At 47.0% G+C, this 71,340-nt stretch overlaps 1 protein-coding gene and 2 long non-coding RNA genes across 4 annotated transcripts; 1 reads left to right on the forward strand and 2 right to left on the reverse strand.

Annotated features, from left to right (window-relative positions):
* Positions 1–2,863: 2,863 nt before the first annotated feature.
* FOXE1 (forkhead box E1) lies at positions 2,864–6,659 on the reverse strand. The gene has a single exon (XM_053922409.1). The coding sequence runs from the start codon at positions 5,606–5,608 to the stop codon at positions 4,490–4,492; it is 1,119 nt and encodes a 372-aa protein (XP_053778384.1). The 5' UTR covers positions 5,609–6,659; the 3' UTR covers positions 2,864–4,489.
* Positions 6,660–13,711: 7,052 nt separating this feature from the next.
* LOC123479714 (uncharacterized) lies at positions 13,712–41,453 on the reverse strand. Of its 2 annotated transcripts, XR_006655426.3 has the most exons (6): positions 41,159–41,453; positions 39,460–39,545; positions 28,433–28,603; positions 28,136–28,224; positions 20,002–20,111; positions 19,206–19,320 (listed from the first exon to the last, which is right to left on the reverse strand). It is a non-coding gene; the product is annotated as an uncharacterized lncRNA (long non-coding RNA). The 2 variants fall into 2 exon arrangements; XR_008426633.2 differs by lacking the exons at positions 19,206–19,320; positions 20,002–20,111 and adding an exon at positions 13,712–16,315 and having other exon boundaries at positions 41,159–41,451.
* LOC123479715 (uncharacterized) lies at positions 21,010–31,672 on the forward strand. Its single transcript, XR_006655427.2, has 3 exons — positions 21,010–21,101; positions 21,736–21,826; positions 31,569–31,672. It is a non-coding gene; the product is annotated as an uncharacterized lncRNA (long non-coding RNA).
* Positions 41,454–71,340: the final 29,887 nt, after the last annotated feature.

Raw genomic sequence — 71,340 nt, forward strand, 5'->3', positions numbered from 1 at the left:
AGACGGACTCGGAGATGGGGCCCCTTCTGGCTGGCTATTGTGCTCTGAAAAGAGAACTGTATCGCTCTCCTGAACCCCCAACTACCTCAGACTTGGGGCTGGAGCTTAAGGATCAAAGGCCAAGTTTATTCCATGCTTGGACAAATACTGCTGCTTAGGGAGGGTATGAAGACCAGAACTCTAGGTCCCCAAAGTGACTCAGGAGCTTGGGTTCCTGCCCTGGCTCTGACACTCCAGCTTTCAAGATGCTGTCAGATACACTCTCATTAATTGTCATTGTCACAGTCACGGTAAGGCTGGGAATATGAGGTGTAGGATTCCAAGACTCAGAAAGTACCCCTAAGGAGGGAGGTGAAGTGCTCCACCCCAGTCCTGTCCCCCTCTCTCCTATGCAGACTGAGTCACAATGTAGCACTGTATTGGGGTTCTTGGTCAGAAACAGGAGGCTCCTGGAAGTTATTCTGGATCTCTGATCTCAACAACTAACACATCTGCCCCACCTCCTCCAATTTCTCTAAAGTTCTGCCTCTTTGCCTAGGGCATACCCATCACCTGGGACGCTGGTTGAAACGCAGGTTCTGGTCCAGGAGATCTGTGGGAGGGCCTCAGATTCTGCACTGCTGGCCAGCTCCTTGGGGATGCACATGCAGCTGGTCTGCGGCCCACACAGAGCCCCAAGGCCTCAGGGCCTCAGTGACCTGCGTGAAGTGGCTGGGAGGGCACAGCGCAGCTCAGCTCTCTCCCAGCCTCTCTCCTGGCCCTGGGAGAAGTGCATCCTGCCTCAAATGACCAAGAAAAGAGGAACTGGAGAACGTGAGGTTTTGACTCAGGCCTCCTCCACAGGAAAAACAAAAACTAGGCAAAATATTCACGGAGGTGTTGCTGTGCTCTCTCTGGGTAAACTATGGCTCCCTTTGATTTTTTTTCTTTTTTAAAAACTAAATGAAGGTGCGCCGCTTTTGTATTAAGAAGAAAATGAATTTTAATAAAACAAACTCTCACAAGGTTTTAGTAAATGAGATTATGGTTATGAATATGCTGAGTAAACTGTAACTACCTAGCAGCTGCTTCATGTGCTGGGTGTTTACCTCGTTCAGCTGAAATAGCCCGAATTCAATTCAACAAAGTTGCCCTTACTCTTCTGGGCACACGAATCACCAGGCTGAGCGGGAGCGCCAGCAATTTCACCATCAACTGCCACGCCAGCAGCTTCCCGCTCCCCTTCACCTCTGCTGTCGGAACTGGAATCTGTTCCCTTAAACTGGGTGAGAAGGCGCCCTAATCCGTTTTCGTAGTAAACGACTTCGAGCCAATTCTGCTTTTGTTGCTGGTTTCCCAGGCTTAATTGCAAGAAAAGTTAATTTGAAAGAAAATAAATGTTACAGCTCTGGGGCGAAGTCTAACGAGCCTTGGGCAATTAGGGAAGAACGCATCTAATTAACCAGGGCCCGGGGGCGCCTTCACACAACGCTGGGGTGCAGGGCCCAGAGAAGGGCAAATGATTTTTCTGGCTTCACAATAGCGTGTAGAAAAAAAAAAATTAAGAGAAACTCACCTCCAGTCCTTGAGCCCCCAGATGGGGAACCGGGAGGTCCTGTTCCACAGTTTGGGGATTCTTGGAGTTGGAATGTTCCAAGATACTGCAATGAAATGTTCTCAAAATCCTACAGTCACTCCACTGGAGGGTGTGCCCGCACTCGCCCTGGCCCTCCCCCCTCGGCACGGGCAGTGGCGGAAGCCGGAGGGGTGCTCGCTCAGCAGCGCAGCTTCCATTTCGGCCAGGCCCTGGGGACACAGGAGTTTGGGTGTCTCTGGCTGGCGTAGCGGGAGGCCAAGAGGGCTGATGCCTTGATCCCAACCCTCGCCGGTCCCCAGCGAGCGCTGTATACACCCAGTTCCCTCCTAGCCACGTCCTCTCTTTCTGGGCACAGACCTTGCTTTGGGCATTATCTCACCTGTCGTCCCAATGGACAAGGACCGTGGGGGGAAAAGGCCTGTGCACTTTCCCACCCTATCTTTCTCGTTCCCAGAACTTCATCGTGGTGCTCCAAAAGGCTTGGGGGTAAGGCGGCGCTTTTAAATTTTGAAGCCTTTCCTGCCTCCTGGGTCCCGCGGTTTACAGGTTACAAAGAGAGGTTTTCCCCCTCTTGTCTTGTTTAACTGCAGAAGGACTCTGTAAAGTAGGGGCTTACACATTCCCATTCACAAAAGGACACTAGAGAAGAAGGGACTGGCTTAAGGTTAATGGCACTGTCAAAACATTCAACTTGGTAATTAAAAAACAGAGAAAGTTTACACTCCTGTACTAACAGAATGCATAGACCATCATTCTCCAGCCCCAATTCCCCAACTAGGCTGTTATCAGCCAAGGACAAAATCCCTGGGTGGAGGGCTCTCAATTTCCGGTGACTGCCAACTAGGCAAGCCATGGTGACTTCTGCCTAGGAGAGCTAAACTTTGTAGCTATGCATGGAGAACCTTTGAACGTCATACCAGCAAGGGTTCAAATGGAGATGACGCCCAGCACTAGATTTTCCAAGGTCAGGAGGCTAGCCTGGAACCCGGACCCTCTGGCAGCACGGTCAGTGTTGCAGCTGCCTCCACCTCCACGTGGCCATTCCCCACCACCAACATCAGGAGGGACCAGCACCTAGGCCCATACTGTCCAGCACAGTAGTCATCGGCCACTCACTGCTGCCCAGCACTTAGCATGTGGCCAGTCCAAATTTAGAAGCCTGGTTAAGTATAAAATACACTCTAGAGCTGGGAGACTTAGTAGGAAAAAAGTAAAACATCTTAACAATTTTTATATTGATTATTTGTTGAAATGATAGTTTCAATATATTGGGTCAAATACAAAATATTCTTAATCTTACTTGTTTCTTTTTATTTTATTGATGTGGCTACTAGAAAAACTTAAACTACACATGTATCTGTATTCCTATTGGACAGCACTGAATTAGACAAGTACCCGCCTGGACTGAACCATATCCACGCTTGTGAACAGGACAGGGCAATCCCCAAAATTAAAAGTAAAAAGTACCACTGTTTTCAGTCTTTTTTCTCACACCCCCTCCACTCTTCCCTAGCAAGGTAACTAACTATGCACAAAGAGGCTGAGTTTCTCTTGCCAGAACTCACTGCTCAAAGATTTTTTTTTTTACTATAAAAGAGTTCATTTGAACACTCAGGTTTGTCTGAAAGCTGCGCCCAAGCCTCTGAAATACGTAATGCTAGATATTTTTGCTCCAGAATAGAAACTTACAAGATTTCTTAAGAGAAGGGGGGGGGGGGAGGAGTGGTTGGATTTCCTGATTTTGGTTAGCTTGCTGCATAAAACAGACACAAAACAAAATTTAAAATCCAGTTTCTTCCTAAAGCTTACTTCACTGACCACCCCAATTAATTTTTCACTTTCGTTTCCCATGGGGAGGCTGCTGAGGTATGGCAGAGGGCGCCAGGGTTGGAAGAGTCAACCCCATAAGCTGAAAGCTGTCACCAGTGGGCGCTCCCCTGAATCCCTGTCATCCCTGAACTTGAGTTCAGCCACGGGGGCCAGAGCTGCTTGATGAAAACAAAGAGTGGACAATGGACACGTGTATTTCTATCTGCCTCCTTGGAAAAACACACTCAGGACCCAGATGAAGCAGCTGTCAAACGATCAGCACATCATGCTCAAAAGATTCAAGAAATTTTCGTACAATCAACGCCCGGAGCTAATCCAGAGACTTTAGAATAGTTGCTTGCCATGAGCTCTGTTCTGATTCCCGGGAATAGGGTTAGTTTAGGCCCCGGGTGGCCTACGGATACGGCCAATACGCAGGGCAGCATCCACGAGGATGGGGCCCTGAAAGATCCCATGAATCCCGCAGCCCTCGTGCATAACAAATGGGGAGACTGGGGGTGTAGGTGACGGCACTGTGTCACACTGTGCAGCCGAGGCACAGTCCAGACTCGGCCGGGTCTGCCATTCTCAGAGGCCAGGAAAACCAGCGCCAGGCCAAGCGAAGCAGAGCGATTTCCCCAATTAAAAAAAAAGAGAGAGATGAAGAAGAAAACAACAAAAAGCTACTTCTTTTGCAAATTTGTCTTCCTCACCTTAAGAAGGAAGGCGCTATTGGAGCCTTTTATTGCGGCAACATAGCCAAAGGCACAAGAGGCCGAACCCGTGTAAAAGGCCCGAGTTTCGCACAGTACAGGGAAGAGTGAAATCGTGATTCCCCACAATTCGGATCCTAGCGTCTGGCGCAGACACCACGCTGCGCCGCCTGGAAGGCGAGTCCTTTGGCCCTTCACCTGCCACTTCCTCCCATCAACAAAGTAAACCAGGCGTCCACGCGGTGCACTCGGAGCTTGCGCGTCTCCCGCCCACGGCCCCTTCTGTGTGGTGCTCAGTTCGCCCTCTCTTCAGTCCCGTCCTCAGGTCTCCGGGATACTTTGTTCGTGTAAACTGCCGAGGCATCTACGATTTTTGGACCGTATGCTCGGCTCACATGGCAGACACGAAACGATCTACCCCGCCAGGATAGGCGGCCACGTGGCGAGCATGGTAGGCACCTGCACCGCTCCCTCCAAGCTGCCCACCGGGGTTGTAGCAGGGCCCCAGCGCTCCGAACTGGCCGGGCGATGTGCGCCCGTAGAAGTCCACTGCGGTCTCCACGCCGCCACTGCCGCCACCTGTCGGGGGCGATGCGGGCCCCGCCAACCGGCCAGCGGCCGCGAAGAGGGCACTGCTGGCCCCCTGCGGGTATGAGCCGTCCTGGCCCGCGTAGGCGGCCGCGTAGGCGGAGGGGTTGGCGGGCCGGGCTCCCGCGCAGCCCGCGGGCTGGTAGCCGGCGGTCGAGGCAGACGCGCTGGCGGAGGCAAAGGCGCAGGAGCCGGCGGGTCCCGACGGCGCGGGGCCCAGCTCCGGGCTGAGCGGCCGCTCGGGCACCAGGCCGAAGACCCGGCAGGGGCCCGGCGACGCAGCGGGGTAGTAGACCGGCGGCGGCGCGGCGAGCGCCGGCGGGGCATAGCCCGCGTAGACGGCACCCGGGTAAGGCGGGCGCGCGGCGGGCACGGCGCCCGGGAAGATGGCGGCGGCGGCGGCGGCGGCGGCAGCGGCGGCGGCGGCGGCAGCGTCGTGCATGTAGGCTGGGTACGTGGAGAGGTCCGAGCGCTTGAAGCGCTTGCGGCGGCGCAGGAAGCTGCCGCTCTCGAACATGTCCTCGGCGTTGGGGTCGAGAGCCCAGTAGTTGCCTTTGCCCGGCCGACCGGCCTCGCGCGGGATCTTGAGGAAGCAGTCATTGAGCGTGAGGTTGTGGCGGATGCTATTCTGCCACTTTTTGGGGTTGTCGCGGTAGAAGGGGAAACGCTCGGTGATGAACTTGTAGATGCCGCCGAGCGTGAGGCGGCGCTCCGGCGCGTGCGCGATGGCCATGGCGATGAGCGCGATGTAGCTGTAGGGCGGCTTCCCGCGCTGCAGGGGGCGCTTGCGCCGCCGCCCACCGGCTCCGCGGCCCGCCGCCTCCGCCGGGACCCCCGCCCCGGCCTCACCGCGTTCCTCCTTCACGGCCGCCAGGGCTTCCGGCTGCGGCGGCGGCGGCGGCGGCCCGCTCTCGGCAGTCATGGTGCAGCCGTCCCGCGTCCCCGCCGCCCGCTTCAATCGAGGATCGAGGCGGGTCTGAGAACTGCGGGGCTCGGCACGCAGGGGCTCGGGAACGGACGCTGGGCCCCTCTGCGGAGGGCTCCGAGGGTCCTCGCGGGCTGGCACCTGGAGCACAGCTTCCCGGGCAGGGGCGCGCCGGAGGCTTGCGCCGCGGTTTCCGACTGGCTCGGTGGGGACAGAAGCTCAGGGGTGTCCCGCCCACCGACGGCTCTGCTCGTGTTCTGGAGCTCGAGGCCAGGCGCCCTCAGCGGTGCTGGGACTGGGACTAGGGCCCCGTCGCGGGCTGGAGGGTCCTTTGCGCGCGGGTAGCAGGCGGTCAAGGGGTCTGTTACGGTCCTGGAGCTGGGACGCCTGCAGCTGATGGGCTTCCCGCTGATCTGAGGATAGCCGTCGAGGTCGTGCTTCGGGCGAAGGCCGGAAGAAAGGGCAACTAGTTACGGAGTGTGCACTGATGGGGGGCGCCTAGGCTGCGCCCCGGGCTGCGGATGGCGAGGAGGGCCAGGGGCGAGGGGCAGGCGGGGCGGCCGGCGACTCCCTCTCCGCAGGGTTGGCCTCTACCGCCGAGACCGCCGGCGAGGCTCTCCCCTGCACAAACCTGGACCGGCTCCTCCCTCCACCGGCTTGTTCTCCTTAAAGGGGGCAGGAAACTTGGGGCGGCGCCCGTTCCCCGCCCGCCCCCCGACTGCCCGCCCCCTGGGCCCCGACGCACCTCCCCAGGTAGGAGCAGCCGTGGCGGCGGGCGGGAGCCCCGGACGTCAGAGCGGGGAGGGTGCTTGGGGAGCCCCCGGGCCGGCCTCCTCTGCGCGCGCCGACGGGGCAGCCGAGCCCGGGAAGGGCCAGCGGCTGTCTCGGCGCCGGAACTCAAGGATTCTGGACTTTTCCAGCCTCTGTAGAGGGCTGGCGCTCGCAGGTGAAAGACAGGGCTCGGTTCACGTTTTGTCCACAGAGGGTGAGACCTGGCAGAGGGGGCGCTCGATCACTGTGGGGCCGGGGACCGCGGAGGAAGAAGACGCTCCAGGTGACTGGCTCCCAAGGTCTTTCGAGGACGATTTGCAAACCGCAGGCAGGCTGGCCTGCCCACTCCCCATCCAGCCCCTCGTCTTTGAGACGACGATTTCCTGTCCGGATAGGGGAGGTGACTCGCCATCACCCCACCGTGACTTCGCCGCGTAGCGCAGCCTCACACCCGCGTCTGTCCGGACTGCGGTTCCGACCTGGGCTTCGCGTCTGTGCGGAAGGTTTGCTTGTGGAGAGTCCTTCTGTGCCGACGTTAAGGGAAAGGCTGCCCCCGACCTGCAATCACCTGTCTTTGGGTGACTCGAGACCCCCCTGTGTGTGTGGTGGGGGGGGGGGGAGATTGGGCTTCTGCCTCTCACTCCAGGTCGCCCAGGCCAGGGAGGGCTCCAAGTGACTCCCAAGTCCCCGGGGCAGCCGAGCCGCCCCCTCCTCAGCGGGGAGTGAGCGCTGCGAGGGGTGCTCCGGGAGGGGCGGGCTGGCGCGACCCTTTGCCTTCGCGGGTGTCGGGTTTCCGAGGTCGTTTCCCACCAGCCCCGAAGGCTGGCAGGTCTCCTGAGACGCCCTGCAGCGGCCGTCCCGTCGGCCGGGTTCGCTACCTGGCCTTTCGCTAAAAGACCTTGAGGACGTCCCTTCCGAGAGGCAGGACCTCAATTATCTGCTCCGCGAATGGGGAGCCGGAGGGCACGTGCGGATCTCAGAGGCCGCTTCTGCCCTTAGGCCTTGATGCCGATTCTAGAGGCTTTTGCCCGACGCAGCTTTCAGGGGGGCAGCAGGTGCAGGGCGGGTGGAACGGAGCGAGCCGCACGACCCTTGAGGGCTTTAGTCCTGCTTTTCCTGGCGGTGAGCTGGGGTTGGGCGCAGCCCCGCCGAGCACTGGGCAGGTGCCTGCGGAAGACAGAGGCAGAGAGCCCAGATCCTCGCTCCAGCGACCCGGGGTGTGGAAGTGATCGCACGATTTGGAAGACGACCTTTCCCAGCTGGTGACCGGGGTGGAGCTTTTCAACCCCCAGCTTCCTTCTTCCAAAGTAACACAGACGCGGAAACCCAGGTTTAATCCAGTTGTGTTTTTCCAAAGGGGAAAAAACAAGTTTACATTTTTAAAAAATTGAACCGATTACATCATATTAATCTTATAATACTTGATTTTGTGGTTCTCTGTACTTCCAAGATTTTAAGATTTCCAAATTTTGGACTACTACCCTAACGTGATTCCATAAATCAAAGAATTCACATTCTGTAATTCTAAGATCCCATGACCAGAAGTCTAAATACTTTGTGACAATATTCTTGTGACTTTAAGCATCTGGTTAAAGTGTAAAACCATATTTCTCCTATTTTAAGATGCTGGGACTAAGATTTTATGCCTGAAAGTATTGTACCACTACTGAAAGACATAGCTTTGTGAGCTTTTAGATATTAGATGTTAGATTAGATATTAGATATTTAGATTTAAATATTAGATTTTAGATATTTTTTTGCAGCTCTGTGGTGTATGTTACTTAATTTGAATTTCTGTCTAGGAAGGTCTGGTTGGAAAATTTGGTTCCTATAAATCCACAACTCTCTTCTTCCTTAATTCCAAAGTGTTAGTACTGGATCGCACCATTCTTTAACTCAAAAAACCGTGATTCTAATCGTTCTTGTAATATTTGCCATCATTGACTTTGATCGGGCATGACTTTGATTTGGTCCCAGGAGTCTATGATTCTCTACTTTTAAGCTCCAGCAACTAAGCTTAGAAGCCTCCCTGTCTCAGGATTTCTTGATCCTCAATGTTTGTTGTCTGTGGACGCATTCTTCTAGAACTGATCACTATTTATCAAACTTTGCTGCTGCTATCCAGCAGACAAAGAGCATCCTGCGATTAGAATTCCTAAGATTCGAAGATTTTCATGAACAAAGGATCCTAAAGATTCTAGTCCATAATGTTTTATTCCAATGATGCCTTTCAAAATTCTGTACTTTGAAGATTTTGTGCATACACGATGTACATTTGAATTAAAGGATTTAATGAGTGAACTGGGACAGTTTACCCGTTTGGTTCAAAACTATAGAAGAAGATCCCCTCCGTGCCTGGGTCCTTGCTTTTCCCTGGTCAAATCTTTCTCTCTTCTCTGGCAAGGTGCTACTTCATGATTTTAGGGGTAGCAGACCCCAGTGAGAGCCATTTGAAAGCTACTGAGTAGGTTCCAGCCCCTCGGAAACCATTCTCCTAGTCAGGCACGGGTGGGTTGGCACTGGTGGGTGATTTACATCTGCTTTGTGTCTGCCTTCTGTTCTGCGCATCCCCAGAGCCCTTGGGAAGACCCTGCCCCTTTGAGGCTATTTTAGGTGCAGTTTGGGGGTGGGGGTGGTGAGGAGCGCTGGTGATCTGTAGAAGCCACAGGCAGCTTTGTCCCTAGGACTTCTTTCCTGAGTTTCGAAGTGCCCAGAAGTATTTGTAAACATAAGGGAGGAGACCCAAGGAGTCAAGGACAATTCCTCCCTATCCCTGGGCCCAGATGCCCGTTTATGCAGATGCAGCGGTAACCAGCTCTTCTCCTTAAGGAAACAAGGCCCAGACTGGCAAGGGACTGGCTTAAAATCTCGCGGAGGAGGTTCAGCACTGAAAGGGAAATTTGGGTCTTGGGCTCCTTACCTCCTGGACGGCAGCGTGTCCTCTTTTCCTGAGTCCTCAGGGCCTTGCCTGTGCTTCACAGCCTGGCTGGGGCCACATGGCTCACCGAGTGACAACGGAAACTCCGGGCCCCATTGCTTGCAAATCAGGTCAAGAACCTGGGTACAGCAGCGACACAGTGACTGTTTGGGTTATGCTGGGACAGTCAGGGCCAGCGGCTCAGAGAGCATTAGAGCAATGCACTGCCAGGAAGGGGGCCCGCGCCACACCGCGCTGCCCCCCATTGCAGCCACCGGTGAGGAAGCCAATTCTACTGAGCTCATTACTGGCCCAGTGGCCTCCGGCCATCCGCTGCCCTTCTTAGGCTTCGGTTTCCTTTGTCTGTTAAGTGGGGGGATTCCCAACCTGTTCTCTCTCTTGCAGGGCGTGGAGAGTATGAAGTGGGGCGCATCACCCACCCGTGGTCGTTTTTCTCCAGCTTTTGAATTGTTTTCAGGGCAAACTTGGATGTGGAAAAAAGACAAAGTGGGAAAATTCAAGTCCTATCCACGCACGGGCAGAGATGAGATGCCTCCACCTGGAAGAAGTAGCCATTGATTAAAGTAAAATATTTTGTGCGGTCTGGCCGGTGTGGGTGTGGGTTAGAGTTTGGCCTCTTTCTGCTCCTTGCACGGTGCGTGGTGCGGGGACCCCGGAGCTCGGTCGGGGCGATCCGGGTTCAGGTGCTTTCTTGCCATTGGTTCACTTAAACACCGTGAACAGAGAATTGTCATCACCCGGGATCGATCAGGTGGAAGAACTGGAGCCCAGAGAGAAGTCTTCTGCTTTCCGCCACCAGCCTCCCGGCTGACTTCGAGGAAGCACCTAGCGATTTTACGCTCTCTGTCCCTGCGTCCGGGCTCTATCCCTACCGTGGCCACAGAGCGAGTCCTCGGAGCCGGGGCTGGAAGCTCAGGAGCCAGCTCGGAGCTTAGTGGCGGCGGCGCAAAGGGCAGCCTGGCTCTGAGAGAGCTCGGGCTTGTCCGACCGCCGTCCAGCGAGTCAGGGATCCCGAGGAGCCTGAGCCAAGGTTTGGACCTTGCCTCGGCCGCCCCCGCCGTCGCCCCACATTACTCCTCCTCGATGTCTCTGGCGCTCTGCGAGCTTTCCGGAGCCTATGCCCGAGGAGCGCCAGGCAGGACCCTGCTCGGACCGAGCCGGGGCACGGGGCGGGAGAGAGCTCGGAGCGAGGGGCTCCCTTGGGAAAGCCGTGGCCGGGGCGGGCGGAGGTGGCGGTGGACAGGCGCGTGTTTGTTAAATTCCGGGACCGTGGCCGCAACTGCCGCCCTCTGGGATCGTCGGACATGCGGGGTTCTTGAGTTCACGGAGCTCTTTGCACATCTTTGGGACTCCGAGAAGCACGGGATTTGCACGGGAGATTGTGGGTGTCCATTTCGGGTGATAGAGTTCAGGCTTTGCAGGCAATTTCAACAGCCCCCCCCCCCCCCCAAGGGAAAGTGCCCTAGCCTGGATCCCAGTTCAACTACCTGAGGCACAGAACACAGTGACTTGGCCGCCCTGCCCAGGCCCGGTTCTGTGCGGACCCCAGGCCTCTGATTGGGATCCTCGACTCCACCAGCTGGCACTGCCCCTCAGTCTCGGCTCCCGGGGTGGGGCGGGGGTGGGGATGAGTTTGGTTAGACCTGGGCACGGCGCCTCAGGCAGGTCCCCCGAAGACCCTCACGCACCTACGGCGTGCGGTGGGTGACAGCGCCGGGAGTCGGAAGACACTGGGACCGGACGCACCAGAGGGTGGCTCAGCTTTTTTCTGGCCCTTTTCCTTTGGGTATTTTTGGGTCTTTTTCTCAGCTTCAAGGCTTGTGTGTGTCTCTTTCAAGCTCACCGTCCGCCTCTTGGCCTCAGTGTATGGATCTGCGTGCGCATGTCCTCCCTTTCCGGGCACCTCTCCCCAGCCACTCCTGAAGAAAGCCGGCAGGTGGGAAGGGAGTCAGCTCCAGCTCCAGCCACGACCCAGCTGCCATGTCAGCCTCTTCCCTCCCGGAGGCTGGTGTGGACAGTGGCAAGGCCAGGACAGACTGACGTCCACCCAGGAGGATAGTGGAGCAGGTAGGAGTAATGATCCTCTGGCCTTTCTGCCCAGGGCCTCTGGGAGCCCTCAGCTCCCCCGGCCCTGCTGAGCCTGGCCTGGGGATGGGGGGGTGGGGTGGGGTGTGAAACAGGATTGCATTATGCCAACTTTCTGTACAAGTCTTAAGGCTCCAAACTGCCCTTCCCAGCCGGGTGTTCCTGTTCTCTGTCACTGCTCAAAGGCCCTCAGTGGCTCCCCTTCATCCAAGGCGAGATCGAATGCACTGTCCCTGGCCTGGCACTTCCGGGCCTTCCCTACACAATACAGGCCCTTCTCACCCTTGCTGTCTCCCTTAGTCTTCCCTGCCCCCAGCTTCAGAAGACTCCTCACCAAGTGCTCTCCTGTTCTCTTGCATAAGTTCATACCCTCAGCCTGGAAAAGCTTCCTGCCCACCACCCCCCAACCTCAGCTCAAATGTCTCCTCTTCTGGGAAGCCCTCCTTGATCATCAGCCTGCATAGGTCAAACATTCCCTCTTTGAGCATATTCCAGAATGTTAGGATTTTGGCACTTGTCACACTTTTTTTTGCGGGGGGGGCATGTAATGATTTGGTTATGGGACTGTTTCCATTTGCTGGGAGCTCCTCAATGGCAGAATGTATGGCTTTGTGCAGCTGGGCCCCTAAGTCACCAGCACAGGGCTTGGCCCAAGGCACAGTGTGGCCCTGCGGTGAGAGCCAGTTACCTATTTACCCAGTCCTAGGTCAGCTTCTTTGCCTCCTTCTAGCCCCGTGAGCTTTGGCCACTTAGCCACTGAGTCTGAACTTTTCAGTCTATAAAATGGGAATAATACTGATGTGATAAGAGAGTTGTGAAGATTACTAGTATTAACTGCAAACACAAAAACTTTTTTACGTGCAGACACTGTTGTAAGCACTTTACTTACATTAAATACGCTAACAGTGTCAGGAGATCTGGGGGCGAGTCTCGGGCCTGTCACTGACTGGGCACTGGGGGTACGTGCAGGAGGACCTGCAGAACGCTGGGTCTGGAGGGCATGGTGACTGGGTGTGTCATGTAGGCAGGTGGGCCGCTGCAAAAGAGCCCAGAAGCAGAGGTGCCACAGGTAATAAGGAGGGCATCAGGGAAGGTTCAGACTCAAAACAGCATCTTTTATCTAAGATTCAGGCACAGAGGCTTTGGGGATGATCTTGACACCATCCTAGAGAGAGAGTTTGGCCAACTTTGTCCCACTGGGATGAGGTCTAAAGGTCTCACAGGGGCAGCCGAGCTCCCTAGTGTCCTTGAAATTTAGGGCCTTGGGTCTGCCTGCAGCCCTGGGGTTCTGCCCAGGCAGATGTGGCCCAACATTTGGGCAGGAGGGTTGGGAAAGCTTCAGCATTGGGTTGGGCATGGTCAGAGGCATAGTCTTCAGTCCTGAAGCCACCCATGTGCTACCACCCAGTAGGGGAGGACTCCAGAACCCATAGGCAGATTAGGGGATCTGGGCTTTCCCTCCTGATGTGGGTTTGGGCGTATTCCAGGAGTAGGGAAGAGGTGGGAGACTGCTGCTGTGGTCCCTTTAGGGACCCTCACCCTTGGTGGGTGGTGTATGTGGCTTCGTCTTCCCTGAGCCCTAGCCAGGACAGTCTGGCCCCAGGTGATGGGGCCAATGGACTGCTGCAACTTGGCTCTAGGTCAGCAGAATAACAACAGTGAAGCCTCTTACCCTTTCATGGTCGCTGGGCAATCAGATGATTTCCCATATCTTTGATATAGGTGATGCTACTATGGATGAGTTTATATAAAGAGCTTTTTATTTGTTTTGAAATATCCCTAAGACAAAGCCCTAAAAGTGAGATTTATGAGGCCCAGGATATTTTTATGGTTCTTAATATAGTGCCACCAAATTGTCTCCAAGGACATCTAGCAATGCTTCTATCATTTCCTTTTTCAAAGCTCCAACTTTCTCATAGACCACCCTGGGGTGTCCAACCTGCAGCTCATGGGCTGCATGCCGCCCAAGATGGCTGTGAATGTGGCCCAACACAAAATCATAAATTTACTTAAAACATTATAAGATTTTTTGTGATTATGCATTGCAATGTCTTTAATGTGTGGCCCAAGACAATTCTTCTTCCAGTGTGGCCCAGAGATGCCAAAAGGTTGGACATCCCTGCCTCATGTGGTTTGTGGAACTGCCTCTGATTGTCAGAGCATTTGCTTGCCAGAGATGATTGACACTGGTTTTATCCAATGAGTGAGTAAAGCAATCAAAGCTGCTCCACCTCTTTCTCCAGGTTTACTTTGCTGACCACCTAGTACTCTTCCCTAGGGACCTGCATTCTGTCATTTGTGGTATTGAAAAACCTAAACTAACAGTGATGAAGGTTTCCACCAAGAGAAGAGTGTGTCCTTTGCACCACACCCTAGCACTGTTTAGCATTTTATCAATAATTTAGAAGACAGAGATTGAGCTTGCGGCTGACCACACTGAGGTGCTGATGCTGGTAGCTGACAGTTGCGAGACTTGGAACAATCACCAGTTTGGGAGACTGAGCCAAAACCAACAAGAAGACATTTTAAAAACTGTTATGAAAACATTGTAACATTACAGGTGACAAAACAGGAAGAAAAAAGTCACCCACATGCCAGTTACCTATATCATTCATCTGCTAGGTTTTTCTCTGTTCTATTTTTTTCTCCTTCATGTTCTTACACACACATATACTTGTATATTTTCATAGGTGTAACCATGTTGTATATACAATTCTGTAGTCTTTGTACAGAGTGCGTTTGCATTGTTTTGTAAACATAACTTCATATTTCCCTTTACTTCCCATTTTTCATCTGTAATTGTGAACGAAAAGGTCTAGTATTGACTTAACCCTTTCATGGTAGCTGCGCAATTGGGTGACCTCCAATATCTTTGATACAGGTGATGCTGCTACGAATGTGCTTGCATAAAGATCTTTTTGTTTATTTTGAAATATCCTTAAGGCAAATACCAAAGATTGAGATTTATGAGCCCAGGGACATTTTTATGGTTCTTAATATAGTGCTACCAAGTTGTCTCCAAGGACATCTTCTAACTCACCCAATCAAGATAATTAACCTCCATCACCCCTAAAATTTTCCTCACGACCCTTGTGGACAACCCAACTTCCCTTCCCTACTATCCGAAGGCAATCACTGATCTACTTATTATAGACTAGTTTGCATTTTATAGAGTTTTACATAAAGGGAATAACACTGTGTTCTTTTTGTCTGACAGCTTTCACTCGGCATAACTATTTTGATTCTTATCCGTGCTGTGATATCAATAGTCAAGTCCTTTTTCTTTCCTGAGTAGCATTCCATTGTATGGATACGCCACAATTTGTTTATCCATTCACTTGTTGAGGGGCATTGGGTTGTTTCCATTTTTGGCTGTTACCAACAAAGCTGCTTTGAATAGTTGTGAACAAGTCTTTGTGTGGACACATGCTTCCATTTCTCTGGGGTAAAATACCTAGGAGAGAGATGTCTGCGTCAGATGGTAGGCATGTGTTTAAATTTTAAAGAAATCGCCAAACTGTTTTCACGAAGTGGCTGTAATACGTTTTTTATTTCCACTAGTGGCATATGAGAGTTCTGGTTGCGTCACCTCCTCACCAACACTAGATATGTTCAATCTTTTATTTTTTCTAATGTATTAAAGATATTAAAGATTTATTTCTTATACATTCTTGAAAGAGCTTGGTAAATACATGTATGTATCACTTAATTTTACACAACAAGAACTAAAAAGGATAAGAAAGCCAAGATTTGCATAGCATTTATATTTTCTCTATCTTTCTCCATTGAGCCCAGCTTTCTCAAAGCTCATTTCCTCTACATTTCCGGGGACACGGCTATCGCAAGGCCATGTTGTCTTTTTACAGATGACGGGCGGTTCCACACTTTGTTTTCCAAAACCACACAGCGCTTACCTCCCTGTGAAAGCCCCGTAGAGCATTACATGGATGGCCAATAGCGTCCACAAACCTGGAGATTTGGAAGCTAATTAACTGTATACTAAAAAATATTTGAATAACACATGTCAACAAATAGAACAACAGATGTTCAAATTACCCGTGTAAAAGAGGAGCACACGCATATATTCTGGGTTCCTTTTAGCCCCATCTCAGACCCAAATTCTGTGACCTCAAACTGCCTCTTCAAACAGTGCATGTGGAAACACTATCCCTGACTTCCTAGGTATGGGAGGAGCTGCTGGGCTTGGCCTTAGAACTGGCAGTGGCCACGGAAGTGGAGACAGCCCCGGCGGAAATTCTGGCCTGGGCTCTCTCCATCGCGCAACGCCTCCTCATACTGAGACGGGAAAGAACTTGGGTCAGTGTCGTGAACCTTGGCCAGAAACTCTAGGGCCTGCATCCTGGTGGTTTCAGCGCGGCTCGTGGCCCCACAGGAATCTAAGTCGTGCAGGATCACTGATGGCCTCCTGCTGGTATTGTACTTCGGGTATTCATCCTCCATGAAAGAGCTGGTGTGAGCTTCCTATGCTTTCCAGAGAGGTAGTGCTTCCTCCAAGGATATGACCCTATCACACTCAGAACTTCCCAGACTTACTCTCCGGTGGCGGCACGGTTGCCCTTCATGAAGATCACACCCAGGATAAGTGTCAGGATGCTCGTCTTGGGCATGTCCTTTGCACCACGCAGCACCCCACCATAGGTGAGTCTCATTTTGACGAGGATGGCATAGCAGTGGTTGATGGGATCCACTTCCTTCACATCATGGGCAAAGGTTATCTCCATGCACACAGAGCCTCTCACGAAGATCTCAGTGAAGTGGTCTTCACCATATTCTTTGCTGGCAATATTCAACACATCTGCCTTGGTTTGGGCTCTTTCATTTGATACTTGAACAGCAGGAAATTCACCAACGAAGCCATATTTTCCTTTCAAGATTTTATTTATGCATTGCTAGAGAAAGGGGAAGGGAGGGAGAAAGAGAGGGAGAGAAACATCAATCGGTTGCTGCTTATACGCGCTCCGAACAGGGACCGAACCCACAGCCCAGGCATGTGCCTTGACTGGGAATTCAACAGGTGACCTTTTGCTTACTGGAATAACGCTCAGCCAACTGAGCTACACTAGTCAGGGCTAAAGCCGCATTTTCATCTAGAGCACCTACGCACACGTCCTTGGGGTCAAGCCCTGCCTCTGAGGTGCTACTGGAGCCCTCACAAGATTTTCTTGATGAGGGGACTGTGGTGGAAGTGGAGGAGGAGTGGAAACTCTGAGGACTCGCAGGAGTACTGGGGAGACCAGCATCAAGAGCCTCCTTCGAATTGCCAGGCATTGGCGAGTGGGAGGAGAGACAGGCTTCCTCCAGAGCCTTGGGTTCCTGTGCAGCCTCCAGGCCCTGGGTCTCACTGTGGGTCAGAAGCATTGTGGATTCTTCTGACAAAAAGCCATGCTGACGCTTGGCAGTAATGAGGAGTGTGAACAGGAAGGCTGGGGGGTGGTGGTGGGGGGGCGGGCACTGCCTGACACTCAGCAGCACTAGGGCTCTTCCCTAGACTGAGTAGAATCTGCGGCACCTCGGATCGAGGTATGTTCAGTCTTTTAAATTTTGCCCTTTTTAGTGAGTGTGTAGTGGTATCTCGTAGCTTTAATTTGTATTTCCCTCATGACTAATAATATAATTATTATCTATTGCTATGTAACAAATTATCCCAAAATTAGTGTCTTAAAACAACAAACATTTATTATCTCGCAGTTTCAATGGGCCAGGAATTTGGGTGCGGCTTAGCTGGGTGTGGCTAGCAGAGTTGACCCACCTGCGCTTAAAGTTGCTTTGGAATAGTGCTGAATATGGGAAATGGGAGAGAAGAAGAAATGAAAAAGCAAAGGGTTGAAAAAATAAACAGAAAAAAACCTCAAATTAGGGGCTGGAAAGGATTATTTTTCTGAACAATGCAGTGGTTCTTAAAGCAATTGTCAGGCTATAGTTCCCCTGCTGAATGGAGGAGTTTGGGTTTCCGCGATGACGCTGGGAGACTGAACATTTGTTGAGCTGTGCACCTGAATCAGGCTTTGAATAGGAGCTATACATCTGTCAGTGGATGTAGTCAATCCTCAGAACAGCCCCATTTTACAGGTTTAGAAGCCGAGATCTGGAAGTTTAAGTAAAGCTTGGCCAAGGCCATCTACCTGAGATGGATTTGAATTTCCTCTGCTTCCTGCAGAAGCCTGTGGTATCCCATAGCAGTACCCGAGTACATTAATGTGTTATCACTCTTCCGATGCTGCCTTACCATGTCCTTTGCCTCCAGGGCCCCTAGAGTTTTTTTAGTGAGTTGTAGTGGACAGTAAGAAGTGCAGATCCTCCGATCCGTCAGGCCTCAAGTTGTGGTAGTCTGGGTTCCCCTCGGAGGTTGAGCTGTGTTGCCAAACTTCCCTCTTCCCCAAGTCCAACAGGCTTGAGTGGCCATGGATTGAGGCTGACCTCAGTGACAGTAGGTCTTTGCTTAGCTACCTCCATGAATGATTTCTGCCCAATAATGGAAGAGTCACTGGTGTCCCAACCCCAGATGTCCTCTTCCCAATCAGCACCCCCTGAAACAACACCCCTAGACACAATAAATCTTGGATGTAAAGCTGATTCAAGTCTTAGCTCCAATTTGTGAGTGGATTTGAGAAGGTCCAGTCTCCTCTCCAGCCTCAGTTTCTTCAGCTGTAGCATTGAGGGAGAAGATTTGATTGGCTAGATTAGTAGTATTTTTACCCCATGGAAGAGAAGGCAGCAAAATATGCTTCAGTCCATGTGAGCCGAGGCATGGCCTCTTGGTTAAGTCTCCCGCAGGTCTTCATATACACTTATGGCTGCTTTTCAAATATGTCTAGAGCTGTTCCATAAGTAAAATGCGAATTCATTTAAAGATGTTACTGAAGTTTTGGTTAGTTTTTAAACATGAAATTTCTCAGTGTTTACTAAAAAGTGTATCTACCTTATTTGTATGTGTGCATGTTATGAGAATTGTGCAATTTATAGCTGTTAAAAACTATTCACACTCAAAGTGATTGAGAATCACTAAGAGATTCCCCATAGACTCTCCAGCCAGTGGAGCAATCGTAAACAGAGTCAAGAACCAGGATATAGTTACAGTTATACAAGGTGAATAAGTTGTAGGTATCTGCTGTAGGACATAATGCCTATAGATAACAATATGATGTCGTGCACTTAAAAGGGTAGATCTCACATTCATTAAGTGTTCGTAACACACACACACAAAGGGGCACAACAACCCTTTTGGGGATGGGGATACGTGTGTTACCTCGATTGTAGTGATAGCATCACTGGTGTGTGCATGTGTCTAACTCATCAAAATGTGCACGTTAAATACGTCAGGTTTGTGTTCTATTATAGCTCAATCAAGCAGTTAAAAAAATCAAGCCAGTCAGACAGGGTTATTGACCAATCAGAATGTATATGCTGGAACAGATCCCTGGCAGAATGGAAGCCTGTTGAGACAGCACCCCTCATCCCTGCTGTGGGAGGCTTTAACCCTTTAGCTGCAAAATCTTGAGGTGTTCCAGGGAATACCGGGGAAGGACTGAGACAACCAGGGAAAGGGGATGTGGGGAGGGGTGAGGGTGGGGGCTCCAACAGGGATTATGTATCTTGGGGCATCACCGTATTTCAGAGTCTCCGTATTCGGAGGGTGCATATAGGTCATCCTTCCGGCTGCTGCACTGAGATGGCATAGGGTGCCTGGGCACGAACTTGGACTCTTGCCTCCCTGCACAGCTGACTCTCCATGGCCACAAGCCCACCTGGTATCTGCGCATTGCACTCTTTTGCTCCAAATTTGACTTTAGAATGCTGCATCATGCTGAGTGGTGAGGTGGTCAACCTGGGACCCTCCAAATCTGGCTTTGGTTGAATGAGTTTATCTCCTCCTCACTGACTGGGTACAAGTAAGCTGTGTAAAGGAAAGGAGGCAAAATTTGGGGTAAGGAATTGGTTCTGGTTTCATATCTTAGCTCTGCTGCTTGTCTTCTATATGCACCCCCACTCCCCTCACACCCTGGCAAGCCATCTCATTCCTGTGACCTCGTTTTGTTGGTCAGTAAAAGCCAGGGTGACATCTGTTTTGTCCCCCTAGAAGTCCATGCTGAGGTTGAAATCAGAGAAAGGAGGGAAAGCGCTTTGCGAACTGTAAAGCTTTGTGCGCACACGAACAAGTCTCTGTTCCACGGACTGAAAGATATGACTGTTGAGAATGTGGCTTGTCTGCTTCTGGTTGAATCAGGGGTTATGATCTGCCATTTATTTAGTTTGTCCCCTGACTATCTCAGATGTGACCGTAATATAGCTTAAGCTTTTTCTGGTGAGGGTGGGCTGCAGGAGGTGTGATTGTTCTCCTTAACCCTACAAAATCAGAGCCCAAACGGGCTGCTGGGAGTACCCATTTCAACCCCTTCATTTTAGAAATGGGGTCACTGAAGTCCAGACAGGGCCAGTGAGTAGCCCAAGGGCACGTAGTGAGGCAGTGGCAAAGCCAGAACCAGGCCTGCTGATTCCCAGCCCTTTCCCTCATGACCTGTGATGTGTCTTGTGGCAAACCATTCATTCATGCTTTCATTCATTCAACAGCACTTACTGAGTCCCTGCTGAATTCTGGACTCTGTGCTGTTTTTGGGGCGAACAAGTTGGTACAATTCTTCTCTCAAGTTGTTTGTGACACTGGGCAGAGAATGCTCTTTCAGAGTCCTGAGAGGGGACCAAATAAAGTGTCATTCATACAGGTCTGGCAACCTCCTTCGGGGGTGGGTACGGTTTTTGAGAACAGTGGAAAAGTGGGGTGATGAAGTTCAGTGATGCTGACCTAGCCACGGTGAACAGCCAAGTACCCTCACCTGCCTGTCTCATTCCGTTTTCACAGGCACCTCGTTTTGCAGATGGGGATGTGGAGGCCCTGAGGAGGGAGGGCATACAAATACACCAGGGTCACAGAGCGGGAAAGTGTCAAAGCCACTTGGATTGAAAATAGGGGATGATTCAGGGTCTTGTGGGTCTTGTGAACTGGCTCAAGTTACATACAAGGAGTATGGGTTTGGTTGCTTAGGAGACCTGGGTTCAAGTCCCAGGTCTGCCATTTCCCAGCTCTGTGATTTTGGGGAAGTTACTCTTTTGAAGACTTTCCTCATGTATGAAACAGACAGAACACGGTATTACCTTACAGGGCTCCTGTGAAGGTGGAATGAGTGTCTCAGGGTGGGGCTCGTAGCTAGTGCCTGGCATGCAGGGTTCCTTTGCTGCCCCTACCAACCCCTGATGTTGGCGCCATGATCAGCAACCAAGGGGCCAAGTACTCCTGGCTCTCTGCACCCGAGTCTTCCGTGAGAAAGGCCTGGAAGGGTTTCCTCAGTTGAACAATAACAAGGGTGTTGGCAAAGGTGAGGTTTGCTGAAGGCCCAGGCCTGAAAGTTGGGGTCCCTCTCCCCCAAAGCAACTCTCTCTCACATGGGTGGGGCCTAGTCAAAGCTGCTGAAACCCAGTTTGGATGCCCTGAGTCGCCCGCCATGCCTGACTGCGTGGGGTGTCAGTTCTGCCTTGCTCCTGCTGCATTCCGGCTTCGTATGTCAGCACCTCGTGAAATCTTCCAGGTCCTGGCTTTGAATAACCCCTTGGCTGCCTGGGAGTGAGGAGGCTGGCTCTGTTTTGCCTGTCAAATCATCTGCTTTGTCTGTCTACGGGCAGGTAAGCTGGGTCCCCCACCCCCTTCAATAATACCCACCAGGCCATCACTGTCAGGGCTGACTCTGCCCAGCTCAGGCTGAACAAACAGCCATTTAGACCCACCAGCCGAGGCCGAGGCCATGCAGTGGCAGGAGCTGCCATTCTTTGGGAGCAGCTTGATGACAGGCTCTGAGCAGATGCATGCTCTCCAGCGGGGAGGGAGCTGAGCTCTGACTTGCCTATCCCAGCCACGGCAAATCCTCCTTTCTTAGCTGAATCAAACCTCCCAGAGCACTCCGGCATTCACTCGTGCACTCACTGGGCATGTGATACAGGAAGTGGCCAAAATGAAATGAGAGGGGGACCCTGATACACAAAGAGCCCTGAATGTGTACAGAGAACCCGGAAACCTGCCAGATATCTTCCTTTGCCTTCACTGCTAGGAGACTTGGCACCAGTTCAGTCCTGGAGGCAATAGTTAACTCATCCCAATTGCCCGGTAACATCCTGTGCTCCTTTAAATCGGTTCTTGTATTAGCTTTTAATCAATCTTTTTAAATGTATTTTTTATTGTGGTAAAATACACATAACATAAAATTTGCCCCTCACGACCTTTAGTACATTGACATGCTGCACAACCATTGCCACTGTCTAGTTACAGACATGTTCATCACCTCCAAAGGAAACTGCTTACCGACAACCCGTCATTCCCCGCTCCTTAAAGACATCGCAGATATCCTTGTGAAGTAAGTAAGGGGCTATGGGCTCTAAGTAAAAATAATTAATAAAAGAATACATAACTGGTAAATTTCATCGTATTAGCTAGACACATTCACTTTGTATTTTATTTTTCCACATTCACTTTTGTTTCCCTACTTTGTTCAATTACGGGTTAAGTTATGGCTTATTTCTGATCTGGCTGTGTCATTCCAAATTCCCTTTTTCCTCTCCTCCACCTGTTCCTTCCTTCCTTCCTTCCTTCCTTCTATTACTATCTCACCTACTTGTCATCTATCTATCATTTACCTGTCTTCCTACTCTTTAGTCATCTATCTGTGCTGCTCTTTGTAAATCTAGATCATTGACTCTCAGACCTGAACGCCAGGTAAGGTTTTAAAATCTACTGATGCTTGGACCCCATTCTAGGCCAGCTGAAATGTAAACTTTTGGTATGGACCTTGACATCTGTATAGTTTTAAAGTTCTCCCAGGTGATTCCGATGAATAGCGAAGGTTAAGAATCACCTAAATTAACCCTTCTGATACTTAACCTTATACAGAAACTTATCTAAGTTCTAGTCCTCAGTTGATCTAGTTTTTACATAAGTGACCATTTACTACATATATGTTGGATAATCTGGCTTTTAAAAAAACATACAAAAAACTTTTATGTACTTAAATGTTTTAATTTTTTCCTTTTTTAAGTAAGGATTTTATTTATTTATTTTTAGAGAGGGGGAAGGGAGGGAGAGAGGGAAAGAAACATCGATGTGTGGTTGCCTCTCGCACGCCCCCTACTGAGGACCTGGCCTACAACCCAGGCCTGTGCCCTGACTGGGAATTGAATTGTGACCCTTTGGTTCGCAGTCTGGTGCTCAATCCACTGAGCCACACCAGCCAGCACTGTACTTAAATATTTTTCAACAGCATCATTTGAAATTCTGCCTACTATTCTGTTAACATGTATATATTACATTTATTTAATCACTCTCCTGTTGGAATTTTGATTAGGATTGTATTGAATCTATAAATGTATCAGGAATTGTATGTACACTTGAGATATATATATTTTAATTTAAAATTAAAAAATTTTGAACATGTACAAAGACAAATAATAAGATGTAGCCCCAGGTACCCATTGTCCAGCTCCAACATCCATCCATTCTATTCACTTCTGTCCCATTCATATTCCCATCTTCCCCTAATAGCATATTATTTTGAAACAAATCCAAGACATTATATAAATTCATCTATAAGAATATATCTCTAAAAGATAACAAAACCCCAACACCATTGTTGAACAAAAAAATTAACAATTCCTTAATATCAAGGGCAACTCAATGGCTTGTTAAAAGTCTGGCCAAATTGGAGGTGTAGGCAGAAGTGCTTCACTTACTTATACAACCAAAAGAAGGATAACAACCAATTTAAAAACAAAGAACAACCAGAATTGCCAGAAAACATTTGCATGGAAGTCCAACAACCAAGGAGTTAAAGAAACATTCATCCAGACAGTGTGCTGAGACCAAGAAATATGGCCCCAATGAAAGAACAGATCAAAACTCCAGAAAAACAACTAAGTGATGAGGAGATAGACAACCTGTCTGATGCAGAGTTCAAAACACTGGTAATCAGGATGCTCACAGAATTGACTGAACTCAGTCACAAAATGAAGAAAGAAATGAAGGCTACCCAAAGTAAAATAAAGCAAAATATACAGGGAACCAACAGTGATGGGAAGGAAACTGGGCCTCAAATCAACAGTTTGGAACAAAAGGAAGAAAAAGGCATCCAACCAGAACAGAATGAAGAAACAAGAATGCAAAAAAAATGAGTGGAGGCTCAGAACCTCCAGTACAACTTTAAGCATTCCAACATCTGAATCACAGGGGTGCCAGAAGGAGAATAGGAAGAGCAGGAAACTGAAAACTTATTTGAAAAAAATAATGAAGGAGAACTTCCCCAACCTGGCAAAGGAAATAGACTTCCAGGAAGTCCAGGAAGCTCACAGAGTCCCAAAGAAGTTGGACCCAAGGAGGAACACACCAAGGCACATCACAATTACATTACCCAAGATTAAATAGAAGGAGAGAATCTTAAAAGCAGCAAGAGAAAAGGAGACAGTTACCTACTAAAGAGTTCCCATAACACTATCAGTCAATTTGTCAAAAGAAACCATTCAGGCAAGAAGGGGCTGGAAAGAAGTATTCAAAGTCATGAAAGGCAAAGACCTGCATCCAAGATTACTGTATCCAGCAAAGCTTTCATTTAGAATGGAAGGGCAGATAAAGTGCTTCCCAGATAAGGTAAAGTTAAAGGAGTTCACTATCACCAAGCCCTTATTAAATGAAATGTTAAAAGGACTTATCAAAGAAATAGAATATATACTCTGGTATTGTTGGGTAAAGCATTCTGTAAATGCTTAGTTATCTTTATAGTCTTATGTTTATATTATAAGATTCTAATTTTGTATTACATAATTATACTGATAATTCTAATAGCCTAATCTACAGTTGTTGCAGTTCTGATCTGCCAGCTTGCTTTTCTCATGTCTTACATTTCTGACTGTGAAGTATTAATTTTTATTAGAACTCTATCTTTGGAAATGTCTTGGACTTTTTATCCTCTCCCTCTTTGTTTCTTTTAACAAGTAGAACTACTCTTCCAGGTTCTCTGTTCCCTTCCTATGTGAAAATCTACTGGGTCTTATATAAAGTTATTGGGTCACAACATTTTTACTTTCAAAACTCTGTACGTTACTGTGTTATCTTTCACACTACGTTTACAGATAGAAGTTTGAAGCCAGATTGGGTTTTGTTCTTTTGTGTTAACTTTTTTCTGTATGTGGAGATTTTTTCTCTTTTTATTACTTACAGTGCTGCTTTCCAGAGTATATTTAAATGGAGCCTCTTTCATTGATTTTTTTTTACAGGAAGTGATAAAGCCCTTCAATTCCCACATAGGCCATTTTTTATCTCCAGAAAGTTCCATCTTTATAGCTTTTATTATAGCTAGTCTCATTTATTCTAATCTCTTAAGGAACACCAAGTAAGTGTGGTGGAAGAGGAGCCTGGAGAGATAGGAAGAACTTTGATCTTGAAGGATGGTGCTGGAAATTCATAGCAGATTAAACATCTGCTTGAGCTAGAAGAAGGGGTCAAGAACAGGGACAAGGACAGGGAATGGGGAAGATTCATCACGCCCCTTTCCCCGAACATCTCTCTGGCTTTTCTCTTACCTGGTCCTGGCCTACCCTGACCTCTCTCCCTTACCTTCATGGGTGATTTTTCATATGCCGCCTCTTTAGGGAAGCTGTCTCTTTTCTGTAACTGGTCATTGATTTCTCTGTTTTCTGGACTGAACTAGAATCTCCTGGGGGCCAGGAGTGCATCTGGGTGGCCACTGTGTCATCAATCAACACTTACTGCAGTGACTGGCCTGATGCAGGTGCTGAGTAAATGTCTGCCAAATGGACAGATAATTGAAGAAAAGAGAATGAACGGAGGGCATTTGTTGATCACCTTGAATGAGGATTTGTTTGAGAATCAGCAGTCAAATTATTTAAAAACCCAGCCCCACAGACAGCTAGGGAAATGAAACAAAAATGACAGGCAAAATGGCTTCTAAAAATACCAGAGCCTCAGGATCTTACTCTTCACACCTGGCTTGGACAGTTTTGTTTATTCAGAAGTTATTTATTTCCATGTAAATCACATTCCCTGATATCAAACTGTCTTTGAATCTATGTCTTTCTGTCTTGTTTTAAAAAATATATACTATGGTCAGTGAGCACCTGGATTTAACATTCTGCTATTATTAAGAGATGCTGGTTACTAGAGCTTCCTGTCTGTGTCAGGGAGTGTACTGAGGGCCTGACATCTGATATCTAGGTAAACCCTCTCCGTCAGTGCTATTTCCCCCAGGATGTAGGTGAGGGCACAAATCCAGAGAGGTTAACTCATTCCTGGTCACCCTGAAATAAGCAGTGGAGTTGGGATTTGATTCTTTTGCATCCCAATTCCCCTCAGCTCACGAAGTGGTTCCACTGCCATCATCTGAAGGGCTCCTTGAAGCCACTCAGTGAGGGAAGCCAGCAGGGATCCCTAAGTCTGCCTTACATATGTGGAAGGTGAGAGAGTTGATGGCAAAGTTAGGACTTCAGCCTGGCTAAGTGAGCAGAACCCCTGGCTCAGCCGGTGCCAGTGATGTGACTTTGGACAACTATTTCCCTCTCCAAATATCAGGGTGCTCATCTACAAATTAGAACAAGGGTTTTCTTTTCCTCTCCTGGCACCAAAAAATGTGCTGTCTTTTCCAACACCACTTTTCCAAATAGGTGTCCTTCAATTCAATTCAATTCAATTCAACTTAATTCAACTCAATTCAAACACTGACTCCACAGGTTAAGGGCTCAGTCCCATGGGGCCACACTCACTCAGACACCACTTGCAAGTAGTGAGTGGGTCCCCAGGTTACCTACACTTTTGCCTTACACTTTGGCTACAAAGTCAGGGGTTCTCACGACCCCACTCCTCCCTTAGGTACAATAATTCATTAGAACAACTCACAAAATTCCAGAGAATTGCTATTCTTGACACAGAATAAACACCTAAGATCCATAAGTACATAACAAACACATATGAGTACATACATCACTACATTATGTTAATACATAAGTTTAGAGTTTATTATGAAGGATATAAATAAACAGCCATATGAGGAGGTACATGGGATCCTGAGCAGAGGGCAGTCTCTGTCCTCAGAGAATGGGAGGGTGTCAGTCACCCCCCCAGCATCTTGATGTGTGTACCTGCTCAGAAGCTCTCCAATGCATTTGTTGGGTTTTTGTTGTTGTTGTTTTTTATGGAGATTTTAATACATGTGATTAAATCATTGGCCATTGGTGACTGAACTTAACCTCCAGCCTGTCTCCCCCTTCACCTGTTCCCAGGTCAGGGGTGAGAAGGTAGTGCTGAAAGTTTCAACCCTCTAATCAGCCTCTTTCTTTCTGGTACCCCATCCTGAAGCTATTTGGGGTCTGTAAGAGTGACTTGGTTAGTATAAACTCAGGTATGGTCGAAAGGAGCTTGTTGTGAATAAACAAAAGACACTTCTCTATCAGATATAGGGTTTGTAAATATTCTCTATCAACCCGGACACTCAGGACACTCCAAAGGTTTTTAGGAGCTCTGCGCTAGGAACTGGAGACAAAAATAGATTTTAAAAAATATTTGATAAATATCTCTCCTTCCCCCCCGATCCTCAGCCTCTGGTAACCACCATTCTGCTCGCTGTTAGTATGAGTTCTACTTTTTTGCTGTCTATTTTTTAGGTTTCACATAAAAGTGAGATTATATGATATTTGTTTTTCTGTGTCTAGCTTATTTCATTTAGCATATTCTTCAGGTTTATCTATGTTGTTGTAAACAGCAGGATTTCCTTCTTTTTAAGGCTGAATAATATATATTTTTCTTTAATATAAGTAATACATGCTTATATATTATATATGTAATACATACATATATATTATTATATTATATATATTATATATATGTATAAATAATTCTTTACCCATGCATCCATGGGTGGACATTCAGGTTGTTTCCCACATCTTGGCTGTTGTGAATAATACTGTAATGTACATGTGAGTATTTCTTTGAGACAGTGTTTTTATTTCCTTCCCATATATCAGAGGTGTCAAACTCATTTTCACTGGGGGCCACATCAGCCTTGCGTTTGCCTTCAAAGGGCCAAAATCATTTTAGGACTGTATAAATGTAACTACTCCTTAACTGTCAAGGAGTTGAAATTACATTTGGCCCTTTGAAAGCAACCGTGAGGCTGATGCCCCTGGTGAAAATGAGTTTGGCAACCCTGCCATACACGATACCAAGAAATGAGAATGCTGGATCATATGGTAGTTCTATTTTTAATTTTTATGGAAACTCCACACTGTTTTCCACATCAACTATACCAATTTACAATCCCACCAAGTTTCTCTTTTCTTCACATCCTCACCAGCACATTTTATCTTTTGACTTTTTGGTAAGTTATCCTAACAGGTGTGAGGTGACATCATATTGTGGTTTTGATTTACATTTCCCTAATGATTAGTGATGTTGAGCATCTTTGCATATGCCTGTTGGCCATCTGTATGTCTGCTTTGGGAAAATGTCTATTCAGGTCCTTTGCCCACTTAAAAAAATTGGATTACAGTTATTTGTGGGTTTTGGGGGGGGTTTTGCTATTGAATTGTATGAGTTCTTATACATTCTGACTGTTAACTCCTTATCAGATATAGGGTTTGTAAATATTTTCTCCCATTTGGTAGGTTACCTTTTTATTTTGTTGATGGTTTCCTGCTGTGCAGAAGCTTATTAGTTTGATGTAGTCCCACTTGTTCATTTTTGCATTTGCTGCCTGTGCTGTTGGAGACAAAATAGATTTTAAGTCAAAAAAAAGTTGTAAGAAGAGACTTCCAGCCAAGATGGAGGCATAGGTAGACACATTGTGCCTCCTCACATAACCAAAAGAAGGATAAAAACAAATTTAAAAACAAAACCAACCAGAACTGACTGAAAATCCCACTGTGTGGAAATCTGACAACCAAGGAGTTACAGAAGAAACACTCACCCAGACTGGTAGGAGGGGTGGAGAGGACTCGCGGCAAGGCGGCAGCTGGACTGGGTGGTCCCACATTCTCGTGCAGATAAACTGGGAGGAACAACTGCGGAGCTAGACAGACCAGGCAACCCAGGTTCCAGCGTGGGGAAATAAAGCCTCAAGGCCTCTGCCTGAAAACACCTGTGGGGGTTGAGGCAGCAGCGGGAGAAACTCTCAGCCACACAGGAGAGTTCTTTGGAGAGACCCACAGGGTCCTAAAACGTACATAAACCCACCTACCTGGGAATCAACACCAGAAGGGCCCAATTTGGTTGTGGGTAGCAGGGGAAGTGACTGAAAGTCAGCAGAGAGTGGAGCAAGCAGCACTGTTCCCTCTCGGACCCCTACCCCACAAACAGCATCACAGCGCAGAGATGTGGGTTGCCCCACCCTGGTGAACACCAAAGGCCTGCCCCTTACTACGTAACAGATGCGCTGAGACCAAAAAAAAAAAAAAAAAGGCCCAAATGAAAGAACAGATCAAAGCCCTGGAAAAAAAATACAACTAAGCAATGAAGAGATAGCCAACCTATCAGATGCACGGTTTAAAACATTGGTAATCAGGATGCTCACAGAATTAATGGAGCTCAGTCCCAAAATGAAGGAACACATGAAGGCTACCCAAAGTGAAATAAAGCAAAATATACAGGGAACCAACAGTGACAGGAAGGAAACTGGGCCTCAAATCAACAGTTTGGAGCAGAAGGAAGAAAGAAACATTCAACCAGAACAGAATGAAGAAACAAGAATTCAAAAAAATGACCAGAGGCTTAGGAACCTCCAGGACAACTTTAAAAGTTCTAACATCCAAATCATAGGGGTGCCAGAAGGAGAAGAGAAGGAGCAAGAAGCTGAAAACTTATTTGAAAAAATAATGGAGAACTTCCCCAATCTGGCAAAGGAAATAGACTTCCAGGAAGTCCAGGAAGCTCACAGAGTCCCAAAGAAGTTGGACCCAAGGGAGCACACACCAAGGCACATCATAATTACGTTACCCAAGACTAAAGATAAGGAGAGAATCTTCAAAGCAGCAAGAGAAAACGAGACAGTTACCTACAGAGGAGTTCCCATAAGACTATCAGCTGATTTCTCAAAAGAAGCCTTGCAGGCAAAAAGGGGCTGGAAAGAAGTATTCAAAGTCATGAAAGGCAAGGGCCTACATCCAAGATTACTCTCTGCAGCAAAGCTATCATTTAGAATGGAAGGGCAGATAAAGTGCTTCCCAGATAAGGTCAAGTTAAAGGAGTTCATCATCACCAAGCCCTTATTATATGAAGTGTTAAAGGCAACTTATCTAAGAAAAAGAAGATCAAAACTATGAACAGTAAAATGACAACAAACTCACAGTTGTTAACAACCGAACCTAAAAACAAAAACAAAACCAAACAAAGCAAACAACTACAACAGGATCAGAACCACAGAAATGGAGATCACATGGAGGGTTATCAACAGGGGAGTGGGAGGGGGAGAGAGGGGGAAAAGGTACAGAGAATAAGTAGCATAAATGGTAGGTAGAAAATAGACAGGGGGAGGTTAAGAATAGTATAGGACATGTAGAAGCCAAAGAACTTATATGTACGACCCATGGACATGAACTGAAAGGGGGGAATGCAGGTGGGAGAGGGTGTGCAGGGTGGAGGGGAATAAATGGAGTGAAATGGGACAACTGTAATAGCATAACAATAAAATGTTTTTTTAAAGTTGTAAGAGACAAAGAAGGTCAGTATATATAGATAAAAATTCAATCCATCTATAAGGATTAAATTGTGTAATAATTACAACCATATACACATCAGAAAATAGAGTTCCAAAATATGAAGAAAAAAATTCACTGACTTGGACGGACAGATAGGCAGTTCTACAGTAAAAGTTGGAGACTAGTTGTATTTAGAGTGTCATTCTCCAACTAGTTCAGGCAATTCAGGGCTGAAGATGGAGAGTTAATTGCAGAGCAATGAGTCACCATGGCTTTCAGAGTCAGGGTGAGGGGCAAATATGGGCAAATTCAAAATGAGTAGATGGGATGCTGCAGCACAGCTTTGAAGTTGACGGCATGACAGTTCAACTGGTGGACAATCACAGATTTAAAAACAAATTGCTACACTCACATCATGGACAGCAGGCATGGGGATGGATGCCTCATCCACAGCAGCTTGGGGTTGACTAGAATTTATTTGGTGTGCAGCCCCCCTCATTTTGGAAGGGCCTCTGGTCATTGTATGAGGTTCTTTAGCCTCTACTATGTACTGGGCACTGGTGGGGTACCAGGGATATGAAATGAATGGGTTAAGGAATAAAATACTGACACAGGCCACAACATGGATGAACCTCCAAAAATGATGCTGGGTGAGAGAAGCCAGACACAAAAGACCACATTTTGTATGAGCCCATCTATATGAAATGTCCAGAAAAAGCAAATCTATAGAGACAGAAGGCAGATTAATGGTTGTCTTGGGCTGGGGATGGAAATGGGGACTGATGGGCATGAGGGATCTTAGTGGGATGGAAACGTCCCCAAACTGGACTATGGTGATAGCTGTACAGCTTTGTAAACTATTATAAATCAAAGAATTGTACACGTAAAATAGGTGAATTTCATGATGTATAAATTATACTTCAGTAAAACTTGAAAAAATTACAAGGTCCATGCCTCTTCATTGGGAGTGTGTACATTCTTCAGGAAGAGTATCTTGCAGGACCCAATTTGACCTTGAGGTGGAGAGACAGCATGTATCAGATACAGTGCTAGGCATTTGCGGGGAGGTGGAGGGAAGGAGGGGAGACATGTGGTTGACATATTTCCACTTTGGGAAACACATACTATATACACTGAACGTTCTGTACCCACAACTTCATGGGGCTTGACTGGAATTTGGTGTGTAGCTGCCAGGAGGGGGCCATCAGGATCCTGCCAGTATCTGCTCTGATTGGTCCGTCCTATCCTGGTGTTTTTTTTGATAGTCAGCCATAGGTGGGAGTATCAGCCCACCCCTCTTAGTCTTAGAACACTGAGGCCTAGCGTGGGAAGAGGACCCTGGTTCAGATAGCAACTGGGTGGATTTACACTCAGGTTTCAGGCACCCACACTCCTGCTTCTTCCCAACAGGTCTCTCTGGGCTCCTGCAGATCAGGCTCTTAAAGATGAGGCCAAGAGGACCTGGGCTGACTCAGAGGTATGGTCTTTCTCTTTTTAGATGATGGAAATCTGGACTTGAGGCCCAACTTTAACACTGGGGGAAGGGACCAGGGGTTTGTGTTTGCAAAATGGGGGTGTAGGACAAGGTGAGCTCTCATAAACATTGGTCTCTTCTGCATAAAGACTACTCTAGAGAGCTTGATAGTTCCAACGTGCCCAGGAGCCTGGGACATTCCAGTCACTAGGCTAGGTCCAGGAGGTGAGTCACAGGGAAGGAGAAGATAATTCAGTTACAGAGGGGGCCACCCACTGGGGCTTTATTAATCCGGCATAATAGTGAAGTAATTGTCTCCATTTATGCAATGCCTGGTATGAACCAGACGCTGTGGTAGGTTCTTCCCAGACTTTATCCCACTTAATCCCCACAACAGTACTTGAAAAAGTAGGTGGTATTATTTAAATTTTACAAAAGAGGAAACTGAGGCTCAAAGAGGTGAGGTAACCTAGTATGCATCTGCCTGTTGAAAGCTTGCTCAAGGCTCGAGACCCAACACTGGCTCTCACGGCTGTCCTCAAAGCCATCTCAATGCCTCCATGACACTGGATCTGCTGGTCTCCCATGGCACCTTGGCTGTGGACTGTGCATCTTTGAGTTTGTCAGTGGCACCACTAGACTGGGAGCTCCCGGAGAGCAGGAAGCTGCCCTGACTGGGCTCTGTCTCCCTGGAGCCTGTCTAGGCCTTCTGGGAATGTGGGTTGGATCGGTCTCCAATTTACAAATTGGGTTAAGACCCACAGGCAACAATAAGAAGAATATAAGGTCAATATTAGTGAAAGTAAATCATAATCCTAATACCAGCCCTGTGAAGTAGGAATGATGATCCCCATTAAAAACAATAAGGAAACACTCGGAGAGAGCTTGAGTAACTTGGCTGAGGTCACACTGCCAGCAAGTAGAGGAACTGGATTCAACGCTTGGCCTGGCTAATTCCAAAGTGCTCTTTTTATTGTTCTGGGGAAGTTGCCCACAGTTTAATCTTTTGGTTCCTCCTTTACAATTTTTTAAGTATATTTTATTGATTATGCTGTTACAGTTGTCTCTTTGCCCCCTTCCACCTGGTATCCCCCTTCCCTCCAGGAATTCCTCCACCCCTTAGTTCATGTCAGTGGGTTGTGCATGTAAGTTCTTTGGCTTCTCCCTTTCCTATACTATTCTTAGCATCCCACTGTCTATTTTGTTCCTACCAATTATGCTTCTTGATCACTGCACCAATTCCCCCTTTCTTCTCCTCCCCCTCAGGGCTGATAACCCACCAAATGATCACCATACCTATGATTCTGTTCCTGTTCTAGTTGTTTGCTTAGTTTGTTTTTGTTTTTATTTTTTAGATTCATTTGTTGATAGTTGTGAGTTTGTTGTCATTTTAATGTTCATAGTTTTGATCTTCTTCTTTTTCTTAAATAAGTCCCTTTAACATCTCATGTAATAATGGCTTGGTGATGATGTACTCCTTTAGCTTTACCTTGTCTGGGAAGCACTTTATCTACCCTTCCATTCTAAATGATAGCTTTGCTGGATAAAGTAATCTTGGTTATAGGTCCTTGCTTTTCATGACTTTGAATACTTCTTGCCAGCCCCTTCTTGCCTACAAAGCTTCTTTTGAGAAATCAGCTGATAGTCTTATGGGCACTCCTTTGTAGGTAACTCTCTGCTTTTCTTTTGCTGCTTGTAAGATTCTCTCTTTATCTTTAACCCTTGGCATTTTAATTACGATGTGTCTTGGTGTGGTCTTCTTTGAGTTCAACTTGATTGGGACTCTGTGCTTCCTGGACTTGCATGTCTATTTCCTTTGCCAACTTAGGAAGTTTTCTTGCATTATTTTTTCAAATAGATTTCCAATTTCTTGCTCTTTCTCTTTTCCTTCTGCACCCTTATGATGAAAATGTTGGAATCTTGAAGTTGTCCCAGATGCTGCTTATACTACCTTCATTTTGGGGGGATTCTTTTTTCTTCTTGTTGCTCTGATTGGTTGTTTTTTGCTTCCTTATGTTCCAAATCATTGATTTGACTCTTGGCTTCACCCACTCTAATGCTGTTTCCCTGTAAATTGTTCTCTATTACAATTAGTGAATCCTTCGTTTCTGACTGGATCTTTTTTATGCTGCTGAGGTCCTCACTATGTTCCTTGAGCATCCTTATAACCAGTATTTTGAATTTTGCATCTGATAGACTGCTTATCTCCATTTCATTTAGCTCTTTTTCTGGAGTTTTGATCTGGTCTTTCATTTGGGCCATGTTTCTTTGTCTCCTCATTTTGGCAGCCTCCCTGTGTTTGTTTCTGTGTATTAAGTAGAGTTGCTTTGATTCTGTCTTGGTAGCATGGTCTAAAATAATAAGTGTCCTGTAGGGTGCAGTGGCACAGCCTCCCCTATCACCCAAGCTGAATACTTGAGGTGAGCCCTTCATGTGGCCTGAGTACACCCTCCTCTTGTAGTTGAGCCTTGGTTGCTGTTGGCAGGTCAATGGGAGGGATTTACCCAGGCCAGTCAGCTGCAAGGACTGGCTGTGACCACTGACCACTAACCTTCGCCCTCCGTGAAGGATAAGCTGTGAAGGATAAGGTGGTGCTCCAACATGGTCTGTAGCTATCCTCTGGGTCTGCTGGTCCTGGAGTTTCCCAGGTGGTGCAAGCCAAGGTCAGTCCCCAACTGTTTTGTCCAGGGCCATCCTTCCTGAGCTATCTAAGAAGGTTGTACTTGTGTTGGGTGTGGAGATTGCCAGTCGAACCCAAGCCGTGAATCTAGGCTGGCTGCTGCTACTGCCAGGATTGGGGCTCACTGAGGCCAGCTGTTGCTTGTTTGAGAGGATTTAGGAAGCTGTGAAGCAAGAGCCAAGGCCAGTTATTCATATGGAAAAGCAGCTTGGGTGGGCCCGTAAGTTGGGTGGGATGGACTCTCTGGGCATCTCCAAGGTGGGCCATACTGCCTTAGTCAGGTTGATGGAGTCTCAAATATGGCACTAGCCTGATGGCTCCATGGTTCTGCAGGGGGAGGGCTCATAAAAGGGACAATGGCCTCTGCTTGCCTTGATGCCAGACACTTCTGCTTCTCCCAGTATGCCACTGGTGCCCTTTAAGCTGCCACCCAGCACTGGAGCTCAGAGGGAGTGAGTCTGAGTAGGTGAGTCTGTGTGTGGGTTTTTAAAGAAGAACTGCTTGGGGCTCCAGCAGTTTCTTCTGCAGATTCAATCCCTGCTGGGTTTTGCAGCCTGAAGTTGTGGGGACTTATCTTCCTGGCACTAGAACTTTGGGCTAGGGGTTCTGGTGTGGGTCTGGAACTCCTCACTCCCAAATTTTTATCCAGCACCCATGGATGACAGACCAGCCTGTTCCATGTCTGTGCCCCTCCTACCAGTCTGGATGGCTGTGATTTCTTTAATTCCATAGTTGTCAGACTTCCATTCAACTCGATTTGTGATGTTTCTGAGTGATGGTTGTTCTATATATTTTTAAAACTTTTTGTTGTTGTTGTTCAAGTACAGTTCTCTCAGTTGTTCTATATTTTAGTTGTAGTTTTGATGTGGTTGTGCGAAGAGGTGAGCCATGTCTGTTTACACTGCCACCTTGACTGGAGGCCACAATCCTTCTATATCCACAAACCACCATGGGTTTGAGGATATTAAATAGTTACTTAATATTTTTCTTTAAATCAACTCACTTTTTAAAAATATTCTATAGAGAAACTTTAGGTGGAAGCCCAGTATCATTTACCATAATTAATTAATAAACTTATAATAACAATGCCACATTTTGTAGTGTGCGTATGTGTTCTGGGGAATCCATATCACAGACCCCGCATGGGTTTCACACTATCCCCATGACCCCTTTTTAATCTCTTCTCTTCCTCTCTTGTTTACTGTCCATCTTGTCCATGATGCTCAGAGTCCTAGAAAGTATGTATTGAAAGGGACATTCATCATGTTCCTGAGTCTGAGAAAGCTTGTGACTTGCCCACAGGCACATGTGGCCCCAGTCCCCCAGGGATTTTTCACTGCTCACCTTTCTTTTTTTAAAACAAGATTTTTTTTTTAACTTATTTTTAGAGAGAGAACAGAGAGAGAAAGAGAGGAGGGAAACATCAATGTGTGGTTGCCTCTCACGCATCCGCCACCAGGGACCTGGCTTGCACCCAGGCATGTGCCCTGACTGGGGATCAAGCCAGCGACCCTTTGATGTGCAGGCCAGAGCTCAATCCACTGAGCCACACCAGCCAAGGCTACTGCTCACATTTCATTGGCTAGAACAAGCCAGGTGGTGCCACCTTACTACATGGTGAAAGGAAAGGAGAACCAAATAATGGTGAGCATTAGTAGTATCTTCTACACATCATTCCTCACGCCACTCCTATGGGGGAGGGTGGGAGGTACTAAATATTCTTTCTCTTCTATAGACTATGGGACTGAAGCCCAGAGAAGCAAGCTGATCAATGCCACATAAATGAAAAATGGTGGAGCCAGGAATTGAACACAAGCAGTGTAGCTCCAGAGTTCATGGATAAAACTCAGATACAATGCCTAAATACAGTCACCAATCTATTTGTATTTGTTTTCTGTGGCTCCTGAAACAAATCACCAGAATTGGTGGCTTAAAAGAACCCAAATTTATTCTATTTCTGGAGGCCGCAAGTCCAAAATCGGTTTCACTGGGCTACATTCAAAGTAGCAGCAGAGTTGATTCCTTCCAAGAGGATGTACTGGAGAATCCATTTCCTTTCTTTTTGTAGCTTCTGGAGGTGGCCTACATTCCTTGGCTCATAACCCCTTTCTGGAATTATTCAAACCTCTTGCTTCCAATATCACTTCGCTGTAGTCAAATCCCCCTCTGCCTCCCTTTTATAAGGATATTTGTAATTACATTTAGGGCCCACCCTGGATAATCCATAATTTACTCACATGTGCAAAGACCCTTTGCCACATAAAACAATACTCTCAGATCCCAGGGATTAGAACAGGGATATCTTTGGGGCTATCATTCATTCAGCCTACCGCACTACCGTGAAGCTCTTACATGGATTCTGGTTGTCTTTGGTCTGACCCTTTCTTGGGGCTCCAGCACACTGTACCTCACGGGTCAGCAATTTGTTATGGTTAGGGTTTATTTCCCCTACTGACACGCAAACTCCTTGAGGGCAGGGATTTGGGCTGATCCATCTGCCTCTGTGTAGAGTTGGTCACATACAAATAACAGTTGTGGAAGTGATTACATTGAGTGAAGTAAAAATTTCCATTGAAGGCATCAGAAACAGCTGTGACAAAGGAGCCAGTGACTGGTGGTGCCCCAATGAACCACTCTTTTAGAGGATGAAGAGGGTGTGGCCAGCTGTCCCCAGGGCTCATCACTGCTTTGCGTTGTGCCATGGCTTCGTGTCTGCACGCTGAGGAGGTGAGCACCCAGGGGAAAGTTGGTTGTCTTGCCACCAACGCCTTCGACTCATTGACTCATTTGGCAAATGTTTATTGACATATTAGTAACATCTTCAACTGAGGCAGCCATGGCCTTGGGAGCCTCTTTTTGGTGTCATGTGGAAAGACTTTGGGTCCCATGTACATACGCCATTGGAAAATTCCTAATCCATGAGTTGAGATACAAGGAGGCTTAGGATGCTTGAGCTCAAGTCCTGATTCTGCTGCTTCCTGGGACAAGTCACATCCACTCTCAGAGTGTCCACACAAGTCTATGTTGAGTTTGCCACATCATTAAATTGTAATTATATACGGTTGCTGCACTCTACTTCCATATCACGCGAACCCTGAGGAGAAGACAATGTCTCTGCCATCTGTGTTTTCCCATTCACTACTTTAACACCTGGTGCATCATAACCTCTCATTAGTAGTAATTACAGCATAGTAATGATAATGTGTGTCAAACACTGTTTTATGGACTTTAATGTTATAACTCATTTAATCCTTGTAGCAATTCTATGAATTAATTACTATCCACACCCTGCAGATGAGGAATCTAGGCACAGAGAGGTTAAGTAACTTGCTCAAAGCCACAATTAGTAAGTGGCACAGCCAGGTTTTAAGTTCATGTCCTTTACCCACAGTTCACCGTATAAACGACTCTGAACACGTGGTTTGTTTGAAGAATGAAACAACATGTGAAATGCAGATCTCCAAGGTCTCTTTAGCTCTATTTCCTGTGAGTCTTAAAAATGCCTCTCAGGAGACTACAAAAAGGAACACCTGCTCAGGCGTGGCAGTGCAGACCGGGGACACAGGTCCACACTGGTACAGGGCAGAGTCTACTGAGAGTGGGAGTTTGAATCCTCACTGTGGTACTTATGGCTGTTACTTAACCTCCTTGAATCTCAGTTTCTTCATAGGGCAAAAGCACAGTATGCTAAGTCCTCACTTAACATCATGGATATATTATATTCTGTGGCTTTAAGCGAAGCGATGTATGATGAAACCAGTTTTGCTATAGCCTAATTGCTGTGAACAAGAGTTCAGTGCCTAAGGTATCTCATCAATCTTGAAATGACACTGAATGAAACAATGTTATTTGAGGACCTGCTATAATACATACATTGTGTAGCTATTGGGAGAATAAAATATAACATTTAAAAAAAGATTACCTTGTGGAAAAGGGCTTGCCACAGAGAAAGCAGTGGAGTTTGGAATATAATCAATACAGCTTGCTATTCTTTAGAACAGAGCTTGGTGGGGAACTTAAGTGGGTCAACTTCTCAAGGATCAGTATAAGAGAGCCCCATGGTAAAAAGTTAAATAAACCCAAGGGTGGTCTGCTTTCTGGAGGTATTAGCTTTGGGTGGAAATCAAGCAGGGTGCCTGTGTGTGGATAGGGAGTCTTGGTGTCCATTTCTAGGGACGGGATGGGAACATATATTGGAATGAGCGGGGACCAGGGAGTGAGGAAACACAATCCAGTCCTAGCTCTGCCATTACCTTCATGTGCGAGCTGGCAGGTCTGGCACGTTGCCAATCAGCTTTCAGGTTTCAGTTCCCTGACTCCAAGATGAGGGGGTGGAATTTGAACATTTCCAAGCTCTCACTACCTGTCTAGAAATTCCCAAGCTAAGTTCTTCAATGAATGAAAATTCCTCCAGTATCCATTTCTACCAGAACAGCAACAGTTTTCCCTTCCCGCTGACACTGCTATATATTTGATTCCAGCACAGACGAGAGGCATTTTGTTCTATTGTTCAGGTCCCTCCCCTCTCATGTTGGTGAGGAGCTCCAAAGGCCCAACCATTCCAGCCAGGTTGGCCCAGGCCTCTGGATAAAAATATGCAACCAGTCAACAAACATTTATTTCATTTTTTAAATTAAAAAATCATATAATTAGAAAGAAAAACAGGATTATGGGAGACAATACAGGTAAAAGTAAAATGAAAAAAAGTTAAAATCCCCTAAAATCCCATCACCTAGAGATGATACTCTTTAACATTTTGGTATCTGTCTTTCCAGATACTCTTTTCTCTGTGCATTTTAATTAAAAAATTAGATCCATACTGGGCACAACTTTGTCCAAGTCTCTTTCCTACCTAGCATTATGCTGTGAGTGATTTTCTCTATTCTCCTGCATGTTTAATAGCTACACAGTATTCACTGTATGGATATATTTAACAATCCCTCATTGAACCTTTTTGTTGTGTTTTCCACACCAATGAATATCAGAGTCCTTAAATATTGGAGTAGTTTTTTCTTAAGTTTCTGAAAAGAGGAATTGCTGGGTTGAAGGATATGGGCATTTTGGCCCTGGCTGAGTGGCTCAGTGGGTTGGAATATCATCCTGTACACCAAAAGGTTGCAGGTTCTTTCCCCAGTCGGGGCACATACCTATCTTGCAGGTTTGATTCCTGGTCCGGGGTGTGTACTGGAGACAACTGATCAATGTTTCTCTCTCCATTGATGTTTCTCTGTCTCTAAAATTGATTAAAAACATACCGTTGGGTGAGGATTAAAACAAATTTCGACACACTTTTCTTTTTGCTTTCTAGAAAGTTTGTATCAAAACAAATTCACAATGGGAGAAGAGTTCCTAGATTACCACTGTAAGAGCAGATAAGAGGGGTGCCTAAGTCAGTTAATGGTTGGGCAGGTCAGGGGAAGCAGTTCAAAGGAAGTGTCTAAATGGAAATCTGTAGGACAAGCAGGAGTGTGCAACAAAGAGGAAATGCAAGTGTTCCAGACAGAGGGAACAGCATGTGAAAAGGCCCAGAGGTATGGCACTGAGAAGAGAAATAAGTTCCATGTGGTTAGAGGTTGGAGTTCTGGCAATAACATGTGGAGTTACACACGGTTTTTGTTTTAGGAGGGTTATTTTGGTTTCAGAGTAGCTAATGGACTGGAGGGGTCAAGACTGGAAACAGAGTGACAAGTTGGGATGCTGTTGCCATCCAAGTGAGCAATGTGGCAGTGGCCAAGACTGGGATGGTGACAGGGGGAATGAGAAAGACAAGACTGAGGGACATTAGAGAGGCAGGAAAGACAGGACTTAGTGATTATTTGGATAGTAGGATGACAGGCGCGAGGGGAACCTTAAGGATGGCCCTGAGGTTTCTTTCTGACCTGGGGAGGATGGAGAACCTAGACATCGTCCAATGATTCTGGGATAGGAAGATGTGTTCACCTTGGAACGTCAAGTACGAGGTTCCTGTGGGACCCATCCTAGTGGGTGTCCTGTAAATATTTGAATCTATAGAAGAGAGGTCTGGGCCACACGTGGCTGCTGGGACTTGAGAGGATGCTCGAGTCACCCCTCACCAAGGGATGCCTAAGAGAAAGCCCCAAGGGAGACGAACTTCTAAAGGACTTGTAAGGGAGGAGGAGCCTGGAAAGAGAATGGGAAGTATCCGGAAGCAGGAGGAAAACCTGTACTGTTGTCATGGAAGCCAAGGGAAGGAATTTTGCAAGGGCAGTGGTTGGCAGAGCTCTGTAGAGCTCCATCCCTCACATTCTACCAAGGGTCACTTCATTTAATCCTCCCAACAGACTGGCGAGGCAGCGACTTCATCATCGAATTTCAGAAAAGGAAACTGAAAGCCAGAAGTGGAAGACAAATTTCCGAAGGCCACCTAGCAAGTCAGTGGCAGACAAAACTTGACCTCTGGTCTTGCTTGGCAGTGTGTGGGTGAGGTGGGTAAGCCTAGCAAATAGACTAGCGTAAGGTCCTGCGGCGGGTGGAAAAAGAATAATGGCTACCACTCCTCAGGTACCCAACGTGTGCCTGGCACTGTTCTAGGCCTCACCTGCATTCTTTCTAATCCTCACCACCACGACAGGTAGTATTTTTACTCCTACTGCGAAGGAGCCTTGGGCCCAGAAGCTAAGCAGGTGCCAGGGCCAGCCTGGGAGCCCAGGTCTTCCCCACCCTCTGCTATGATTACACAGGCCAGCGGCAGCTCTTCCCATCCAGGGGGCAACGTCTGCAGCGGGACCCCCGCCCGCCCCTCGCCCCCGCGCGCGCATGCCTGGCCGCTGAGGCGTGCGAGCCGCCGCCCGGGGCCCTCGCTCCTGCGCGCTTTGCACAACCCACCCAGATAAGGGCCGCGTCTCTGGGCAATTATCGTCCTCCCACCGCCGCAGGGGCTGGCCGGGCAGAAGGCCAAAGGCCAGGGGACTCGCAGCCACCCAGGGAGAGCGGTAACCGCCAACCGGGCCAGCCACCAGCGAGACGCGCGATTGCACAACACCCGGACGCGGGGACCGGAAGGCGGGGAGACGGCGCGGCGCGATGGCGTCACGCACGGCGGCCCCACCCCCCGAGTCTTCCGCGCCCTGCGCCCCTGGCCGACCTGGGGGAGACAGCAGGGCGGGGGTCGCCTTCGCTTCTAGGTAGTCTTTTCCTCCTACCTTCTCTTCATTTTTATTTTTTCCCTTCATCCCTCCGGTTCCTCCTTGCTTCCATTCCTCCTTTCCTGTTTCCTTCCTTTTCCCTCTTTTTCTTTGCTTTCCTCCCTCCCTACATCTTTCTCTTCCTCTCTCTTTCCCTTCTCCCATCCTCCATTTCTTCCTCCCTTTGTCCTCTCCTTCCCTCCTCCCTCATTCCTTCCTCTCCTCTTTCTCCCCTCCCTTCTTTCTTTCTTTCGTCCCTCCTCCCCTTCTCATTTCTTCACTTTTAAAAATAATTTTTAACTCAACTTTTAATTATGTTAAAAAGCGCAACATAAAATGTATCCTCTTAACCATTTTTAAGTGTACAGCTCAGTAGTGTTAAGTATAGGCACATCATTGTGTAAAAAATCTTCAGAACTTTTTCACACTGCAAAACAAATTATACCCATTGAATATTCCTTTGATAACCACATTCTACTTTTTTTTCTTCTGTTCCTTCTTTTTCCTTTTTGTGCCTTTCTTTCCCCCTTATCTCTCATTTTTCTTCCCCTCTCTCTTTCCATCTTTCTCTTCTTAAAACCCTGATGGCCCCACTTCACCCTTGCTAGCCCTCTACAGCCTCTACCAGGGGCTGGGCCAAGATGCCTGTCAGCAAGGCTGTTAGAGGGCTGGTGAATCATCATTCCTCCCCGGTGTGTCAGGGCCAGTGGGCGGCCCCTGGAAGCCTCACCTGGCTTGTCACTGGTAGGCAAACATGTCCAGCAAGGAATTTCTGCCAGGAAGAGTTAATTAGAGAGAGGCCCTGACTCCAGCAGGGTCTCAGGGGCAGACTGGAAGCCCCTGTCTCCCCTGGGCCTTCCCCAACCCTGGGGCCTCCCTTCTAGACAGCGCAAGACAGCGGTGATGACGGTGGTGGTGGTGATAACTAGCTCGGACACAAAACTTGACAGTTTACAAAGCATGCCACAGACATGATCTCATTCTCGTTCTCTCAACAGTCCTGGGAGGTAAGCCTTATTATTCCCGTTTTACAGGTGAGGAAACTGAGCTTCAGAAAGGGGAAGGGATTTGCCTGTCACCACAGAGCTGGTAAGGGGCAGAGTTGGCAAGGTGAGGGCTAAGATTTGTACCACAAAAGCACCACCCCAAAATAGCTATATCAGAGTTTAAAACATTTAAAAAATATTCACTGCTCCCTCTTCTGTGTTCCTCTAGCACCTAGTTCAGACCTCTTGTGTGTGGGCCCCACCCGATGGGTGGGTTTCTTCAGTACCTAGGCGTAGGTGGCAGATACCGAATGAGTGAGTGGTGGAGGTATTTGATGGTATGCATAGCACGTGTAAAAGAGCTGATTTCTAGGCAGCTAAGAGACTTTTAAAAGTCAAATAGAATTGCTACCCAGCTGTTCCTGGGATCTCTGGAACTTTGGCGCTCTCTTCAGGGACTGTATTGAGAGAACAGGGGACTTTTGAGTGTGGATGGAGCTACACTATTCCCACCTCTTCTGGGTGGAAGCTCACAGACAGTTCACATTCTCTGAGCACATTCGGTTGCAAATCCATTGTCATTTGTTGGTGTGAAAATAATTTTTAGTTTCATGGGTAATCATGGTAGATTATTAATAGTCACCAATAGCCACTCTCTACTTCTGAGCACATGGAGGTATACACCCTCCTGCCCCCTTGAAGTAAATCATGGTCACATCACAAGACTAATTTTTGTCAATAAATGTGATTTATTGGTATTTGTGGGCTGGAGAATTGAATCGTATATGCTTGACTCCTTAGTTCTCTCTTCTCCAGCTGCACTGAGCAAGGGGGCCACATTCCAGGATATCAGACACTTACTGTCTGGGGTCTCACGGAAACTACCATGAAAACACCCCCTTATCAGTTGTTAGGGATGTGTAGAGGGAGTGAGAAATGAACCTTGGTGGTATTAAGCCACTTACATTTGGGCTGTTTGTTACTGCAGCTTAATCTATCCTATTCTGACCAATATAGTCATCAGCAAAGCAATTGATAGAACACATTGAAGTGTATAACACAGTCAATTTTTCAAACATAACTCTCACCTTTTGGAGCAAGATTAAATTTTTTAAAGACAAGAATTATAACTGCACAATCTAGTAGAAAATATAAGCTTTGTTTATATTTTATTCCCTAAAGATATCACATATACTTTTAAAAATGTTTTTAAGAGCTTCATTGAGATATTATTAAATACAATAAACTCCGTATATTTAAAGTGTGCAATTTTGTATTTTTTTGCATATGTATATACCTGTGAAACCTTTACCATAATCATGATAGTGAATATTATCACTTAAAGTTTCCTGATGTTCTTTTTTTTTAATAAAGGTTTTCTTTATTTATTTTTAGAGAGAGGGGAAGGGAGGGAGAAAGAGAGGGAGAGAAACATCAATGTGAGAGAGAAACTTTGATTGGTTGCCTCTTGTATGTACCCAAACCTGCAACCCAGGTATGTGCCAGGAATTGATCCAGCAACCTTTTGCTTTGTGGGACGATGACCAACCAACTGAGCCACACCAGTCAGAACCTTGGTGTCCTTTTGAAAATGCTCCTTCCTGGCCCTTCCCATCAACCCACCCTAACACCTAGTCACCAGGCAACCACTGATCCTCTTTTGTCACCATAGTTTAATTAGCATTTCCTAAAATGTTATATAAATGCAGTCATACATTATGTACTTACCTTTGTCTGGCTTCTTATCACTCAGTATAATTCTTTTAAAATTCTTCCAGATTGTTGTATGTGAGAATAACTCATTCTTTTTATATTGTTAAGTAGTATTTTACTGTATGAAATACCACTATTTGTTTATTCAATTCTCTGTTGAGGGACTTTGGTTGTTTCCAGTTTTTGGCTATGAACATTTGTGTACAACTTTTTGTGTGAACATGTGTTTTCATTTCTCTTGGAATACCTAGGAAAAGAATGTCTGGGTCATATGGTAGTTGGTACGTGGTAAACTTTTAAAGAAATCACAAAAGTGATTTCCAGAGTGATTGTAACATACATTCCCACCAGTGATACATGGTGAAGAGTTCTAGTTCTTCCACATCCTTGCCAACACTTGGCACAATTAGTCTTTTAGTCTATTAAATTTTAATCACTTTAATAGGTATACAGTGTATCCCATTGTTCTTTAAATTGTGATCTAATACTTAAAACATAAAATTTACTATTTTAACCATTTAATACATGCAATTCAGTGGCATTTAGTACATTCACAATATTGTGGACCATCGCCACTAGGGCTGCAGAATATTTTCATCACCCCAAAAGGAAACCCCACATCCATTAAGAAATCACTTCCCATTTCCCAGCCCCTGGCAACCACTAGTCTGTTGTCCATCTCTCTATATATGCTTATTATGAATTATGGAATATGGAATAAATGGAATCATACAACCTGTAGTCCGTTATGACTGTCTTCTTTTATTTAGCATAATGTTTTCGAGGTTCATCGGGTTGTAACATGAATAAAATACTGTTTCATGTATTTGATTCCTTTTTGTGTCTGAATAGATATACCAGTTTGGTTTATCCATTCATTATTTGATGGACATTTGGGTTGTTTCTACCCTTTGGGTGCTGTGAATAGTGCTGCTGTGAACATTCATATGTAGGTTTTTTAATGAAACTATTTTATTGTGGTAAGAACACTTGACATGAGATATACCCTCCAAACAACATTTTAGGTGTACAAGTACATTATCCTCTTTAATTTAACACAAGGTAATTTTATTTTCTGTTTTTTTAAGTAACTTTAAAAAAATATTTGCTGATTATGCTATTATAGTTGTCCCTATTTTTCTCCCTTTGCACCCTTTCTCCCATTCCTTCTGGCAATCCCCCCACTTAGTTCATGACTCATGCATATAAGTTCTTTAGCTACTCCATTTCCTATACTGTTCTTAACATCCCCCTGTCTATTCTTTATCTACCAATTTGTACTTCTTAATCCCTGCACCTTTTCTCCCATTCTCTTCCTTCCCCCTCCCAGCTGGTAACCATCCAAATGATCTCCATATCTATGATACTGTTTCTATTTTGCTTGTTTGCTCAGTTTGTTTTTTAGATTCAATTGTTGATAGTTGTGAATTTATTGCCATCTTAATGTTCATAGTTCTGATCTTCTTTTTCTTAAATACATCCCTTTTCCATTTCATATAACAATGGCTTGGTGATGATGAACTCCTTTAGCTTTACCTTGTCTGGGAAGCACTTTATCTGCCCTTCCATTCTAAGTGATAGTTTTGCTGGATAGAGTAGTCTAGGTTGTAGGTCCTTGCTTTTCATCACTTTAAATACTTCTTACCAGTCCCTTCAAGCCTGCAAAATTTCTTTTGAGAAATCAGCTGACAGTCTTATGAGAACTCCCTTGTAGGTAACTCTGCTTTTTTCTTGCTGCTTATAAGATTCTCTCTTTATCTTTAACCTTTGGCAATTTAATTATAATGTGTCTTGGTGTGGTCCTCTTTGGGTCCATCTTGTTTGGGACTTTCTGTGCTTCCTGGACTTGCATGTCTATTTCCTTCGCCAAATTAGGGAAGTTTACTGTCATAACTTTTTTGAATAAGTTTTCAATTTCTTGCTCTTTCTCTTCTCTTTCTGGCACCCCTATGATGCAAATGTTGGTAAGTTTGAAGTTGTCCCAGAGGTTCCTTACCCTGTCCTCATTTATTTGGATTCTTTTTTCTTCTTTCTGTTCTGATAGAATTTTTTTCTTCCTTGTGTTCCAAATCATTGGTTTGATTTTTGGCCTCATCCACTCCACCGTTCATTCCCTGTAAATTTTTCTTTATTTCACTTAGTGTAACCTTTATTTCTGCCTGGGCCTTTTTTTATAATGTTGAAGTACCAGTGAGTTTCTTGAGCATTCTAATAACCAGTGTTTTGAACTCTGCATCTGATAGATTGCTTATTGCTGTTTTGTTAGTCCTTTTTCTAGAGTTTTGTTCTGTTCTTTCATTTGGGCCATATTTCTTTGTCTCCTCATTTTGGCAGCCTCCTTGTGTTTGTTTCTATGTATTAGGTAGAGCTGCTTTGACTCCCTGTCTTAGTATAGCATGGGCTGATATAGAAAAGTGCACTGTAAGTTGGATGGGGCAAAGACTTAGGTAATCACCTGGGCAGGGCAACCTGTGTGAACCAGGTTGGTGGAGTCTCAGATATGGTGCCACTGCTCTGTGGCTCTGTGGGGTGGGGGTGGGGGGCTCAGAAAATGGACAATGTCTTTACCTGGTCTCTGGAGTTTTGTCTAGGAAAAAGCTCTCCACTAGCACTTGCCCTGATGCCAGACACTTCAATTTCTCTCCATATGCCACTGGTGCCCTTCAAGCTGCTGCTCCAGTGCTGGAGCCCAGAGAGAGTGAGCCTGCGTAAGTCCTAAGTCTGTTGTGAACCCTTTTAGAAGACATGCCTGAGAATTCTTCTGCTGCCCCAGCCCCCATTGGTTTTTACAGCCAGAAGTTGTGGGGCCTTATCTTCCTGGCAATGGAACCCTGGGCTGGGTGGTCTCATGTGAGGCTGGGATCCCTCGCAATTATCCACCACACGTGGGTGTGGGACTGCCTGTTCTGTGTCTCCGTGTCTCTACCTCTCCTACCCGTAAATGAATGTGACCTCTTTAATTCCTTGCTTGTCAGACTTCCATACAGTTCGATTTTCTGATGATTCTGGGTGATAGTTGTTTTGTAGTTTAGTTGTAATTTTTGTGGTGGTTGTGCGAGGAGATAAGCCATGTTTACTTATTCCTCCATCTTGACCGAAAGTCCCAGTATTTTGACTATAGGTACTGTATATAGGTTTTTGTTTTAACACCTGTTTTCATTTATTTTGGGTATATACCTAAGCGTGGAATTACTGGATCATATAGTAATTTTATGTTTAATTTTTTGGAGGACCTGCCAAACTTTTCTACAGTGGCTGTATCATTTCATATCACCACTAGCGTGGCAGAAGGGTTCCAATTTCTCCATATCTTTGCCAAAACTTACTGTTTTCCATTTTTTGGATAGTAGTTCTCCTAATGGATATGAAGTACCATCTTATTGTGCCACCTTCATTTTTAAAAGATAATTTCACTGTGTGTAGAATTCTCAATTTACAATTTTTTCTTTGGTGTATAAAAGATTTTGCTCTATAGTCCTCTACCTTTTGTGGCTTTCAACAATAAATCCGTTGTCATCTATATCTTTTTTCCACTGTATATAAAGTGTCAGACTGCTTTCAAGATTTCCTTTTTATTGTTTATTTTTAGCAATTTGATTATGATGTGCCTTAGCGAAAGTTTTCTTCATGTCATTTTACTGTTTGAGATTCACTGGGCATCTTGGATCTGCATTTATAGTTTTCAACATAATAGAAAATTTTTGACCATTATTTTAAAACCAGATTTATTGAGATATAATTTACATGCCATATAATTAACCCATTGAAAATGTAATAGTAAATAATAATACAAGAATAAACTGTGTTGCATGCTCACAACTGTAAACCTACTTTTGCCCTACCCTGTATTTTCCAAATCCAGTGTAGTGGGGGTACACACTTTTTTCAATTTTAAAGATCCTGGGGTAGCCTTATTTCTATAGGCCACCCCTATAGAAATAACCTCTAAAAGATGTAGTAAAAAAAACCTCTAAAAGATGTAGTTTAGTGACTCCTACAAATGAAACACTTCAAAGCATATATCCCCTAAAATGGGCCAAAGAACCTTTTACATTATCTATGTGTTTCTCAAACCAAGAGGAACAATCTAGTGGACCCACTTAAAAGGACAAAGATCTCGTGGACGCCTCCATGATTGACATAAATATATTTTAATGTAATTTAAATGTGTACCAATATATACTTGGTATAACCTCCTTATAAATAATGAAACCAAAACAAATTTACAAATTAAATACAATACTACAAAAACCATCAAAATCCAAACTAATTCATTCAATGCGATGGATTTCATTTGTTGCTGACACTCAGTGACTAAGTATTTACAACATTACTAAGGGGCTGGCCAGTGAAGGGCAAGGTTCTTTTGACTCCATCATGCCTATACTGTGGTGCGCACGGGATGCCTGTGTTCTCCCACAAACTTTTTTACTTGGACTTCTGGAAGCGTGCTTCTTCCAGGGCTGTGATATTTCATCTTCAGTTAACAGTTTGAAATTAGGTCTGCCTCTCTTTTCTCATTCACTGTTATAATTAAAGCACTACTGCTTGGTCCCAATTCCATCCTAAAAGTGCAAATGTCGACAGTGTGATGGTTGATTTATGTGACAACTTGCCTGGGCCACGGGGTGCCCAGATATTTGATCAAATATTGCTTGGATGCTTCTGTGAGGGTGTTTTTGGATGAGATTTACATTTAACTCTTTAGACTGAACATAAAGCAGATTTCCCTCCCTCATGTGGATGGGCCTCATCCCAACAGCTGAAGACTTGCATAAAATACAAAGGCCAATTCTTCCACAAGTAAGAGAGAATTCTTTCTGCCTGACTGCCTTTGAATGGGGACATGTTTTTTGTTTTTTGTTTTTTCTTTCTGGATCTCGAGCCTATTGGCCTTTGGACAGGAGCTATACCACCAACACTCCTGGTTCTCAGGTCTCTGGACTTGGACTGGAACTAAACCATTGGCTCTCCTGAATCTCCTGCTTACTGACTTATCCTGCAGGTATCTGGAGAACCCTGACGAATATAGGCACTGACGCCATTGGCAATAGTTAGGGATGAAGTAAAATTTTTTTAGTATAAGGATGTCATACGCTGTATCTGGAATGTAGTTATACTAAACATTATTTGTTGTTCATCTGAAATTCAAATTTAACTGTGAGTCCTGAGTTTTGTTTAGTAACCCTACCTCTAGATTATACAGAATATGATTTTATTATTAAGATTATCATCAAGGTAGAGAAATTAAAATTCTCCCTGAAAACCTGAGGATGGATCTCGGCAGAGCCCAGCTGAGAACCTGCCATGCTGTTTACATGAATGGCACTTGGCCAGTAGCCCTTCTCCCCACGTTTAACTTTGACCTTCTCTACCACTCCCACTCCATTTTGGTGTGGTTTCTCCACAGGTGAAGGGCAGTTGTGGAGAGAAACCTAAAGGATTGCCTCTCTTGATTCTAAAGGTGCCGCTGAAGCCACTGTGGAAAGGCTTGATCTTGGGGCTCAAAGATTTGTTGTTGAGGCTTTCCAAACCTGGACGGGTGCTGCGTAAGATCCGACGAGAGGGTGTGGACAGGTATGGGGAGAAGAGCTTCACACCCAGCTGGGGTCCCCTTCTCAAGGCTGGCCCCACTCCTTTATTGCTGCCTACACAGTGAAGTTCATTCTCCTTGGCTTGGCCCTAAGGCCTTTTGCCGCATGGCCCCGTTGACCTCTCCAGCCTCACCTCCCCCTCCCACAAACCCAAACCATGTGACCCATCTGCTCTTACTGGGATGCAGCACATCTTTCCTGTCTCCAGACTTTGCCTTATGCTGTCTCTTCACCCTGGCTACCCTTTCCCTGGTATTTTACCCCTCAGATCTTCCCTGTCTCCAAGGGTCAGGTCTAATGTCACCTCCCAGGAAGGTGATGGCACTCTTCCTGTCCCCAGCTGCCCCCCACATAGCCCATCTCTGGCCCTTCCTGTGGCCCTGTCAACCATACTTTACTGGGCTTGGGATCTATTTCTCTAAAATCCTGGGGAAAGCCACCCTCGGCTTACTCCAGCCCGGTCAATGCTTAGCACAACATCTTACTCAGGGAAGGTGCTCAGTACATTGTGTGGAATGATGAGAACAGGAGAGGTGGGGAGCCTACTCCCCACGTGCTCCTGGTCACTGAGCAATGACCATCTCATGGTGAGCCTGGACTCGATGGAAGGTGACCACTGAGGCTGCTCTCTGTTTTCTCATCCTGCACTGGGGCTAAGGGCTAAAGGCAAAGGAGCACAACTTTGCTCTGAATGGAGGAGAGTTAAGGCTTTCACCTTCCAGGTCCTAGGAGGAGACAAGATGCTGTGTTCGCTTAGCCGCCATCACTCCAGGGCCCGGATCATGTAGCTCCCCTCGCGCAGTACCTCCGACGGCACCTCTGAGTGGAGGTGCAGATGATAGGGAGATCTGTTGACGGTGGAAGAATTTTCAAAGTACTTTGGATTATGCAGAGTTTTTGCCTTCTATGCTGAGTTTAGCCCCCAACTCCAATGTCAGCTTTGTCCACCTTAGCACCAGTGCCTGGCATAGTGCCTGGCTCCTGAAACATTAGAATTAGGAGGACCCTGAGCCACGTTAGAGTCCATCCACATTTTATGGAGAAATAAATAATAGTGATAACCGTTTAGCAAGAGCTGACTCTATGCTACACGTGCTGAGCACGTTACATACACTATCTAATTTTGTCTTTTGTAACAATGTGAGCTGAAGGTTAGCATATCTACTTTTTTTTGATTATGGAAATCTGTGTACAAAGAGCTAGCTAGCGTTGTTTCTTTCATCAGGTAGCAGTGTTGGATAATATATTCAAGGAAGAACAGGTGGTCCAACTTGATTCAGGCTACATCCTTTGAGTACTAATGGAAACTGGCGGCCCACATATAGGTCGTATTTCCAGATTGGACAGTGTCAGTGTGAACAGATGCAGAAAGAGTGTGAACTCTGCCTGAATTTTCTCTGGTGGTTCCAGCAGAGCTGCGGTGACCCATCCTGCTTTCTGGGGTGCAACAGGGCAAAAGGTCACACAGCTGGTGACTTGCAGAACTGGCTGTGTCCAGAACACCCTGGCTGACATTCTGCACTGCTTCTCATTGCGTCTGGAGGAAATAGACACCTGCAGAAAGGCAGAAATTTGGCCTGGTCCCGCAGCCCCTCAGGCAGGATGGCCACTTCATCCAGAGGCGCCTCTGTTCCTGAGCCTCCCAAGATACCTGGCTGCAAGGACACCATGAAGAGGAAAAAAATGTCAAGTGCATTCCAAGAACCACCTCCATTCTCTCGCCGCATAGGGAAGGAGCACGCACTCAAAGACCCAGCCAGGAAGAAAGATTTGATCTCCTAGGCAGGATCCACTTGCATGGCGACGCCTTCTTGAGTCGAAGCTCTGGTATGAGGTAAGACTTGTTTAAAGCAGTTAAAAGCAGCAGTCCCCATTGTGTCAAGTGGTGACAGTATAATCCTCCTCAGCAGTTTGTTCCCTCTCCAAATTCCCCTCCATTATGCATCCTTAAAAAGGGACTTCAGACGCCTCTTTAGGTTTCTAGCCCTATAAGTGAAGGGGCATTTGGTGAGGGGGGGAGAGGCAAAGACTGTCTCTCTTGCACTCACATCACTCTGAGATGCATCCCTGGAGATAAGTGTCCTCCCGCCCCAAGGATTTGGCTAGAGCTATTATTTTTTAAAAACTTTTAAATGAAAATTGAGTTACATGCCAAAATAGAGATTGATTTACTAAATCTCGCATCCTCGTCATACAGGTTTAATAATATCAACATATGGCCAATCTTGCTTCATGCACACTCTATCCACTCCTAGCCCCTTGCCACTGGATTATTTGGAAGGAAATCCCAGATGCGTCTGGGATACATGTATTTTTTTATCTCTAGAAGATAAAGGCCCCTTAAAAAATCTTATTTATTTATTTCTAGAGAGAGAGGAAGGGAGAGAGAATGAGAGGGAGAGACACATCGATGTGAGAGAGAAACATCGATGGGTTGCCTCTCACACACGCCCTGACCAGGGACTGAACCTATAGCCCAGGCGTGTGTCCTGACCAGGAATCAAACCAGCGACCTTTCTCTTTGTGGGATGATGCTCAGCCTACTGAGCCACATTGGTCAGGGCTAGAAAAAGGCTCTTTTAAAATATCCTTAATATTCTATCACATCTAAACATTTAAAATGACTTCCCCAAGTATCCAGTCAGTGTTCCAACATATGTCTGTATATCAGAATCCAGAGATAACTCTACAGATTGAATTTGGTTAATATATCATCTCCTAAGTCTCTTTTAGTCAATGTGTCCCCTTTTTCTTCTATTTTTTACAAATTTGTATTTTGAAGAAACGTGGCTGTTTGTCCTGTAGTTTTCCATGTTTTGGATTTTGCTGATCACATCCCTAGGGGATCATTTAATATGTTCCTCTGGTCCCTGGGATGAAATCTAAAAGTGTCCTCAACTTCAGGTTTGATTTGGGGGCAAGAAAGTTTCAGAGTTGGTGCCCTATACTTCCTGTTGCCTCACATCAAGAGGTACATAGTATCTGGTTTTCTTTCATTTTGGCTTGTTCAGATATTGATGACTGGGTTGAGGTGTTTTCAGCCTGATCCATTAATTACAGTGTTCCTCACTGGCCTTTTGCCTAAGGACTTGCCTCGCACAGTGATTATCATTGACTAAACATTACATCCTCAGGAGTTTTAATGATATTCTCATTCTGATATTCCTTCTTCCTTTGTTAACTGCAGTTCTTCTATAAAGAAAAGCTTGAGCTTATCAACTCTTTGGTTACTCTGAAGTAAAGTTCATAAGGGAAGGGCAGGGTAAACACTTGATTCTTTATCTTTACTTACCTGTTCCTGGAATTAGGCGTTTATTCTCAAGCATCCTTCAAAGAGAATGTGCTGGTTATGTATTGCTGCATATCGGATTAACCCCAAACTTAGTGGCTTAAAAAAATAACCATTTTATTCTGTCTCATAATTTTGTGGGTCAGAAATTTGGGCCAAGATCAGCTGAGTGATTCTCCTTCTTCAGGTGGCATTCAGCGTGGTCACTTCTGGAGGATCCAAGACAGCTTTTTCCATATATGTGATGTTTTAGTGGGAATGGCTGGAAGGCTGAGCTGTGGTTTATGTGTGTAAACCAACTTAGAAGTTATAAATAGCTTTCCCATTTATTTTCTCATTTGATCCTATGTTTAACTCTAAGGGTAGGCTGGGAAGGAATTATTATGACTATTTCACAGATGAAAACATTGAGGCTCAGAGGAGTTAAGTGCATAGTGACCCAACTAGTTAATGGCAGATCTGAGTAGAATCCAGGCTTTCTAAGGCTAAATGTGATTGTTCCTGCATTTATTTAAAAAGTTGTTAGTGGTGACTTATCACATCTCAGGTAATAGTCTAAGGAGCTGGAGACACAGTCATAAACAAGCACCTTCCCTCTTGGAGCTTAGGAAAGTTAAACGTTCGTCTAATAGGAAAGAAGAACGTCTGCCCTATGAACGAGGAGGCACGGGAGGCCTAAACTACCCAGAGAGCAGACACTCAGCCTAGCCTGGAGGGACAGGAATCAAGGCAGGCTTCCTAGAAGAGGTCAAGATTAAATGATTAATGAGCTACTCTGGCTACATGGGATGGAACAAGATTTATCTAGGCCAACGGATTTATCCAGAGGTAAGGAGGTGCACAGAGATAGCCATGACCAGCTTCGGTTGGTTGTGGGAAAGGAGGTAGAGGAACTCATTAAGGATGATGCTTAGGTTTCTGGCCTGAGCCTCTGGGAGAGAGGGGGTGCTACTCACTGAGAAGAGGAATAGAGGAGGAAGAACAGGTTTGAGACGTGTTGGTGGGGGTGGGGGTAGGGGGGTGGGAGGATGACTGTCAACCTCTGCAAATCCTCAGGTAAATAAGAACCTTTCCTTTCCCTAGAGAAATCTGTAGTCCAATGAGGGAAACAGTGACATAAAAAAAATAATTCTGAGAAGTGAGAGGTGCTGAGTGGCAGACATCTGTACAAGGTTCTGGGACTAAGTCTGTGGGGTAGGAAAAAAGAACCATCTGAGGAGGTTTCCCAGAGTTAGTGGTAAAAGTGTAAAGGCAGGAGAGTTCCAACTAGAAGAGGTGTGACCTCACCTATAAGTGGAACCTAATCAACAAAACAAACAAGCAAGCAAAATATAACCAGACACATTGAAATTAAGAACATACTGACAGTAACCAGAAAGGAGGGGAGAGGGGATAATTGGGGTAAAAGGGGAACGGGTTTTCAGGAACATGTACAAAGGACACATGGACAAAACCAAAGGCGGGTAGGATCAAAGGTGGGGAGGGGGGATGGCTGGGGTGGGGGAGAATGGTGGGGGTAAAATGGAGACAACTATACTGAACAACAATTAAATTTAAAAAAAAAAAGAGGCGAGAGGGAGCTGCTGAGTTCTGGAGCTGGCAACCTGGAGCTCTGTTTGGCGAGGTGCAGGGTATGTGTGTGAGTGGGAGTTCTCTTGGAGCTGGAGAGGCTGGCAAGGGATTGAAGGATACTGACTTCATCTCATTGGTGAAGGGCTAGGATTTAAGAAATCCTTCTTCAGTCACTAGAATGTGAGTTACACAGGGGCACATCATTGAATAGTGCCTTGCACATAGTAGGCACTCAGGAAATTTTGTTGAATGATTGGTTGGTTGATAGTAGTGAAATCTTTGCCTTTTCTTCCATGTTGTTGGGGATTTCCCAGCACCATCTATTTCTTTTTTTTAAAAAAAAGATCTTATTTATTTTTAGAGAGGAGAAGGGAAGGAGAAAGAGAGGGAGAGAAACATCAATGTGTGGTTGCCTCTCAAGTGCCCCCTGCTGGAGACCAGACCCGCAACCTAGGCATGTGCCCTAGACTGGGAATCAAACTGGGAGACCCTTTGGTTCACAAGCCATTACTCAATCCACTGAGCCACACCAGCCAGAGCTATTTCTTTGGATTGTATGCATTTTATAATAAGAATAAGATAAAATTCATATGCCACATTCAAAGCCGATTTTATCCATTTGTTATACTATTCCTCCTTAAGCTAATGACCAATAATTAGTTTATTTACTGATTGATTGATTTGAGAGGGAAAGAAAGAAACATCGATTTATTGTTCCATTCATTTGTTTCTAATTTTTTAAAAGAAAAATTAATGTGTAAGTGGCTTTTCTGGGTCTACAAACTTTCCCCACAAGGGTTGAATATTATGAAAAAAGTGAAAAATGCAAAGAAATACATGGATCACTTTGAAAATATGAATAAATGCTAAAGCATTTTAGTTAGTACTGTTTTCATTAACATTAGAAAGTTGGGAAAGGCCAGAAAACTAAGCTAAATATGGAAAATTTCTAGATATTTTTAAACTAGATATTATTTCCTGAGCTAGCAATCAAAAAGCAAGTATTTTCAAATGTCATCATTGTTTGGGGGTGATGAATAGTACTTCACAACTAATCAAAAGTTATGTAACATTAGAAGGGAAGGGCGATCCCTTTGACTTGCGGTCCACCCTTTCATTGCATGGGTGAGAAATTGGCCCAGAGAGGGAAAGGGGCTTATCTAAGGTCACACAGCAAGTTAGAGCCAAGAACACCATGCAAATGTATTGTTCCATGCTGAGGTGGCTATTGTCCGTGTCCATCTAGAACCCCTCCTGCCACTTCAGGACACAGAATTCATCCCTGTAGCCACAGGTGGGCACATGGCGCAGGCTAAGCCAATGATTGTATAGTACTTTACTGCCTTTGACTTTAGGCATTGGTCCAGGGAATGAATATATGACCCAAGCTTGACCAACCAGAATCCTTCTCTGGGATTTGTGATAGTGGATCTGGGAAAGGAAAGGACCTTTTAAACCTCTCTGATTATGAAGCTGTGAGGACATGAGCTCATAGCTAGGGTGGCTAGCCCTGTGTCACATGGGAAGAGTGACAGAAGGAAGACAGAAGGGAGAGGTACTCCAGATGGGGTTTGAATTACTTAGTCTAGTTGCAAAGGTGTACATACCCTGAGGTGTTTTTGAGCTCTTACATATATATTTTAATAGCAATGATAACACCCTTCCAATAACCACCCTGCTCTTCTATTATTTTTCTTCTCTTCCTTAAACAAGTTGGAATTCGGTTCCCGTCACTTGTAGCCAAAGAGTCTAGCCCAGGATTTCTCAACAGCAGCAGTTTGACATTTTGGACCAGGTAACTCTGTGGTGGGAGGGTTTCCCTGTGCACCGGAGGATGTTTGGCAGCAGCCCTGGCCTCTACCCCTCTAGATGCCAGGAGCAGCTGACCCCAATTGTGACAACCAAAAAGTGTGTCCAGTCATTGCCAAATGTCCCCGGGGGGTGGGAACAAAATTGGCATGGTCGAGAACCACCAGTCTTGTCTAATACGCATGGCGACTCTTAACGACAAAGACAGGACTACCAAATCAAGCTAAAGGGATCCAGGAAGTGATACTACAAAGAGATGTTGCTACATGCAGAAGTTGGCTCTCTCATAGCTGTTGGAACAATAACAAACGCCACAAAATGATTTGGGATTTTACCCATGACACAGGCGATAACGCTGCACCTAAGCATTCCCACGCATCTCACAGAATGGTGAGACACAGCACTACCAATTAGTTTTATATCTGTTGTTTCAGATCTTGGAGGTTTGGGTTCAGTGAACTTTGACTGGGTGTCTCCAGAACGCTCACCACATAGTCCCCTGAAGCAGATATTCAGGTAGCCAAATCTTGCTACAATTAAAATAACAATAGGATTCCTTGCACAATGGGGTCGACGTGAGATCAGTAAAACCCACGAAGAATCAGCTTCATTTTTGTTAGAACTGGGTTTGAGGAAGTACTCTTCGGAGGAGACCTGGCGAAGGAAGAAGTGCTAGCACAGGAAGCAAGAGGGCTAGATGCGAGCTGGACTCTGCCGCTAATGCTGTGTGACATTGGGCATGTGTCTGCCTCTCTCTGGGCTTCCATTTGCTTCTCTGGGTAATGAGGGCTTGGACCAGACAAATGCTGAGGAGCTTTCCAGTACTGACCTTTAACGATCCCTGTGGGAAGACACTGTGTCATACCTATCTTGGCTTACCTATTCTCAACGCAGGACCTGGTGCAGCACCAGAAACCAAGCAGGTACTAAGCAAATGCTTGTTAAATGCACAGATAAATGATTTGCTTAGGAGATGAATGACAATAACATCCCAACTTCCACAGATGCATAGAATTGGACAGGATCGTAGAATTGAAAGGGATCTCTAAGTTTATTTACTCCAGCTTCCTAACCAAAGCTGGAACCCTCTACCTTCTTTCTGACAGGTGAACATATAGTTCCTGTTTAAATACTTCTGATGACAGCCCTGGCTGGTGTGACTCAGTGGACTGAGTGCCAGCCTGCATACCAAAAGGTCACTGGTTTGATTCCCAGTCAGGGCACATGCCTGGGTTGCAGGCCAGGTCCCCAGTTGGAGATGTGTGAGAGGCAACCACACACTGATGTTTCTATCCCTCACTTTCTCCCTCCCTTCCCGTTCTCTAAAAATAAATAAAATTAAAAAAAAATACTTCTGATGACAAGGAACTCACTATCTTATGGGGACAGCCAGTTCCACTCTTGAATAGATTAGATATTGAAAATTCTTTTTTTAATCTGGAACCTAAATTAGCCTCCTTGTAGCTGTTACTTGCTTCTAGTTGTATTTTTTAAATTAATTTTTATTTCAATTCAAGAATAAATGCACATAACTCAAAAAGTCAACTAATACCAAATATCTTGTTTATAACAAAAAATAGCTCTCTTCCTCACCCTTCCTTACCCGCCGGGCCGCTTCCTCCGTGCAGCCCCTCTCTGCTCCTTGGCTGTTTCTTCTGCTGCTCCTAAGGTTAGGTGAAGGTGCTTTGTGAAATATATACTGTGGCACAAATTCAGGGTCTTCTGTCTGCATTTCTAACTGACAGGCTTAAACTGTTACTTGTGGGTGTATTAATTTCAAACATTATCTATTGATTTCCCATTTTTATAGAAGAGGTTTACCCTCTTTAACTCACCTTCCCCAACTTTCTCGCCCTCGGTTCTCACCTCTGCTGTCGCACTGTCTGGTTCAGGCAGTGTTCAGTGTTCTCACGAGTCTGACCGTCAATGTTGTTCACCGCCAAGCCTGCTAAAACACTGCTTCCTTTCTTGTCCTTCTCTCTGTTTTCCCTGAATAATCGCTTTGATCAGTTTTCTATGTCCTTTCCCCTAGGTAATCCCAAAGGTTTCAACTAAATTGTAAAACACCTAATACAACCTTAGTAAAAAGGTTTTATTTTTATCAGTTACACCTATACTAGTTTGGTCAAGTAACTCTATAACATTTGACAAGGAGAAGCCCCTGAATTTGTGCTACAGTATATATTTCAGAAAGCACCTTCACCTAACCTTGAACAACAGATGTGGCTTGAGGCTGTTATGTTTTGGTAACAGGTTAAGAAATGGAAGCCCAGAGAGGAGAAGTGACCTGCCACAGGTCACACAGCACAGGCTGCAGGAGCAGAACCTTGCACGCAGTATGGCATTTTCCCAGCTACACTTGTGTCTGGAAACATTACTTGGAGTCCAGACTGGTCAGTGGTAGAATGTCCTCTAAAGATAAGGGGCTGCTGAGATGTGACTTATTATTCACAGACTGGAATGAATCGCTTCTGTGCAAAGCAGGGCGCAGCAACTGGCAGGACTGAGCGGGGTTGGCAGCCATCCGGAGCCTTGATGTGAAAGGTGAGAATGTCTCCACGCCCTGTAATCCCACAAATAGGGTCTCTATTTTTTAGGATTCCTAAGCAGTATTACACAAACCCTCCGGGGGCTTTTAAACTTGACATGCAGACAGGTGAGCAGAGGCAGGTAGGTAATCTCCCGCCTCCTGTTGCCACCTCCCTTGCTGGTAGAGAAGAGCATTGCCTTAATCCCCACGAGGCAGATCTTTTCTCGCTCCTGTTGGGAACCAGAAGGGAAGGAGTGAGGAATGGCCCCACGCCTGAAGTCTGATCATTCTTATTTCGCAGAAGTGAGCTCCACAATGTAAGAAAAGAACCTGCGTTTAGAAACAACCAGAACAGCCCCTGCACAGTTAGGACTGGGGAGAGGGCCCCTTTGACACACGGATGAGGGGGATGATGGAGACCAACTCCTACGCCCCATGGGGGTCGGAGGGTGCGGTATCTCCAGCTGTTTTTGCCTGAAGCGAGGCGGGGAGGTTTTATCCAGGGAAGAGGGCCACGATGCTCTCCAACATAGCCCCAAATATTCCCGACTCTCTTCCTCAGCCCCAGTCTCCAAGTTCTCCTCGGCTCTTCAAGGCCCAAGGGCTCATGATTTTCAACCACGCACAAGCCTTTGGAACGGCACCAGGAGCAGCAGCTCTGGGAATGGACAGACGGCCTGCTATGGGGACTCACACCCAGAGTGGGGCCTGGGGTGGGCCAGCAGCCAGGCCTAGAAAGGGACACAGGGAAGTGACAGAGGCCCTCGGCCCACTTCCCTGACTTGGGAGTCTGTAGTTCCGTTTGGGCTGGGGAAAGCTCATGGTACACCACTGGGCCCTGGAGTTAGAAGAAGAAATCTTTGCGACGTCTCATTTAAAAGAGAAGAATCTGAAGTTTAGGCTCCATCTGGTGTTTTGGTGGCATGGTTGCTAAGAGTGATAGCAGTAATGGGGTGCTTACTGTACACCACACAAAGAGCAAAATACACTGCATCCGTGAACTCATTTAATCGTCCTAGGAACCCTATGGGGGTACTGTTATTTCTTGCATGTTGGAGATAAGCAAACTGGGGCTCAGAGGGGTGAAATAATTTGCCAAAGCCATGGGGGCTAGAAAGAGGCAGAGGCAGGACTTGAACTGAGGCCTCTCTGCTGCCAAAGCCTGTGCTGGGACTCAATGGGATAACGGGTAGGACAGTGGTTTGTAAATTGGAGTTTAAACGAACAAACAAACAAACAAATAAAATACATTGTAAAGAAATTGGAGTTTCGCATCCTCTGTTCCTGTGGTCGTGTCTCTCAGCACTGAGGAAAAACTGGGGAGGCTGAAGTGGCGCAGGGAGCCCCGAGGCCTTGGGTCTCAGCCTCTTAACTGACTTGCCGTGTGACTTGAGACACGTATCTTCCTTCCCCTCTCTGGCCCCCAATTTCTTCCTTCTTGGGGGGCGATGTGATGAAGGTGCATTCTACGCTGCAGACAGGGATGGTCATGTGTTGTGGACGTGTTTCCGTCCGTCTGTCCCTGGGTGGCAAAGGGGAGGAAGGCCACCAGAGGAGATTCTGGGCCATGGCACAGAGCCTGGCCTCCCAAGAGGCTGGGCGGCTTCTAGCCCCAGTCAGGCCAACACAAAACCTGGGCTTTTGTTTGACTTGGCTTCTTGTACCTTGTTTAGTCTGCAGAGCAGGGAGCTTATCCTCCTGCCTTTGTCACAGGCCATTAGTACATACATAATCCCCGGGGGTTTACTGCTGGCGGCTCTCTCGAGGAGCTCTCAGGAGCGTCCCCTGCCAGCCCCCATCAGAGCGGCCTCAGCTGGGCACCCGTGGCTCCTGGTCCGCCGTTCTGGCCGTGTGACTGGGGCTGGTGTCTGTCTCCCCTTCTCTGGGCTGCCGTCTGCCCATCTGTCCCTACAGGAGAGATCTGGCTCAGACGCCCTCCCAGGGACCTCACCTCCATGAGAATCTGAAATACATTCCTGTGTGGTTTCTCTCCTTCTAAGCCTCCTTCCTCCCTCTACTGCCCCTTCCCCCAATGCTGGGCCAGTTGGTAGGTCTTTTTACTGACCTCATCTCTGCTCTGAGTCTGGGGCCAGCCCCTCTCTCATTCAACCTCCTGCTTGTGCGTTGGGGATAATGACACCTGACAACTTACCCTGCTGCTATACGGATTGACTAGTTAGTGCTTATTAAAGGATGGAGGAACACAGCACACTTGTCCCGTAGGATAAACTTTCTCTGCTGAGGTCCTGCTGCTGTCCTCACAATCTCAGAGAATGAGCCAGAAAGTCCTGAGGATTTTGACTTCCAGGCTTCCCACCACACAGATGAAGAAGTGGAGGCCAGGGTGGGCCGGCAGTAGCCTAGGTTTGCATCAGTTTGCAGCTGAGAGGGAGCAGACTTAGGTCCTGTGCCCCTCTGCACACCACGCACTGTAGCCGTGGTCGGGACCGCGGCAGCGGTCCCTGTGTGGAGGGCTGGGAGATGCACGCTGGCTCACAGCTTGGTGCTAGGGAACAAAATTTTGCTTCAGGCAGACCTGGGTGCCAGTCCTGGTCTTGACTTAATGAGTGACCTTGGGCATGTCACCCCTGCTTACTGCTTAATCGTCAGTTTCTTCATCTGCAAATGGGAGAAAATGACCTCGAAGGTGACTGCCTTCGAGGATTGGCCCAGAGTGGGGACTCGGAAACAGTGGTCATTGTGTTGTTATGATGCTTTTATTGACTGAGTCCACGGCCAGAGCTCACCAGAGAGCTGCTCAGTGATGCTTCAGGAGCAGACGCTCACCAGGTGCCCCTGCGGCTACACCCTGGCTGAGGGCACCTCACTTCATCCGCACCCTGAGTCAGCATGGGAGGTGTTACCACCCCCTTTGACAGAGTTGCACATGGAGCCTCAGAGAGGAAAGTAACTTGCCCAAAGCCACGTTTGCTTTAGGAGTGAGACGACCTCATTTTCGGTCTCCTCGTGTGAGAAGAGCCTGCAAGCTAACTGGCCTCAGTGTCGGGGTCGCAGAGGGCATTTTCGTGGCCGTATCACGTGACTTCTGAGGTCTCAGGGTGGGGAAGTTACGCGAAGGTTGATTTGACTAAGTGTGAGAAGAGCTGTCTGAGATGGAGTGTACTGCTGCAGGGAATCACGTCATAGTGAGGTTCACGTCACAGGGGACATGTTAGAAGAAGCTGGATATCATTGACGTGATCAGTGCGTGATGGCAGGTTTAAGTCCCTTCAGTGAGGGGTGACGTGACACGGGAGGAAAAGAAGGGGCTGGAGTCTAACCAAGGTCTGATCCAGGCCCCAACATTTGCCAGCTGGGTGACCTTGGGCAAGAGTGTTCACCTCTCTGAGCTTGCTTTCCTCACCTGTAAAGAGAAAATTGTGACCTCTATCCTGCTTACCTTCTGGGACCATAGTGAAGGGTCAGAGACACACAGGCTGCAGCTGGGTGGGAGTGAAAGGAGCCCCTCCCTCAGCTGGACGCAGAAGGATACAGGTGGGCATTCTGGTCAGGAAAAGGCCTTGCCGATGAGGGAACAGCGTTGGCCAAGACTTGAAGGCAGGAAAGAGCACATCATATCTGGGGAGTGAAGGTTGGCGTGAGGATGGAGGAGGGCTAGCTGCAGGATCAAATCTCAGGTTCCCTGCTCTATCACCCAAGGAGTGCCCACTGAGGTGACTAGGAGAGGCCATTGGGCCAGGCCTGGTGAGGGGCCTCTCCTTCCAACCTGCCCAGCACCATTCAGGATGGGGATGGCTTTGAGGGTTCTCCTCTCCACACCTTACTCACAGAGTATTGTCTCCCTGCCTTGCCTTCACTGGTGGGCTCGGGTCCTGATGCCCTCCTGTGGCACACCCTTCTTGTCTCCAGCCTTCCTGCCAAAAGCTTGCCCATGACTCAGGCTTTAGCACTGCTGGGCTGGGCTGCCACCTTGTTTCACAGGTCCAGGGCTGACAGCTGATTGACTTCCTGACCGGCATTCCTGCCTCCAGCCCCACCTTGGTCCAGTTCAACCCCTGTCGAGTCATGAGAGCCTTCCTAAAAGTGACTGGAAGAGCAGACACCCATGCTTAAAGGTCGGCTCCGGACAAAGGGTGCACTTGTCTTCACTGAGCACCATCCTCTTCCAGAGACTAGTGGGAGAAAATATCCTGCCTAAGGCTCTGATGTGGCCCAAGTTTAAGGAAAGCTCTGGCCAGGGTAGCCATTGGATCTAGTGCCGTGCACATGGTTGGCTGCCTGCCCAGTGCCCTCTCTCCCCTTGTTTCTTCTAACGGAACCCTAACGTGATCGAGGGAGCCCCATCACACACAGCCACAGCCATCTGCCTCTGCAGGACTCTGACCCACCCCCAACTTCAGAGATGAGCCCAACTGGTTCAAGGTAAATTCCAGTTCACTTGGCCTTGTCCCTGCCCCAACTCATTGGTTGAGGGAAGGTGTGAGATTCGATTTTGGCTAATGAAACACAGCAGGTACCTGTTGGAGACTTTGCGAGAACGTGTCCTTGCCTCACCCCTGAGAAAGCACGATGGTAAGAGCCGGTCCCTCTGCTTCCTCAGATTGATGTCATGTGGATGAGTTTGTATGAATGGGACGTCTGCCATCGCTGTGATCACCTCCTTTCTAGGCAGAATGGGGAGCTCGAAAGAACCTTGAGGATGCCATTGGACCCCTGAATCAACCCACCCTGAAGGCCATCTCACTCCTAGAATTTCTGCTTTGTTATTTTCAGCTGACAGCTTCTTCACCGATGCAGAGAGATGAGATGTGTGTCTCAGCTCTCTTTCAGTTTCAGGTGACAGAAGCTCACTCCAACTGGTCTGAGCAAAAAGAGGGACAAACCGCTGTGCATGATAACACGTGCTGGGTCTTCTTTTGGGCCAGTGAATCCACACGAACTGTGTGGATTTTGGATAAATGCTTTCCTTCTGATAGTCGAGAGCCTGTGCTGGCTTTGAGCATTGCTTAGCTTTGGAAAAGTGTGTGTGTGTGTGTGTGTGCGCGTTCTAAACGTGGCCATTTGGAAGAATATGGGAAGAATGGGCAGGCCTTTTTAGCTCCTATTGGTGGAGACATATTGACGAGGGCCATATTTGGAGTGCCTAAGCCCACCCCCTGTTGTTCGGCAGGGACCCCGCGTGGTTCTGGACCCAGACTTCAGGAGCAAAACTGCTGCTGGGTTACTGTGTACTGAGGATCCCCTTGACTTTGAGTTAGTCCCATCCCTGCGATTCGGGCTGTGCTTTTCCCAACTGGTGGAGTTCCACTGGTGAAAAACTGATGAAAGGGTTCCTCTGTCAGAGAAGGGAAAGGGAAGGGGTCTTCAAGGTAAGAAACATGAGGAGGCCCGCCGTGGAGTGCTGATATCTGTTTCAGGCTCTTGGAAGAGTTGGAGTCCACTCTCACGGCTGCATTTCTGTTGCTCTCTCTGACCTCCTGGAGAGGCCCTGTGGTTGCAGCAGTTGAGGATGGGCCGGGGTCGGCGGGTGGCCTTTCCCACAGCTCCCACACAGTGAGGCCCTGCAGCGGTAGCTGCATCATATGATAGAGACTAGAGCAAAGCAAATGGGAGCCCAACAAGGAGCTGAGAATGGTGGACAACTGAGATCCTTTAAGATCCATTCCCTAGTCCCAGTAGGTATCTAAGTATTTCCCTTTTGGCCCCAGAGTCAGGTTAAGATGGGACTTGAGGGTGGGCCGATATCCAAGAAGGCACACCTCCCCACCCAGCAGCTTCTCTGCCTTCTTGAAGCCTTCCGAATCCATGCCCCCCGGTGACGGGTTCCCACTCTCATCTTTGGGTCTGAGCTGGGGCCTGGGATGCCCTCAGTCTAGGGTATTGTTCTCTGCAAGGAGGAATGATGCCTGTTGCCTCCTCCCTTGTGTTGGGAGGCTTAGGGACTTAGTGTAGCTGTTGAGAAATAAAGCTTTTTATGTGGTAAGCATTGTATGTTGATCCACAAGCCTGTCTGTTTCTAAAACTCCCTTGTAGACACCATCAAGCAAAGCCTGGCAGGGTTATATTTGGTTTGGTTCGGTTTTTCCTCCAAAAGACTGCTAAAATTGCTCGGTTAGATATGAGACAAGAAACCATTGTCTTTTGTATTGTTGTGTTCTACTCTACCTTCTCCACTTGGAAACTTTCTGGGTACAAGAGGAAGGAGCTGCTTCTTGACCCCTCTGCCTTAGCCTGGCCTCCAAGGCTCTCTTCCGTAAATTGATCCCAAATGGCCACCTCAGACATATCTCCAGCTACTCCCTTCCCAGCACATATTCTCTTACTTTTTTTAAAAAAGTAGATGTCTCTATCTTTAAATCCAGAGACCCACAATTACCCTTTCCCCTGGCTAGTCTATTCTCTCTGGCTTAAGCACCCTCATTCCCTTCCCCACCCCAGTCTCTCCTCTACATGTACAAAGTCTCCCTAGCTTTTAAGACCCAAGGCAAATAAATGCCTTTTGTGTCAGTGCAGGGAGTGATGTCATGAGAGAAAACCTTCGTGCAAAAGCTTCAGCACAATTAACCATGTGACTTGAGACAAGTAGCTTCACCTCCCTGAACTTTATTTTCCTTGTCTGACAAGTGGAGACAATAACTCCCACCCCATAGTGTTGCTGAGAGGAGGGGACATAATGTAAGGGAAGTGCCTGGCCCACCGTAGGTACTTATTTCCCTCTCTTTGCCTTGCTGGGAGAGTGGTTTGCTCAAGGTCATACTTGGCCCGTAATCTATAGTTGGCCTCCTCCATACTCTGCCTTAGAGGATCTTGGCCAAACGTGCCTCGGGCCAGCCTTAGAAGTCTGGCCCTGCTCTTTCCTGGACTCATACTCTGGCCGTTCTGCCCCTGAGTGCTGACTGTAGACTCACTCAGCTTTCCTTCTGCACTCCCCTTTTCTGGGACATCAGTAGAAATAAGGTAGCTGGTCCAAGGCTGTTAAAGTTCTTAGGAGGGAGTGATCTCCTCCATCTTGGGAAGGCTTCCTGGAGGACCTCCATAGTAGAGGTGTATCACTGTCAGCAAAAGCAAGAAAAGCTTGAGGCCTGTTTGGGAGAAGGCAGGGAGTTGAACATGGCTGGAATGCTGAGTGTGTGATGGAGAATGCTGAAGGGTAAGGCTGGGGAGTCAGAGTGATGCCAGGACACGGGGGAACTGGAGGCAAAACTGTACCCTACCAACAGAGGGAGCCACTGAGGGTGTTTGTGCAGCGGACTGGCAGTGTCCAGGGTGCATCTGGGAAGAGCACCATGAGGGCGGTGTGGAGGATCGGTTGGAGGGAGCGAGACCCAATGCAGGAGATGCCGGCAATAGTCAGGAGTCAGGGAAGGGGGCCTAGGAAACGAAGATTTTGGAAGGCAGGATGGTCTCCCCCGAGGGCATGGACTCCTCTGTGCCCATCTTCCTCTTTGGGCTTCCCAGTTTCCTGGACTCCCGCGGGTGCGGAGCCTCTCACCTGAGAACCAGGGGTGTGAGCTCCCCTCTTGCCTCTTGATTCTGCCCCACCACAGCTTTGGTTGCTCCTTTATTGGTATTGTTAACCCTTTCTGTGCCGAACACAACTATAATCTTATCTGAAGTAGCAGTAGCCTCCCAACAGGTCTCTGTGTCGCCATTCTTACCCCCACAATCTGATATGCATCCAGCAGCCAGTGGGAGCCTGTGAAAATATACGTCAAATAATGTCACCTCTCTGCTCCAAATTCCCCAGTGACTCCTCATTCACCCAGAGTAAAAGCCGCCTCCTTACAATGGTCCTCCATGTTCTGAGTCCCTCTCTGCCATCTCTGAAGTTATCTGCTTCTACTTTCCTACCCCAGACTCTGCACAGAGCCTCCAGCGTACCTGGAATTCTCCTCCTCAGGGATTTCACACCTGGTGTTCCTTCTGCCTGAAACACTCTTCCCTGTGGATGCCCTTGACTCTCCCTTCACCTCCTTCATGTATTTGTCCAGATGCCATTTTTGTGGCAAAGCCTTGTCTGATTATTCTGTTGAAAGTTGTAACTCTCCCCTTCTCACTTACGCTGTGTATCCTCCTTCCTTGTTTTATTCTTTCCGTTCACATGTCACCTTATACTGTAATGCATAATTCTTATCTGTTACGCTTATTTTCTGTCTTCCTCTGCTAGAAAGTAATCTCAAGGAAGAGAGGAAATTTTGTTTGTTTAATTTCTGATGTATCTTCCAATACCCAAAACAGTGACCTCATAGGAAGATGCTCAATATTTGTAGAATGAATGAATGAATGAGAGAGTGATTGCCTTTGAGTCCTGAGAGCCACTGAGAGCTGTCCCTGGTGCTGCCCTGGCTCTGCCTCTCCTTGTCCTTTCTGCTGCTGTGTGCTGACCTCAGCTTGTCTGGTCACTCTCAGCTCCCCTGGCCTCTGGCCCTACTCATTCCTCAGCTGCTGATCCAGCCAGTCAGAGGGCAGATGAGGAATCCGTAAGATTTAAAATGAGGGGTATGAGGCCCATGAACTAGACTCTCAAGGGCCCTCAGGATCAAGTACAAGTTCCTTGGCATGTGTTAGAAGGCTCCTGCCTCCTGCTTCAGCTGGTCCCTGTACCACTTCCTCCTGCTGCCTGTGCTCCGGTCCTCTTTCTGTTCCTCGACACCTGTGGCTCCAGATTCCATGCTGTCCCCTCCCCCTGACTTCTTGTCTGGCCATCTCTCACAGATGCTGGATGCTTTTATCTCATAGATGACTTTCTCCGGAAGGCCTTATTTGATTCCCAGATAAGCTTCACACTTCCATGAACTCTAACCCTCCCATTTGATGACAATGATTATGCTTGTAGTTATTTCTCATTGCTTCCCTGCTCATTAAATCATAAGGCTGTGAGGGCAGGTGCCAGGTCTGTTTTGCTCAGTATCTTTGCAGCCCAGCACAATGGCTGGCACACTGAAAGGGGGCAAGAAGTCACTGCTGAGTGAACGACTGGAGAGGAAGAAGGGAGCTACAGAAGGCAGCCTAGAAAGAACAGGCTCTGGAATCCGAATGCCCTGGGTTCTGATCCTAGCTCTGTCACTCACAGTCTGTGTGACCACGAGTAAGTCACTGCCCCTCTCCGAGCCTCCACTTCTCGTCTCTGAAATACAGATAGTAATACAGCTGCACCATGGATGGTTGTTGGGATAAGCACATGTGGTGCTGAGCAGATACTTGGTTGCACGGTGCTGGAAAAGTGGCCTCTATTTAATGATGAAATTATAAAAACACTAGTGATCATTTCTCCTTGTTCAGCTTGTCTGCAAAGTGCTTCCAAGCCAGTTGTCTTATGTCATGACTTACCACATTACCTGCCTTTGAGTAGCTCTTAGAAGAAGGAAACTGAGACTAGACAGGTTTAGCAACTTGCTCAAGGTCACCTAGCATTGTAGGGCCAGGCTGAGATTGGACGGGGCGGCATGTCTCTGTCCCTCTTCTAGGGCCCAGTGATTCTCTGCTTTGTATTTTGGCTACTTGGGTACAAATGTCACTGGATTGTAAAGGGCAAATATCATGCCCCATTCACTACAGAATCCCTAGTTCCCAGTGCAGAGTTGACAGAGAGCAGGTAGTTGGCCAACATTTGTTGAGTAAAGTTTATCCGTGAATCACATTGCTCACCCACCTGCCTCTGGATGCTCCATTGAGAGCAGGACCCCTTAACTAACTCCCACAGGCCCCTTTGGAAGGGCCAGAGGCAGGCCCCTGAGAAGCAGTGTGTCCTCAGAGAAAATAGCCATGGGTGTCACTGGAGCATGTCCTTGGCTCCACTGAGGTAGCAGTCAAGTGTCCCCTGGAACCCTGGCCACCTCTCTGTCTTAGCACTTGCTTGGGTATCCACTCACCTATGACACCTGGTCAGGAGAAGTGCTGGAGAGGGCATTGTGTGCAGTCAGGTGCCCTGGGATCCCCGTGCCTGGCTCCACCCGGGAACTCTGGGGCTTGAATGCCATCTGTGAGCTCTTGGGCAGCATCTGGGCAGTCAAGCTGGCCTCCTGGGAGACATGCCAACCTCAGGTCCTTTGGACAGGTAGAACCCGGGCCTGGAGACTTCTTGTCAGTCTGGGGAACTGAATTCATTGGGGGTCTGGGGACTTGAAGTATTTGTCTCATTTGTTTATTCCCGAGTACTCCCAGCCTTATATCTATTCCTCTTTGAATCTAAGGCACATAGAAGAACAAGAAGAGCCCGGAGGAGAGAGTTGGAGAACCCAGATTTTGCCCCAACTTTGCTCCCACTCTGGTGTGCTCTGGGTAAGGTGCGTCCCCTCACTGGAACTTAGCTTCGGAGGTTCAGAGGGGCATTACTGGGAGGCATGCTCAAGGATACCCCTTCCTTTCCAGTCACAGACAGGCAGCTCATGAGAATGTGAGACCACTGGGTTCCAAGTCAGGGAGCCTTCTCTGACCTTAGACAAGTTGCCTAACCTCACAGAGAGTTGGTTTTTCCACCCCAAAATGAGGATAACACCCACTTTCTGGACCACATCCTAGGCTGGTGGGGGCTCTGGAGATTTCATAAATGTCAAAGTGGAAAGAAGGGAAGGAATAGTCAAAAACCATGTATGAATGACCCATGGATATGGACAACAGTGTGGGGATTGCCTGTGGGAGCCGGGACAGAGCAGGACAGAAAAAGGGGGAGACAGGATTGAGGGATAGAAAATGGAGCAAATGGAAAACAATCAGCATTTGCCTGAAGTCGCTTTACTAATAAGATGCCAAGCTTGGTCTAAATGCTTACCAGGACCTGGCAGGTCACATACAGAGGACGGAGGGGACTGCAGTGAGCAGGTAACCCATGCCCCATCCCAAGAAGCCTGCTGCTGTTTAATTCTGGCCAATTGTTGCCATCTGGGAAGATAGACCCAGTGTTACCGAACCTTCCCTTTTTTAAAAGAAGCTGAGAATACGGATTTCAATATAGTGCCTTCTGTTCTTAATTATTGGCAAAAAATTCCAGTTGAAAATCACACTGATGAATGGATAAAGAACCTGTGGTACAGCCATGCAATGCATATTATTCAGCAATAAAAAGATATGTACCAGCAAGCCATGAAGAGACATGGGAACCTTAAGTGCACATTGCTGAGTGAAAGAATCCGTCCAAAAAGGCTACATACTGTATGACTCCAAGCACGTGACATTGTAGAAAAGGCAAAACTATACAGAAAATGAGCAGGTCAGAGGTTGCCAGGGCTTTGGGAGGAGGGGGAGTGTGACTGGGTGAGACACGAGATTTTAGGGAAGTGAAACTTCTCATGCCGCTGTGACGGTGAATGCATGGCCTATACTCTGTCACAATCCACAGAAATGTGTAGCACAGAGAGTGAACCCTAGTATAAATTATGGGCTTTAACTAATAATAATGTAGCATGTTGGTTCAGCAATTGCAACAAATGTACCGTGTTAATGCAAGATGTTAATAATAAAGAAAACCGCTGGGGTGGAGGTGGGGAGAGGGAGCGTATGGGAACTCTCTACTTGTCACTCAAATTTTCACCTAAAACTGCTCTAAAAAATAAAGGACTATTAATTTTTTTTTTTAAAAGCACACTGAACGCGCCCTGGGGGACAAATGCAACACATGCCAGCTGGGTCTGGCTACCGGTCTGTGACTTCTGACCTAATTCAACACCCTCCGTTTACAGATGGGGAAACTGAGGAACAGAGAAGGGAAGGGCCTCTGGGAGCCTCCAAATCAAAGTGGGAGCAAAGCTTTCCATCCTGGGATGCTGGGGATCTTCCCAACAAAGACAGAGCACCCCAGGAAGGTCTGCTGCTGTGGAAGAAGAGGCAGCCGAGGGCAAAGGTCAGTGGAGAGCTTTGCCTCTGGCCAGGCTGGTTGGGCTGAAATGCTCCAACAGGTAGTGAGAGCTTCTAAGAGCCCAGGTGTTCTTAGTGTCTGTGTTTGTTTAGCCAGAGACCAGGCTCCCTCCCAGCTCGGCCTGGATCGGACTTACTGAGTTGGATGCAGAAAGGAGTGGGCACTTGTGACCCTCGTATGTGCCTTAGAGCAGGGCGAGACTCAGAGAACAGGAGCTGCCCACTGCAGGGCCCAGGCCTGGCACTCGGGGACTGTGGTGCTATGATAATATCAGAAATTTTAGGGGTGCTAGGCAATTCTTCAGCCCCTTTATATACTTTGTCTCCTCTAATTCTTTCCTTCCCATCGGGGCAATGAAGCAGGCAGGACAGGTTTTATAGACGCGCAAACTGAGATGAAAGAGAGGTTAAGTGTGTGCCGTACACTGGCAAAGCCAAGGAGTGTCAGAGCGCGGGTTTGAATCCAGGCCTTCTTTAAAACATGAAAAATTACATTCAGCTAAAGACTGAAAGAACTGTTTATAAACACTAGTCTAGTTGGTGAATGTTCCTCATAGGAGTAGAGGTTAGCATTCT

Source organism: Desmodus rotundus, chromosome 1 (genome assembly GCF_022682495.2).
Source record: "Desmodus rotundus isolate HL8 chromosome 1, HLdesRot8A.1, whole genome shotgun sequence".
Classification (NCBI taxonomy): Eukaryota; Metazoa; Chordata; class Mammalia; order Chiroptera; family Phyllostomidae; genus Desmodus; species Desmodus rotundus.

Bases quoted from the DNA above. Each gene is read 5' to 3' on its own strand.
- FOXE1 (XM_053922409.1), bottom strand. From the start codon at position 5,608: ATGACTGCCGAGAGCGGGCCGCCGCCGCCGCCGCCGCAGCCGGAAGCC.